The sequence below is a fragment of the Solanum stenotomum genome, chromosome 10 (genome assembly GCF_019186545.1).
Source record: "Solanum stenotomum isolate F172 chromosome 10, ASM1918654v1, whole genome shotgun sequence".
Classification (NCBI taxonomy): domain Eukaryota; kingdom Viridiplantae; phylum Streptophyta; class Magnoliopsida; order Solanales; family Solanaceae; genus Solanum; species Solanum stenotomum.
The window spans coordinates 7,726,364-7,798,452 of NC_064291.1; the positions used below are offsets into that span (position 1 = coordinate 7,726,364).

General features: G+C 36.3%; 1 protein-coding gene across 1 annotated transcript; it reads left to right on the top strand.

The window, feature by feature from the left end:
• Positions 1–27,925: 27,925 nt before the first annotated feature.
• Positions 27,926–57,245, top strand: LOC125841801 (subtilisin-like protease SBT3.10). Its single transcript, XM_049520973.1, has 13 exons — positions 27,926–28,048; positions 36,677–36,946; positions 37,567–37,665; positions 44,280–44,371; positions 44,605–44,702; positions 45,258–45,413; positions 46,389–46,732; positions 47,363–47,701; positions 49,252–49,319; positions 49,450–49,578; positions 51,365–51,485; positions 53,109–53,295; positions 56,689–57,245. The coding sequence occupies exons 1-13, from the start codon at positions 27,926–27,928 to the stop codon at positions 57,243–57,245; spliced, it is 2,583 nt and encodes an 860-aa protein (XP_049376930.1).
• The last annotated feature ends 14,844 nt before the right edge of the window (positions 57,246–72,089 follow it).

Here is a 72,089-nt window from a genome sequence, read left to right on the forward strand (position 1 = left end):
CCCTAAGAAACTACGAACCTCAGTTGGATTTATAGGTCTGGGCCAAGTTTTTACGGCCTCAATCTTTTGTATATCAACCGCAATACCTGCATCTGATACAATATGGCCTAAGAAAGCGACAGAGTTCAACCAGAACTCACACTTAGAAAAATTTGCATAAAGTTCTTGATCACGAAGAACCTGAAGGACTGTTCGCAGATGATTTACATGCTCAACTTTTGAACGTGAATACACCAAACTATCATCAATGAATACAGTCACAAACAAGTCTAAATATGGCCTGAATATACTATTCATTTAGTCCATGAACACTGGTGGAGCATTAGTTAATCTAAAAGACATCACCAAGAACTCAAAGTGTCCATATCTGGTTCTAAAAGCTGTCTTTGGAATGTCTTTCTCCCGAACTCGTATCTGGTGGTAACCTGATCTTAAATCAATCTTTGAGAAGCACTCAGTACCTTGTAACTGATCAAACAAGTCATTGATCCTCGGAAGGGGATACTTATTCTTTATAGTCACCTTATTCAGCTGTCGATAATCAATACACATTCTTAGTGAGCCATCTTTCTTCCTCACGAATAACACTGGTGCACCCCATGGTGAAGCACTAGGTCTAATAAAGCCTTTATCCAGCAAGTCTTTTAGCTGATCCTTCAACTCCTTTAGCTCAGCAGGAGCCATTCTATAAGGAGGGATAGATATGGGTTGTGTACGTGGTAGCATATCGATAGCAAAATCAATTTCTCGTTCTGGAGGGATACCAGGGAGTTCGTCTGGGAATACATCTAGAAACTCATTAACTACCAAAATAGACTGAAGAGTCGGTGGTTCTACATCTATATCATGAATGTGAACAAAATGATAAATACAACCCTTGGTAATCATCCTCCCTGCCTTAAGATAGGAAATAAACCTACCTTTCGGCGTTGTTGTATCGCCTTTCCATTCCCGAACTGCCTCTCTTGGAAAGTGGAATCTAACAATCTTTGTCCAGCACTCAACATTAGCATAACAAGATGCTAACCAGTCCATACCGTGCAACCTCGATAGACTCTCCTGGCAATAGTAGACTCACCAACTGGTGTAGATACAATAAAGGGTCGATCTAATGACTTTGCTACTATACATAACCTCCCCGCAATAAATGGAGTAACATAAGACAAAGTAGATCCAGAATCTATCAAAGCATAAACACAATGGGAGCAAACAATCAATGTACCTGTCACAACATCTGGTGATGACTCTGCGTCTTGTCGGTCGGTTAATGAATATGTACGGTTCTGTCCACTACTAGAACTAGATGTTTCTTCTCTGCCTCCGCCTCTACCCCTACGTGCTAAAGTGTGGACCAAGTCAGTCAACAATTTCTACAAAGAGCCTATCTAGTTCCAGTCTTGATAGTCTATCATTTTCAAGTTCTTTAATAAATGTGTTTACTTTTGTTCTAGTTTCTTTTTATTTTATTGTAAAAGATAAGCTATGACACTATAGGTTAGGTCATATGCCAATAGTAATATGAAGTAAGTTTTTCAATTCTCTAAATCTTGTTCAAAGTTATCTTCTCCTTGTGTTGTTTTTCCTATGGCAAGGCAATCAAAAATATCTTTTCCTTTTAGTGCTATTTGTACTAAGGTGCTTTTGACTTGATTCATGTGGATATTTGAGGTCCTTATAAATTTACTACACATGATGGGTATAGGTATTTTCTTACAATTGTTGATAATTTTAGTAAAGCTACTTGGACTCATCTACTTGGGACTAAATAAAATGCTTCACTGTCCTTAAATCTTTTAATTCTATGGTAGAAATACAATTTAATTCCAAAGTTAAAATTATCAGAACTGACAATTCTTTTGAATTAGGTTATGGGAAAATTCAATCTAATTTTTTTCTTTCCAAAGGAATTATTCATCAAACTACTTGTGTTCACACTCTTCAACAAAATGGAGTAGTGGAGAGAAAACACAAGCATTTATTGGAAACATCAAGAGCTCTTTTATATCAATCTCACCTTCCTATGTTTTTTGCATTTAAATTTTCCTTATTATAAACATAATTGAATGTGGATTTTGTTATAATTGTTGGTATTAGTTTAGAGTGTGGGGTAAACTATATCAATTTAGAGCTTGTTTGGAAATGGTTATAACTTATAAGTTAAAAGTCATTTATAAGTCCAAAACCATAAGGTAAGATTTCCAACTTATGGATTTTGATCAACTTTTATTATCTACATATTATATTAAAGGAATTGAAGGTTATTAGAAATGTTGATCAGATTTTTTGCCCTTCATTAAAAATCTCTAAAAAAGATAAAATTATCATTTACTGTATTTCTCAATTTTTTGATTAATTATTTTTATAATATTTGAAATTAAGGAGTTCTAACTTTTGATCTTGGGAGGTGAACTACGTCTTTGAGGTTGTTGTAACATTTTTGACGTGCACTATCACACAAAAGACATTTCCGACGCTCAGTGAGCACATAACTAAGCAGTAGCCACTGCATTCATTGCGCTATCACACAGTTGATAGTGTGGGAAGCTGAGTGCGCAACAAGACAATCTCTAGTAAAATGCACATACCTTTGTGTAAATATATCCAATAGACGAATAATTTATTGGGTTGAAAACTAGAATCAAATACCTTTCATTTGATAGGTTATGACACATATAAATTTTAATATTTTGGGAGATATGCTTGTTTGAAATCGAGCTATGCTTATCGCATACAAAAAACTTTATCGATAAAGAAGCTTTCAACCCAGAATATTTTTTTCTTCTTAGGACCTAAAACTGAGAACAATTTTGAGGTTAGGTAATTCTTAATGTATTGTAAATTACATTTTGATTTTGGGATTGAATAACAAAATTCTTCAGCTATTGGCCGATCGTACATATTACGATTAGAGCTTATGAGTTTATAAAAGGCTATAAGTTACTCTCTAATTGTCTTAAAATTTCAAGTTTAATATCTAGTTTTTCACAGTTTAATATGCATAAGGTATTATGATTATTTTAATAGTATCTAAGGCTTAAACGTATCTATAAAAGAACTGCTTACCTAATAAATTTCTATCATTTTCCATGTGAACTTCTAAAACTTAGTCATAGAAGAATGATATATTCAATTTTTATTTATTTTATATGTGAACTTACTAAAACTTCTACCATAAAAGAAATACACAATAAATTTAATTTTTCAATTTGTTTATTCTTTATTTTTCTCAATTTTTTATTATTAAAATAAATGGTGGTCGAAGTGCAAGTCAATACATATTTCAAAATAAGAAAATTAAATTTTATTAAATTATGATCATAATACAATGATACAAAGAATGAAATCTGATTTTATTTTATGGTCAAAGTCAGTCCCTTTAAAAAAGGAATAAATATGACTATCTTTGACTTAGCGAAACAGTAAGATATTTTTTTTACTATAAATAATTCTTATGTTGGGACTCAAAATCACATTTTATCTTAGTATTTTATATCAAAGAGTTTGAACATGCCAAGAAAAAGTACTAGTCGAAAGAGAATTGACATAGTGAAAATTCTTAATGAAAGGACGTCGAATGAAAGGATTTTAAAAGTCACTTTGCCGAAGCGTTGTGGGAATCTCTTGAAAAAGGCTAATGAACTTTGTACACGGTATGATGCTGAAACAACCATTGAGGATTTTACCCCTGATAACAATGCTTATCCATTTGGGAATCCCTCTGAAGATCTAGCCGGGGATACTAATGCTAGTAAAAAACATTAGTCCTGATACTAATGCTTATGACTAATGTTAGTCGATTCCAAGGACTCAACTTGGAGTCCCATGGGGCCATGAATTTGGTTTTCAATAATTCCTATGTAGTTTAAGTTTTATAATTGTTATGTTTGTTTGTGTTTAAAATTTTCTTATATAGACATATTTTCATGTAAGCTTTATCCTCGTTTTGAAGAATTGTAATGACCGATTTTTGTCATTATGGAAAAGTTAACTGGGAAGGAATTTGGGCCAAAAAACTTTTAAGTAGGAACTTGGAAATTTCTAGCCAAGGCTAGACTTGGACGAAATCTGAGTCAGGTGAGGTGTAGAGAAATATGGTAATGAAAGGAGGATCTAATTATGAATTTGATCACATGAGTGGATAGCCAAAACGTTAAGGAGTCTGCACGACTTTACAAAATCGAATTCGAGTGAGTAAGGCTCCCGAAACTGATCTTGGGGTGAAAGGGAAGTTTCTGAACGTCAAGGATTGAAGGTGTGTTTCGAAAGGGGAGCTTGGAACTCAAATTCCAAGTTTTTGTCTCCGCGTAAGCCGCCTGGGTAGGGTTAGTTCCACCAGGGCGGGGCGACTGTGGCAGGTTGGGTCCCGTTGTGGCGGGACAATCGCGAACTTAAGTTGGGTAAAACCCAAATTTCATTATTTTCTGCAAAACTTCATTCTTGAGACCTATGAGGCGTCCCAGGGCAATTCTTGACAGTTTTCCACGATTGCTAACGCTAAAGGTAAGGAAATTACTCCCCTAATCTGTATTTTGATTCGTATAACTTAAAATCTTGGGTAATTATCGTTGGGGGAGGGTTTTGGCTTGAAGTGGATGGTGGGGAAAAGCCCTAGTTTAACATTTGGATCATGGGTTTGATCTTGGGTTATTGGGTTTAATATAATCTGGGTAAATTAGACCTTAATTATTGATCCTTGCATAAATTACTCATTTGTAAAGCTAAAACAAGCGGAAAAAATCTGAAAGTGAAGGCTCAAGTGTCTTAGGAGGATTCAAGCTTGGTTTCGAGGTAGGCGATGGTTTGATTTCCTGTTTGTGTGATATATGCAAATTTATTGCTATATTGTATGCATGTGTGTATATGAATAGGGAAATGTGAATCGAACCTAATGAAATGATTATGTGTGAACAATACATGCCATGAACCTGTTACTTGATTGTATGATTTAAGTATTGTTCATTATGGATGTGATTGTGATTGTGGTTGTGCTGATTGGATCGAGTGTCACGTTCGACCACATACATTAGATCGGGTGTCCATTCCGACACATATATTGGATCGGGTGTCACATTCTGACACACTAACAATTTGGGTATGGGTTCCATGAGCGAACTACTTGTGATTATTATGTTTATGTCTATTTGTCATTGATAATGGGAGACTGTATGTTTCTTTGAAATGATAACTGAACGGTATTATTTATATGCGTGATTTCTGTGTTGTGACTATTTGTTGTATATTGTGCTTATGAGAGTAGCCACGTGATCCTACCAGTACACTGTGGCTATGTATTGATACTACAATTGCTCTTTCTTTGTTGAGTTAGGGCATCTTTAGACGGCTACTTACATACCTCAGTTAGGAAATCACTGATCAAGACCGAATTCAAGGGTGAGCTAGTTCTTTCAGGCTGCCATGAGTTCTCTTTTGTTTAGTTCATTATCTTCGGACTCAAACTAGTTCTTTAGATATTTCTTATTTTTGGTTGGGGTTGTACCCCTTTTCTTAGACTTGTTGAAATTAGAGTTTTTGGTACAATGACTTTCGGGTTCTAGGAGTTGTTTTCCACAAATATTTTGGTAGTTGTTTTTGTTTAACTTTCGGAGCATATGGGAACTCCACTTTTCTTTAGACATTTAAACCTGCTTTTGTATCTTTAAATGTTTAGTTTTTCGTTAAAATGCGTAGTTGGGTTGTAATAATAGTTCTCCCACTGGAGAGTTAGTATGGGTACCAATCATATCGGTCTGGGTCGTGACAAAGTTAGTATCAGAGCTCTTGGTTTATTAATCTCATTTTGCCAAAACGAGTCTAGTAGAGTCTTGCAGAACGGTACGAAGACATCGATCTGTACTTTTCTTCGAGAGGCTATAGGACTTTAGGAAATCTCTCTGTCTTTTCTTGCCTTTTTTTATGCTATAATTTGATTCCAATTAGTATATGGTGATCCAAATTGGTATCTAATCTTCTTCACTCTTCTGTCCGCATATGGTTAACATTAGATTCATTGGCGTCAGGCCTGCAGCCCCCACTAATGAGCTAGCAGAGGAGTCCGCAGCTAGAGGCCATGGTCGAGGCAGGGGTAGGGGAAGAGCAAGGGGTAGGGGTAGAGGAAGAGTGGCACCCGCTAGGGGTAGAGCCCCAGCTGAGAATGTTCCGAGGGAAGTGTCCCCTCCCGTACCTCAAGAAGAGGTAGAAGAGAATATGTAGATTGAAGACGAGGGGGATGTTGGACAGGAAGAGGATGCACCGGGTAGGAATAACAGTGTTCCTCCCTTAGACCAAGTGTTAGCTCAGAAGATCATGTCTTTCTTGAAGGGGTTGGTTAGCCCTTGAGTCCTCCAAACAGTGTAAGCTGCTCAACCTTCTATCGAACACCCCGTTATCGCTACTACTACTCCCAGAGTGGATGGAGCATTAGGCACTGATGCTTTCTTCCGTCCCTTGTTGGGTCTGTGATGACTGGTAATGAGCATGAAATGTTGACTAAGTTTTTGAAGTTGAAGCCGCCTGTGTTCCATGGTTCTAAGAGTGAGGACACATATGAGTTCATTTTGTATTGTTGTGAGATCTTCATAAGTTGGGTATTGTACATCATCATGGAGTAGAGTTCGTGACCTTTTAGCTTCAAGGTGAGGCTAAGTAGTGGTGGAGGGCCTATGTGAAATGCAGAGTTTTGCCCCCACTCACTTGGATGCAGTTCCATGTTCCATTCTTGGAGAAGTATGTGCCTCGAACCTTGAGGAATCGTAAGAAGAATATGGTTATAGAATTGAGGCAGAGTGGTATGACTGTAGCTGCCTATGAGGAGAAGTTCCATGCCTTGTCTACATATGATACTCAGTTGGTTACTTTAGAGGAGAAGAGGATTCGTCTATTCGTCAAGGGATTGAACTCCAAATTAAATTACAGGTATTGTGTGTTCACATGACCTCTGCAGGTAAAAGTTTTAATGAGATGACAAACTTTGTGAAGAAAATGGAATGAGTTAGACGTGGCTAAGAAGCCTAAGAGCACAGGTAACTTCCATGGTTCCTACTCTAGAGGTTCAGGTAGGTCGATACTTGCAGCCCGACCAATTCAGTCCGCCTTGCCCACTTCTAAAGGTAGTTACTCGGGAACTCCATAACATAATTTTATTTAAGATAGCTAGGGAGTTGCACCTCCGGTGGGCAGCATGACATCTTTTGACCATACTTGTTATAATTGTGGAGAACCGGGGCATATGAGAATATATTGTCCACATACGCGCACGTCTAACCCAATGCAGCAGTAGACAAGAGCAGTGATACCAGCGGGTAGTGGTAATAATGGTAGAAGGCGTCCATAAAGTCGGCGAGGAGGAAATAAGTGAGGTCATGGAGGCCGGGGAAATGGTAATGCAGGTAGAGGAGCAGTGCAACCAGGCAAAGAGGTCGTCCGTCATGATGACAGGGCTCATTGTTATGCCTTTCCAGGCAAGACCGAGGCTAAGGCGTCTTAAGCAATGATCAAATATACTATTCTTATCTGTGACCGAATGGCTACTATCTTGTTTGATCCGGGTTCTACTTATTCATATATGTCAGTTCAGCTTGCTTTGGGATTCGATATGGTTTGTGATGTACTTGATGCCCCATCTATGTTTCTACCTCAGTTGGAGAGTTAGTTATAGTCACCCATATATACCTTGCTTGTCCTGTCTTGTTTATGGGTTTTCAAACTTTGGTTGATTTGGTTATTCTGGATACGACTGACTTTGATATAACCTTAGGCATGACTTGGTTGTCCCCATATTATGTTGTGCTTAATTGTAATGCTAAGTATATGACTCTAGAGATCCCGGGCAGGGAAAAATTAGAGTGGAAAGGGGTGTAGGGAAAAATAGTCACCCATATATACCTTCCTCCTTATTGCATGGCTCCGACATAATTAAGAGAGCTTAAATCTCAAATCCAAGAGCTTCTTGATAAAGGTTTCATCCATCCAAGTGTTTTCCCGTGGGGTGCTCCTGTCTTATTTGTTAAGAAAAATGATGGTAGTATGAGGATGTGCATAGACTACCGATAGTTGAATAGGGTCACCATTTAAAATAAGTATCCACAGCCTTGGATAGATGATCTGTTTGACCAATTGCAAGGTGCGTCAGTTTTCTCTAAGATTGATCTAAGCTCTGGTTGCCATCAATTAAAGATTAGACCTGAGGATGTACCCAAAACGATATTCAGGACATGCTATGGGCACTATGAGTTTTTAGTGATGTCATTTGGATTGACTAATGTGCCTGCTGCCTTCATGAGTTTGATGAATGGTCTGTTTAAGCCATTCCTGGATTCTTTTGTTATCGTCTTTATTGATGATATTTTGGTTTATTTGAAAAGTAAGAAAAAGCATGCCGACCATCTCCATATTGTTTTGGGTGTTCTTAGGGAACATAAATTGTATGACAAATTTTCCAAGTTTGAATTCTATCTGACTTCAATTGCCTTTTTGGGGCATGTGGTTTCAAATGAAGGGGTAATGGTATATCCCCAAACGATTGAAGCGGTTAAGAATTGTGCTCGGCCTAACGTTGTGACTGAAGTTGGGAGTTTTGTGGGGCTCGATAGCTACTATTGCTTCTATTGCCATGCATTTGACAAGGCTGACCAAAAATGAGGTGCCTTTCAAGTGGACCAACAAATGTGAGGAGCGCTTCCAAAAGCTCGGACTCTTCTGACCACAACACCTATTTTGACCTTGCTGGTTGAAAATGAGGATTTCGTTATTTATTGTGATGCTTCATATTCAGGATTGGATGATGTGTTAATGTAGGAAAGAAATGTCATAGCTTATGCATTGTGACAATTGAAGGTGCATGAGAGAAATTACTCGACACATGATTTGAAGTTGGCAGCGGTAGTGTTTGCTCTCAAGATCTGGTGGCATTACCTTTATGATGTCAAGTGTGAGGTGTTTACTAATCATCGTAGTCTACAAAATGTATTCACTCAAAAGGATCTAATTTGAGACAAAGAAGGTGGATAGAGTTACTCAAGGATTATGATGTTACCATCCAGTGTCATCCGGGTAAGGTAAATGTAGTGGCGGACGCACTAAGCCAAAAGACGGTAAGTATGGGTAGTTTAGTTTGCTTGGGTGTGTCTAAGTGGCCTTTGCCAAAGGAGATTCAGACTTTGGAGTCTAAGTTCATGCAGTTGGGCATATCAGAGAGAGGTAGGGTGTTATCTAGCATTAAGATTAGGCCCACTTTCATTGAGGAGATAAAGGCCAAGTAGTTTGAGGATAAGAGTTCGAATAACCTTAGAAAGAAAACAGTGTTTGGAAAGGCACAAGATGTGGTTCTTGATACAAGAGGTGTACTTAGTTTTAAGGGGAGAGTTTGTGTTCCCCGAGTGGATGACTTGATTCAGAAGATATTGGCAGAATCCCATGGTTCACGGTATTCCATTCATCTGGGTGTGACCAAAATGTACTGAGATTTGAAATGCCTTTATTGGTGACGTGATATGAAGAAAGACATAGCTGAGTTTATGGCTAAGTGTCAAAACTGTCAGCAGGTAAAGTATGGGCACCAAAGGCCTGCAGATTTGCTTCAGCAAATGCCTATTTTAGAATGGAAGTGGGAGAGGATAGCTATGGATTTCATAGTTGGTCTTCCCAAGACCTTAGGAAAGTTTGATTCCATTTGGGTAGTGGTTGACCGACTGACTGACTCAGCCCATTTTATTCCTGTTAGAGTAGATTATAATGCTCAGCAATTGGATAAAGTTTATGTGAAAGAGATAGTGAGGCTGCATGGGGTGCCCATTTCTATTATCTCCAGACCGTGGTACGCAGTTCACATCCAAGTTTTAGGGAAAATTGAATGAGGAGTTGGGCACTCAACTCGCTTTTAGCACAACTTTCCATCCACAGACGGACGGGAAGTCAGAGAGAACGATTCAAGTGTAAGAGGACATGTTGAGGGCGTGTGTGATTGACTTTGGAGGGCATTGGGATAAGTTCCTACCGTTGTGGGAGTTCTCCTATAATAACAATTACCACTCTAACATTGACATGGCACCGTTTGAGGCACTTTATGGGATTGGATGTAAATCACCCATAGGGTGGTTTGAGGCTGGAGATGTGAAATCATTGGGGGTTGATTTAGTGAAGGATGCTCAGGATAAAGTGAGAAGTATCCAAGCTAAGCTTCTAGCATTCCATAGTCGACAGAGAAAGTATGTGGATAGTAAGGAAAGGAGCATGACATTTCAGGCTGGTGATCAAGTTATTTTATAGGTGTCACCCATGAAAGGGTTATGAGATTCGGTAAGAAGGGAAATCTTAGTCCTCGATACATTAGTCTTTTGAATTTCTTGACTGTGTAGGGCTAGTGGATTGTAGGTTGGCTTTACCACCTAGCCTATATGGAGCATCCAGTGCCCCATGTGTCCATGTTAAAGAAGTATCATGGGGATAGAGATTACATCATAAAGTGGGACTCAATTTGTTAGACAAATACCTTCAGTATTAGGAGGAACCGATTGCAATTATCGATCATGATATCTGAAAGCTGAAGATCAAGAAGATAAAGTCTGTGAAAATTTAGTGGAAGCATCGTCCGGTTGAGGAAGCTATTTGGGAAACCGAGAAGGACATGCGAGATAAGTATCTAGTTATTCGATGATTCAAGTACTACTCTACTCTTACCTTAGACAGTTTTTCCTAGTTTGTCACTCGGAGACGAGTGATGGGTAAATTGGTATCTATTGTAACGATCAGTTTCCATCATTATCGAAAAGTCAACGGGGAAGGAATTTGAGCCAGAAAACTTTTGAGTAGTAACTTGGAAATTTCTAGCCAAGGCAAGACTTGGACAAAATCTGAGTCAACTGAGGTCTTGAGAAACCTGGTAATGAAGGGGAATCTAATTATGTATTTGATCATATGAGTAGATAGCTAAGATGTTAAGCAGTTTATATGGCTTTATGAAATCAAATTCGGGCAAGTAGAACTCCCGAAATTGATCTAGGCATGAAAGGTAGTTTCTAAATGTCATGGGTTGAAGGTGTGTTGCAAAATAAGAGCTTGGAACTCAAATTTTGAGTTTCTGTCTCTGTGCAAGCCACCGGGGTGGGGTTAGTTCCGCCAAGACTTGTGGCGGGTTGGGTCCCGTTGTGGCGGGACAGTCACGAACTTAAGTATGGAAAAACCCCAATATCGTTATTTTCTTCAAAACTTCATTCTTGAGAGCTAGAAGGCGACCCAGGGTTATTCTTGATAGTTTCCACAATTTCTAAGGCTAAAGGTAAGGAAATTACTCCCCGAATCCGTATTTGGATTCCTAGAACTTAAAATCTTTGATAAGGAAGGGTTTTGGCATGAAGTGGATGGTGGGGAAAAGCCCTAGTTGAATATTTGGATAATGAGTTTGGTCTTAGGTTATTGGGTTTGTTATAATCCGGGTAAAATAGACCTTAATTATTGATCCTTGCGTAAATTACTCGTTTGTAGACCTAGAACAAACGGAAAAAATCTGGAAAAGAAAGGCTCAAGTGTCTTAGGAGGATTCAAGCTTGGTTTCGAGGTAGGTGGTGGTTTGATTTTCTGTGTGTGTGATGTATGTCGATTGATTGGTACATTATACACATGTGTGTATGTGAATAGCGAAATGTGAATCGAACCTAATGAAATGTTTATGTGTGAACAATACATGCCATGAACATATTACTTGATTGTATGATTTGAGTATTGTTCATTATGGATGTGATCGTGATTGTGGTTGTGTTGATTGGATTGAGTGTCACGTTCCGACACATACATTAGATCACGTGTCACGTTGTGACACATATATTGGATCAGGTGTCACGTTCCGACACATGCATTGGATCAGGTGTCACATTCTGATACCAACAGTTTGGGCATGTGTTCCATGAGAGAACTACTTGTGATTATTATGCTTATGTCTACTTGTCATTGATAAGGGGATACTGTATGTTGATCTGAAATGATAACTGAATTGTACTATGTATATGTGTGCTTACTATGTTGTGATTGTTCGTTGTATATTGCGCTTATGGGAGTAGCCGCGTGATTCTACCAGTACACTGTGGGTATGTAGTGATACTGCACTTGCTCTTTCTTTGTTGAGTACAGGGCGTCTTGATGCGGCTACTGACAGACCTCAGTTAGGAGGTCACGTATCGAGACAGAATTGAAAGGGGCGCCAATTCTTCCGGGCTTCCATGGGTTCTCTTTTGTTTAGTTCATTCTCTTCGGACTCAGATTAGTGCTTTCGATATTTCTTATGCTTGGTTGGAGTTGTACCTCTTTTTCTAGACTTGTTGAAATTAGAGTTTTGGTACAATGACATTCAGGTTCTTGGAGTTGTTTTCCGCAAATGTTTTGGTAGTTGGCTTTGTTAAACTTTCGGAGTTTATGGGAACTCCACAATTCTTTAGACATTTAAACTTTCTTCCGTATCTTTAAATGTTTAGTTTTTCGTTAAGTTGCTTAGTTGGGTTGTAGTAATGGTTCTCCCACCAGAGGGTTGGTGTAGGTCTAAATCATGGTAGTCTGGGTCGTGACAAGAATGTTAACTATAGTTTTGTATGGATAAACTATCCCTAATAAAATTCACAATATTTATGGTTTAATGTTTTTTTCTGTTTAAAATGGAATGGAATGAAAAATATTTATTTAGTGTATCGTAATTAATTGTTGATTTGCATAGATTTCATAGCATACTCTTTGACATTTCAAAACAGAACTTTAAGACTCAACTTTCGTAGAAATAGGATCTACTTCTTAATTATGCATAAAAAATTTCCTTATTATAAACATAATTGAACGTGGAATTTGTTATAATTGTTGGTATTAGTTTAGCGTGTGGGGTAAACTACATCAATTTAGAGCTTGTTTGGAAATTGTTATAACTTATAAGTTAAAAGTCATTTATAAGTCCAAAACCATAAGGTAGGATTTCCAACTTATGGATTTTGATATATTTTTATTGTCTACATATTATATTAAAGGAATGAAGGTTATTAGAAATGTTGATCAGATTTTTTACCCTTCATTAAAAAACTCTAAAATAGATAAAATTATCATTTACTATATTTCTCAAATTTTTGATTAAATATTTTTATAATATTTAAAATTAAGGAGTTCTAAGGACGCTCAGTTAGCACATAACAAAGCAGTAGCCACAACATTCATTGCGCTATCACGCAATTGACAGTGCTGGCGGTTGGCTGCGCAGCAAGACAATCTCTAGTAAAATGCACATACCTTTGTGTAAATACATCCAATAGACAAATAATTTATTGGGCTAAAAACTAGAATCAAATACCTTTGATTTGATAGGTTACGACACACATATATTTTTATATTTTAGGAGATATGCTTGTTTGAAATCGAGCTATACTTACCGCATACGAAAAACTTTTTCGACAAAGATGCTTTCAACCCAGAGAGTATTTTTTCTTCTTAGGACCTAAAACTGGGAAAATTTTTGAGGTCAGGTAATTCTTAATGTATTGTAAATCACATTTGAGTTTTGGGATTGAATAACAAAATTCTACGGCTATTGGCCTATCGTACATATTAGGATTAGAACTTACGAGTTTATAAAAGACTATATGTTACTTACTAATTGTCTTAAAATTTCAAATTTAATATTCAATTTTTCACAGTTTAATATGCATAAGGTGTTATAATTATTTTAACAGTATCTCAGGCTTACACGTATCTCTAAAAGAACTGCTTACCTAACAAATCTCAATCTTTTACATGTGAACTTCTAAAACTTAGTTATAAAAGAAAGATATATTCAATTTTTATTTTATTTTATATGTGTACTTGCTAAAACTTCTACCATAAAAGAAATACATAATAAATTTATTTTTTCCATTTGTTTATTCATTATTTTTCTCAATTTGTTATTATTAAAATAAATGGTGGTCTAAGTGCAAATCAATACATACTTCAAAGTAAGAAAATTAATTTTTATTTAATTATGATCCTAATAAAATGATACAAAGAATGAAATTCAATTTTATTTTATGGTCAAAGTCAAACCCTTTTAAATAAGGAATAAATATGAATATCTTTGTGAGGACCCGTTTTCGTCGTTATAGAAAACCCAACGGGGAAAATTTTGGGTCGAAAAACTTTTTCGTAGTAACTTGAAATTTCCTAACCTAATCCAGATTTGGACGAAATCAGATTAAGTAAGGTCTAGGGAAATCTGGTAACAATTGGGTGATCTAATTATGATTTTGATCACATAAGTATATAGTTAAGACGTTAAGGAACCCATGCCACTTTACGAATCTGAATTTGGGCGAGTAGAGCTTCCGAAATCGATCTTAGTGTGAACATGTAGTTTCTGAGTGTCATGGGTTGAAGGTGTGTTGTGAAATAGGAGTTTGGAACTTTTAATTCAACTCACTGGTTCCGTGCAAACCACTGTAGCGGGATTATTCCTGCCAGGGCAGGGCCGCTCTAGCGGGACAAAGGTCGACATGGCAGAACAGTCATCAATTAAGTCGAAAATAAACCCCAAAAACGTTTTATTCTACACTTTTTCGACTTTGAGAGCTATGGAACGACCCCAGGTGTTTTGCTCACAGTTTTCCACCATTCTTGAGGCTAAAGGTAAGGTTTTCACTCCCCGAATCCCTTCTTTGATCCGTAGTACTTAGTTTTGTGGGTAATTATGGGGAAAGGTTTTGGAACTGTTTGGATGGTGGAAAAAACACTAATTTGGATATTGGGATCATGGGTTTGATCTAAGGTTGATATAGTTGATTGTAATTCGGGTAATTAGACACCATTTATTGATCCTTGTGTTATATTGATTGTTTGTAGACCAAGAACAAGCGGAAATAATCTGGAGAGGAAAGAATCAAGTTTCTTAGGGAATTCCAGCTTTGTTCGAGGTAGGTGATGGTTGTGATTTCATGTTGGTGTGATATGTATTTGTAATTACTTCATTATGATGCATGTATATATGCGAATGTTGCATTATTGATCACACTAATAGTAAATGAGGATGATAGAATAATTGTATGCATGAATCATGACTTAATTATATGATTATGAGAATGTACATTATGATTGTGATTGTGGCTTGTTGAATGGATCAGGTGTTACGTTCTGACACACTAACTAGGATCGGTTGCCACATACCAGCATAAACATTGGAACGGGTGTCACGATCTGATACACTAACTTGGAACGGGTACCACGTACCAATACACTAACAGTTTGGGTGTGGGTTCCGTGAGAGGACCAATGACTTAACATAATTGTATATCTTGAGATTGTAAAATTGTACGTTGTTGTAATTGATAATTGATATTGTATATGTTCGGTGTATGCATGGTTATTATTGTTGTAATGACTTATATATATGTTTCGCCTATTGGGATAGCCATGTGATCCTACCAGTACACTGTGGTTGTGTATTGATACTGCACTTGCTCTTTCTTTGTTGAGTACAAGGCATCTTCAGGCGGCTATTGACAGACCTTACTTAGAAGATCAGTGACCAATCAAATTCATGGGTGAGCCAGTTCTTTCGGGCTGCCATGAGTTCTCTTTTTGTTTATGTCCATACTTTTAGACTTAGACTAGCACTTTAGATTTTCGTATATTTAATTGGGTTGTACCCAATTCCTTAGATTTATGATCCTTGTTAGAGTTTTTGTACATTGACTTTTAGGTTCTAGGTATTATTTCCGCATTTGTTTGATTAGACTTTTGGAGTTTATGGGAACTCTATTTTTCCATTAGCATTTCAACCTGCTTCTGTAACTTTAAATGCCTTAGTTTAGATTATGTTGTGTAGTTCTTGGTTAGCTAATTCGTATTGATGGTTCTCCCATCTGAGGGTTAATGTGGGTGCCAATCACGACGGTTTGGGTCATGACAAAGTTGATATCAGAGCCTAGGTTTGTTGATCTCGATATACCAAAACGAGTCTAATAGAGTCTTGCGAAATGGTACGAAGACGTCTGTACTTTTGTTTGAGAGACTATAGGTCTTTAGGAAATCTCTCTGTTTTCTCTTGTCTTCTTTCGTGCTATAACTTGAATCCAATTGGTATCTGGCGATCCAAATTGGTATCTAACCTCCTTCACTTTTCTGTCCGCAGATGGCTAACACTAGGTTCAACGGCATCAAGCCCGTAGCTCCCGTCAATGCTTCAGCTGAGGAATCTGCAGCAAGAGGTCGCGGCCGAGGCCGAGGTAGAGAAAGAGCTAGGGTAGAGGCCAAGGAAGGATAGCGCCTACTAGGGGTGGAGCACCAGTTGAGAATGCTCCCAGAAATGAGGCCCCTCTTGCGCATCACGAAGCGGTAGATGAGAATATAAAGGTTTAGAATAAGGAGAATGTTGGAAAAGAGGAAGAGGTGCAGGCTGAGACTACATGTATACCTCCCTTAGACCCAGTGTTAGCTCAATAAATTATGTCGTTCTTGAAAGGATTGGTTGGTCCTGGAGTGTTTCCCTCTGTTCAAGCAACTCAAGCTCCTGCCAATCCCCCTATTGTTATCACTGTCCCCAATGTCACACCCCGAGGCTACCCCCTGGATGCGGACACGGGACCTAAGATCACGAGTGACCCCAAGCTAACCCTGTTGGCATAATCATAAGCATACTAAAGATAAACTGAGCAATAACTCCTATTTTGCTGAATTGAAACAAGTTTGGCATGTGGATGAACTAACCCAACACTATGCGATCTCACATACCTTGTAGGGATTACCCCTGACGAATTCCACTCGCAAAACTTGAACGTTCTTGGCGATTTCTTGATTTCTCTCCTCTTTTCTCTTCTTTCTTCTCCTCTCCAAGCCCTAGCGTAATTTTAATTTTTCTAAACTGAATAAAGTCTTTTTTTAACCCAATTAATTCCTAAAAACGAAATAGGCAGATCAGGTAAGGAAAATACTAGTTTACCCTTCACAAATCCGGATTTGGACTTTCCTTAATCCAACAGCCCAACTTCTAAAAGGCATAACGTACTCATACAAACTCGGAATTGTGCAAACTTGGCAGCGTTGGAAAGATCATTCCAAGATCTTTCTAACCATATCTGGAACTACACCTAACTCATCCTGAGCTAGGAGTTATGGTCGTTTGAAGTTGTCCAAAAACTCACTTTAACTTACTTAAAATTTTCCAGATTTCCTTATACTTTCCAAAAGTGACTATTTCCAGATTTTAATCTTCTTTCTAGTTATTTCAAATTGCGAGATGTTACATTTCGACACATATATATTAGATCGGGTGTCACATTCCAACACACTAACAATTTGGGTGTGGGTTCCATGAGAGAACCATTAGTGATCATGACATTTATGTCTACCTGCTATTGCCATTGGGAAATTATATGTAACCTTAAAATATAATTGAATTATGCATCTTGTATATATGTGTTTACTGTGTTGTAGTTAAATGGCTTATATCTAGTCGTTGGAATTGATTGTGAATTAGCGGGCCCACCGATGTGTAGTCTGGTAAGAGGAGACCGAAGGTCCAGGTGTTATTATGGAATATGGTTAGAGGGGATGTATGTGTTCTTAATTAATGAGGAGTAGAGTAGTGTTTATGATCTAAATAGTAGTTAGATCCTACCTGGGAAGGGGATTCGTATTTGAAATAGTTTGCGAGACTAGAGAGGGTATACTGTGTAGTCAAGGGTTAAATTGTGATGCAGAAGAAGCGAGGGTATGTCGTGAGTGGCTGTCCGGGTTGGTATTGGCTATAATCGATAACTCCTCTACGAGATAGAGCAGCTAAGTTATGATCAAGAAATGGAGTAAAGAAGGGTGATGGACTAGAGGGTGGTAGTCAAGTGTTAGTAGGTTTTAAGGTACTCGTGAATGGGAAAGATAGGAGGATAAAGGTTGATGGGTGTACTTCCTTATTGCATATTTTATGCTGGTCGATTTCTTTATATTATGCAGTGGGCATCGGGTTGACCGATGATGCCTATCAGTACATGTGGTTTGTACTGATACTACTCTTGCTATGCCTTGGGCATAGTCTGGTTGCAGGGTCAGTGATGTTTCATTGGTGAAGACGAAGACAATATCCAACAACTTTTACTCTTCCTTACATGTGGTGGAAGCTGTGTCAGTAGTTGATGTATTTATACTTTGTAATCTTAGAAGCTGTTGTACTTGTTTAGACTAGATCCTTGGGGGTGTTAATTATTTTGTAAATTTGACTTTGGGTTGTTTAAAACTCTTTATTATATAAAAACCTCATGAAATTCCTTTTATTTCTAGTCTTCCTAATTTTCCGCATATTTTCAATCGTTTGAGAATCAAGGGTTCTCCTACTTAGGTGTTAGAGTAGGTCCCCGCATGGCCCGGTGGGTTGGGTCATGACAACAACTTTTTTAAATTGCAGTATCTAAAGCAATGGAGGAGTGTTGAGTTTTCTTTTAGTTAGTGTAGTCATTTTTTTTAAAAAAATACTAAGTTACCTAGTTTTAGGATGAATTTGGAATTTAAATATTTGTTAGGTTGTTTTAATTGTTAAGATTATTTAGTGTTTTTAAATTCTTGTTATGCAGATTTTCTGCAGATTAGGTTATCAAGTGGCTATTTAAAGCACTGTTATGCTTAATAAAATATTGAGAAACATTTTCAATCCTTTTGTGTTGCTCCATTTAAAAAAAAAACACCAACACAAGAAGTTCCACTATCATAATAATCTTTTTATGCATGTAAGTTTTTCTTACTATAAACACAATAGAGTGTGAATTTTGTTATAATTGTTGGTTTTAGTTTAGTGTGTGTGGTAAACTATATTAATTTAGAGCTTGTTTGGAAAGGGTTATGACTTATAAGTTAAAAGTCGTTTATAAGTCAAAACTCATAAGGTAGGATTTCCAACTTATTGATTTTGACCTATTTTTACTATCTACATATTATATTAAAAGCATGAAGGTAATTAGAACTGTTGATAGGATTTTTTAATCTTCATTAAAAAATTCTAAAATAGAAAAATTATCATTTACTATATTTCTAATCTTTTTGATTTATTATTTTTATAATATTTAAAATTAAGGAGTTCTAAAATATGTGGTAAGAGAAAATATACGGAAAGAGGTATTGGGAAAATTAATAATTAAGGAGTACTTAAATATATGATAAGATATATTATGAGAATTAATAATTAAGTATTCCTAAAATATATGGTAAAATGTATGAGACTTGGTTGATTCGAGCTCATAGATTGGTTGATAGAGGGTGTTTGTCTTATTTGGCCTTTATTCGGGATAATAGTGTTGAGCCACCTTCCATGGATTATGTGCCCGTTGTTAGAGAGGTTCAGATGTTTTTCCTAGTGATCTTCCATCTATTCATCTAGATAGGGATATTGATTTTTCTATTGACTTAGAGTTGGGTGTCAAGCCCATCTCTATTCCTCCTTATCGCATGGCTCCAGCAGAGTTGAAGGATCAATTACAGGACTTCTTGAGTAAGGGATTCATCCACCCTAGTGTGTCTCCTTGGGGTCCTCTTATTTTGTTTGTAAGGAAGAAGGATGGAACCATGAGAATGTGTATTGATTATCGACAGTTGAACAAAGTAACAATGAAGAACAAGTATCATCTTCCTCGTATTGATGACTTATTTGATCAACTTCATGGAGCATCTTGTTTTCTAAGATTGATTTGAGGTTCGGCTATCATCAATTGAATATTAAGACTTCAGATATCCCTAAGAAAACCTTCAGAACTCATTGTAACACCTCAAAAATTGGAACTTGGAATGTAAAAGAGAAAAGGCTTCAATTGAGTACAAGTGTACAATTATGGAAGGCTCTATGGTCTGTATAGGGTGTCACAGACCGTACAACGAACCGTGGTGAAGGGTAAACATAGAAATCTACTTTACAAAAAGGTTCACGGGCCATGAAGGGGTCCACGACCCGTCACCTCACCCGTGAAGTTGAACTCAATACCCACGAATGTTCACGGACACTTGGATTGTCCGTGAAGCTTCACACGGACCGTGAAGTTATTCGTGAAAGGGATCCATCCGCTTTTAAGTTCTTTTTCAACTTCCAATGGTTATATATCTCAGCACAAAATGAATTAGATAGCCCATGACTTATCGAATTAAAGTACTTTAAGTCCTCTTCCCAACGCCACCAAGTTTGCCTCATTTCAAGTTTGGAGCAAAACGTTATGCCTGTTTTAGTGAAGCACTGTTGGGCAAGTGAAGCTTGACGACCGGCTAGATGACCCATGAAGAGTTTCACAAACCGTGAAGCCTTAAACGATCTGTGATGTCACACCCCGAGCCTACACCCTGGGTGGGACTGGTACTCGAGAACCATTGTTGGCTCCAAGCTAACCCTTGCCCTGGCTTACTACTCAGCGGAAGACTTAAATAACAAGGAAATAGTCTCAAAAGATTAATTCATGAAATAAACTTAGAATGTCTTAAAAGAAACATTAAACTAGCCAAGATGGCAACTCAAGTATCAAAACATAAACAAATAAGAAGATAATGACAAATGAACTAACTAACTGTCTATAAAACCTCTAAACTAGGAGGGATGTCGGGACAAAATCCTCGATCATCCTAACAACTGAAAACTACTAAAGCAATATAAATGGGGGTCTCCCGAAAAGCAAGGAGGCTCACCACAAGACTCTGAATGCTCAACTGGATCAACGAAGTGTTGGGTGCTGATCCTGGTTAGCTGTATCTAAGCATAACAACGATGCAGGGCAAATGGCATCAGTACATTGAATGTACGAGCATGCGAGGGGAATTCTAAAATAAGACATAAGCTTGAAAAGGAACTGAAAGAACAAACATGATCTCAACCGAACTGAACTGAACTCATTTCAATATAAAACAGTATAAAGAAAAGCTTTAAAACATGGTAACAACTTTGTGTACTTAGAATGCAATAGTAACTCAATTTGTATGCAAACCTACAATATAAACTCTAGTTGTATATGAAAATACAATTAACTCTGTGTATATAGGATGACAAAATACTTTTGTAGGAGTTTCTCTAACCGACAAACATCACTTAAGAGCTATGTGGTGATACAATGTTTTGCCTCACGCTGGCAGGGCCGTCCTATACCTTGCCAGGGGTATAGAACCTGATTACTAAGTGGATCCACTAGTCTATGCTAAAAAATACTAAGGAATCATCTAAAAAGTATGACCCTTTTCTACTTATGATGGCTACATGGTTCATGGGGGCTGGGAGTTGTCTCTCTCTTTCCCATATCGGTGCTCAATACTATTCCCAAAATATAATAGCTCATATGTTTAAAAACATAACTTTGTGGTTTGAGATAATTACTCAAAAACTAGCCCAAAGGCTCTTTTGGAAATCAGTGTTTCCTCTCTTGCTTAATTGTGAAAGCATTTACTCTTTACTGAAAGCTAACTCAAAGACTCCTTTGGAAATCTCAGTTTCCTTTCTCATTTAAATGTGAAAACATTTTAACTCTTTGGGAATACACAATCCCCATATACATTTTTAAAGAAATGAACTTCAACCTTTACTCTTTACTCAACTCAAAACTCAAGTCTTAAAACAAAGTTAAAACATTTGTAAAAGACCTTTTGGAAGATTCTATGAACTTCTTTTGACTTGACTCTTAACTTTCCTTGAATTGAATTAGGGATTCAAGGCTTATATCTCATATTATGGATGATTTCATGTTGTTTAGATGTACCTTAGAGTGTAGAAATCGACTAGAAAACATAGGTTAGTTTCAAGGGAACTCAAACGGAAAGAAGTGGGAAGGGTAGAAGAACTGGCGTCCCTGGTGCTCTGAGTGGCCGGGGCGCCAGACCCAACACTACAGAACCTGGGTTGGGGCGCACTGGCTGACGCGGTGCCCTAGAGCCCAAACAACAGACCCCACAGTGGGGCGCTCTGGCTAATGCGGTGCCCAGATCCCTGCCCAAAAATTCCTGAATTTTCTTTCTCATTTTTCAACTCTAAACCCTATAGATTCGATTGGTTCTTTCCCCAACCACTTAGATTCGACTACACAACCAAAATATGCAAGAATCTACTCAAACCAACATCAATTTTTATGAATTTAACTCAAGAACTTCTCAACAACATCAACAAATCAACAACCCAATAGAACTTCAACAAAACCCACCAAGAACTCAATTTCTATACTTTCAAGAACATAATTTCATTGAATTAAATCATGATTGACACGTGGGTGAACAAACCCCACGCGATGTGATCTCACATACCTCGTAAGGATTATCCCTTGGCGAAATCCACAAGTCTAGCTTTAAGAACTTGATGATTCATTACTTTTTCTTCTGTTTTCTCCTCGTATTTTCTCTTCTCTCAAAACCCTAACTTATTTTGATGAAGCGTAAACTAAACCAAATCAGTTTCGACCGCAACTTAATTACCAAAAATGAAATTAAATAATTGGGTAGTGAAAAGACCAAAATACCCTTCTAAAATCCGGTTTTGACTTTCATTATCTTGACAACCAAACTTCAAATGAGCATATCACCCTCATACGAAATTGAAATTGAGCAAATCTGACGGCATTGGAAAGATAATTTGAAGATATTTCCTACGGTATCTTGTAGCACACCTAAATCATCTTGAGTTAGGAGTTATGGTCATTTAAATTGGGCCCAAAACTCATACTTAGCTTAACTTTGTCAAACTTTCTAAATTTGATTATTTCCAAAAATGGTTTCTTTCTAATTCTAGTTCTTTCAAATAGCATGGTGTTACACGTAAAACCTCCCGTTTAAGTCACCTTTTTAGTTTTAAAAGTTGAGGTCGTTTTGGTCTTTTCACTATGCGTTTGGTACTTAAATTACGTCATTTTAACCCATGTTCTAAGCCTAAACCACAATATTTTAAACCTGATTAAGGTCTTAGAAAGTGTTAGTCAATTATTTTACGTTCATTAACACTTCAAGACATTAGAACAAGGTTCTAAGAGAAGAAAATATAGGGTTTAAGCATTATTCAAGTTTCTTCGATTTCGCCAAAGAACTTTGTTCTTCTAGGTATGTAAGACTATCATAGTATTAGACTAGTTCGTCTTCATTCCCTACATCTACTTTCAATTCAGTAAAAGAGTATTCTAGGGTTCTATCCTTAGATTTTCGTATTCTTGAGATGAGTTGACATTGAGTTCTAAATTCTTGAGTTGTTGATTATTGAATTCCTATTTCTAATCATTGAATTGTCATACATTGTGTATTGTGAATATTGAGTTGATTGTTCGTGACTATTTTCAGCATGAACCCTATTTTATAGTATTTATTGAATTCTTATTGAGAATTTTTAAACAAGAATTATTGTTTAAACTGAGTTTTGAGGAAGTAAAGAGCAGTTTGAGAAAGAGTATAAGGGAACTAAGTATTTTCCAAATGTTTCATTTTTATACGAAGAAAAAGAGTAGACTTCTTTTGAGAAAAGTTAAAAGAGTTTTCAGAAAGATTAAGTACAGAGAAGTTACCTCTTAAAGAGGCCCTTTTTGAGTATTATCTCAACCCATACTGTATCTTTACAATGAGCAAAGAGAAACCTTGTTTTCTGAATGAGCAATGAATTTCAGAGATATTTCAAATCAATTACCTCTTTTAAGAAGATAGTTTGAGCACTTACATCAGTTCAGAGAAAGAGAATGTTTTTATACATTTGAGAAAATATATATATTATTGAAAGTAGTATTGAACCCCAATATGGGGCAGAGTTCAGACAACTTACAACTCCCATAAACCATGTCTTGCCAATATGAGTACATGATCATATTTTTTTAGATGAACCTTAGTTCCTTAGGGTAGATCTTAGTGAATCCACTTAGTTGAGGCGTCCTATTTAAACGACTCAAACCGTCATTATTTAGGAAAAGCAAAAATTTGGGAAATTACTAAGTCACTGTCCCGCTAGGGCGGGCCAGATGCCTTTAGGGCAGCGGCACCGCGGTGGGGTAAGCTGGCGCCAGAGCGGGATAGGCGATATAGAATGAACTTATGGTGAGACAGAATTTCATGATTAGGCGATGTATGTTCGTTCTTGCTTCGTTATAATGCATGTATGTATGCGAATATTGCATTGTTGATCACATTAATCGTATATGAGAATAATTGAATGAGGTATGACATGAATCATGACTTTATTGTATGATTTGAGAATATACTTGTGATTGTGGTTGTGGCTTATTGAATGGATGGAGTATTGCATTCTGACACACTAACTTGGATCGGTTGCCACATTTCAGCATAAATATGGGATCGGTTTCCATGTTCCAGCATAAACATTAGATTTGGTACCACGTTCCAGTAGGCTAACAGTTTGGGTTTGGGTCACATGAGAGGACCAATGACTTGACATGAATGTGTATTTTAGTATTGTGAAAATGTGCGTTGTTCGCAAGTGATAATTGATGTTGTTTCCCCAGAATTGTAAGTTATTATGAGAACCTATTTATGTTTGTTCTACTATGTTGATTTAACCCGTTATGTATCTCGTTGTTGAATGAACTTGAAGGGCCAAGGGTTCAAGGGTGTTAATGTCGAGAGACAATGGATGTCCATATGTTGCAAGGGTGAGAAGTGGAGGTAGTGTACGTGATGTAAATACCCAAGTAAATTTCGCCTTGGAGAAAAAGATTTGTGGTTGGTAGTTAAGAAGCTTGGCATAAAGTACCATGTGGCAAAAAGTGGGTAATATAAAGGAGGAAGTAAGGGTTGTTGTGGGCGGTTAGTCGAAATGCTTGTAGTAAAGTTCGTGGTCTCTTCTATGTAATAGAATGGTTAGGCTTTGATCAAGAACCTGGTAAGTAGGTTGAATGAGGGGTGGTTAGTAGTAAGGGTACTAATGTAATTTGAGGTAGTCAAGAGAGGGTAAATATGGAAAAGTGAGTGGATTATTGCATACTCTTACTAGTTGATTTCTTATGTTATGCGGTGGGCGTCGGGTTAATCGATGATGCCTACCAGTACGTGTGGTTTTGTACTAATACTACTCCAGGTATGTCTTTTTGGCATAGTCTGGATGCAGGTTGGTGATGTTTCATTGATGAAGACGAAGAATTCTCCAGCAGCTTCTACTTTTCCTTCCGCATACTGGAGCTTTGTCATTTTTTATTATGTCCAGTTTGTACTCTTAGCAGCTCTTGTACCTATTTAGACTAGATCCTTGGGGTGTTTATTACTTTACAAGTTTTAATCGAAATTGTGTTAAAAGATCTTATTTATAAAATTTTGTTAGTATATTTATTTCCAATTTATCTAATTTTCTGGATGTTGTAACTATTGGGATAAGAGGGGGTTCTCCTACTTAGGTGGTAGTATATAGGTGCCCGCACGGCTCGGTGGGTTGGGTCTTGACAAATTGGTATCAGATCCCAGGTTACTGGTCTCCCAGTATAAGAGCAAAGTATGGATTAGACTCTTGCGGATTGGTGTGTTGATGTCCCCATGTATCTAATCTTCATGAAGCACAGAAACATTCTAGGAAGTTGTTCCACTTATTTTCTTCTTTCCTGCATGTGTCGTTTGTGGTATGAGTTAGGTCCAATTGGTATCTCCCTATTCCAATTGGTATCTCAACAAAGTAAATTGGACGTCGTGGTCACGACTAAGGGGCCACAAGCAAAGCAAATTGGAAACTGAGAAGGTTCCAATTGATATATGGCCCTAGGGGTGGTGTGATTTCATGGATTATCAGGAATGGTCATCCGTGGGGCGAACTAACTAATTAAGAATTTGGACTGTTCTATGAGTGTAACTTGAAACTGTTAATGCGTGATTCGTGTTTCTGAATTAACTGTGAATGTGAAGTTGAATTTGCTTGAATGTGCCGATATGATTACGTGTACTATAAATGTGTATCTGAACTTTGATATGTGTAATATGTTGGCCTAGTTGTTGAAGTTATGCGAGTTGTAAATGCTTTAGTTTCGTGAAACTTCTGGTAAAAAGAAGATCCCGACTGAGTTCGATGCAAGGGCCTAGGTAAATTGCGAGGTGATTGTAAGAAAGATCTAGATGTGTCTGCGCTTGAATAATAACCGTGTGAGCGTCGGGGTATATCCTGGGGATGTGTGGGTTGTGGTGCTGAGTTAATAAAAACGGATTGGTTCGTGTATTGTGGGTCTAACTTGTAGTAGTCAATGATTTCTCCTAGCTCAGAAAATTATCCTAAATTTGTTTGGTAAAGCTGGGGGAACCTTTGTGAAATTTAGAAAAGAGAAAAACCCCAGAAAAGTCTTGGCCCAGGTTCTGGTTCCGTCCGAGCCGCTGGGGTGGGATTATTCCCGCCAGGGTGAGACAGCCATAGCGGGATTTCTCCCGCCAGAGCGGGATGAGGCGAGGCAGAACTTCAGCCTGCTTCCTTTCTTTTTCCAAGTTACCCAATAAGGACCCCAAATGGTATCCGGGCTAACCCCTTTAATTCAATCAGTGTTCAGCAATCGAGAATAGTTTATAAAACTTAATAATTAACCATATACTGCGGAAAAAGCAGAAAAACCAGCATCCAAGTGCTACAAAAAAACATAAGGAAGGACGAAAAGATAAAGGCAAAGTTTTGTCCTAAATTACAAGCGCAAAAAAGGGCGAGGAAAACAATCAAGAACCCTAGGACTGGGAGGTGTCATCGTCGGATTCTAGATCCTCCGGGGGCACTAGGCCTGTCATGGACTCCTCTAGACAAAATAATTGATAGAAATCTCCCTTATCAACTATGGGAATCTCCTATCCGGGGGCGACGTAAGTGAACATGATTTTCACTACCTTCCATATCCGATCCAGCAGATGGCCCCTCGCTAGACTCTTCCTCCTCTCCTGGTGCAGCTCACGAAGGAGCATCTCAAGCTCTAGGGCAGTGTTGGGGGGAACTGGAGTGGTGTAAGCAATAGGACGCCCCATTATCCTCCGGATAGCTGCCAAGTCCTCCTCTACCTGTGCAGCTGAGAGTGGAGGATGGGACCCGGTAGGATGAGTGTCGTCGCCTCCCTCATCGTCCGAATCCACGGCCGCCTGACTGCTGCTGACACTATCCGTCCTCCTCCTTTTGCTCTGAGAAGTAGAGCCATTAACCAAAAGAGTTTGAAGAGGTGGATCTATAGAAACTACCTTATCAGTATCTAGGAGGGGCACCCCTGCTTATTTGCACAGCACAATGATAAGTTCGAGACGGAAGAAATCCTCTTGTTACCCCGATAAAACATATTCCATTGGGAGAGGATACGCGCCCTCACATTAAGCTCAATGCCCTGCACCGCGCATGCCACTACCAAGGCCTGAGGAAATGTCGCATATGTGTGACTGCCCGATGGGCGAATCCTCCTAGTGACCAAGTGAAGCCACCATTAAGCATCCGGTGACCATTTTGCACTAGTAAGCCCCTCAGTAATAGGCCAATAGACTCTGTCTCGGCGTGCAGGCTCCACCAGTGTGTTCCTCAGCCAACCCAGATCTATCTCCCTCAGCTTAGCCTCGTACTCAGCATTCGAGGCCTCAGACACTTCTAGTACCTCATTTATAGTAGTGGTGTTCAAGGGGATGTAAACTCCCCGAATGCAAATGATGGGGTAAGGGTCGTTCCAATGGACGATGGGCAAGATAACATAGAACTCCCGCACCCAGTCAGCACGAACGGTGGGGGGAGCCTCAGTCAGTGGAGCCCACCTGAACTCTATCAGACGAGCATAGAAGGCAGGCTCTTTCTCCTCCAGCCTGAGTAAGACGAAGCCCCTCTCACAGAAAAACTTATTGTTCTGAAAGTTAAGAAATCTCTCTTGACTAGCAGTGTCAGGAAATCGGACAAAAGGCAAATTTTCTTCATTTAGACCTGTCATTAGATAAGCCTGCAAGATATGAATGATTTACGTTAGGACTCCATGGGGCTGGACAATATCTGGTTAAAGGGAAAAAGGAATTTTCTAGCCTTAATGAGATGCAGGCCACTGGTTCCCGATGTCCCGCCACAGCGGCCCAAATCCAGCCACAACGAGATGATGGAGGCCGCTATAGTGGGATAAAGGCCGCCAGAGCGGCCTTTATCTGGGACGAACACCAGGTGTGATCATGGCTTTTCTTCGTCCTAAAATCCTCATTTTCAATAGAATTTCAGCAGATCAGAGTGTATTAACTACCCTAGAACCTAAATATGCAATTATTTTTGCAAAATAACCTCTAAATAACGTCACAGTTTGAGTTTTACACCAAGATACTTTTCAACTTTCCCCACCCATTTTGGTACCGATTCGACTATATTTTTACGAAATCCTTACGCCCAGGACGTTGCTGAGACATCAGGGACGTAAGGGAAGTACCCATGCTACGTTTTTCTAGCAAATCAAGCAACCTTTTTTCAAAATTTTGAAAACTAACCCAAGGCTATTCTAACCAATCAATTATCATCTTGCATTCGTAGCTAAGTAAGTAACGAAGTAAAGAGAGTAAGGAGCAAGAAAATTACCTTGATTTTGACGTTCGGAGCGAAGCGATCGAGAGTGTTTTTGGGAATTTTGGGAGAGTTTGGAACAAATGGAGTAAAAGGAACTTTTCCCCCTATGTATTGTTTCCCGATCTCCCACCTCAGTGAGAGATCCCTTACCACAGCGGCCCCACCTCAGCGGAAAGTCTTCCGCCCTGGTGGGTCAGGCTGTGTAAATTAAACACGTTCGTTTCTTCTTGTGTTGCCTTAAATACCTAATAGACCCCTTTAAGTAAGGCATTATTGTGTTTCGATTGAAAGAGTCACCATCCGTCATGGTTTTCATGATAGACCAATTCGGTAGTTAGAAGTACTCTAAAATAGAGCGTGTGATATTCCGTACACTAGTCCTTCAGGGACAAATGAGGGGTAAATTGGTATCTATTGTAATGACCCGAACCGTCGTTATTTAGGAAAAGCAAAAAACTCATGAAATTACTCAGCCACTGTCCTACCAGGGCGGGCATGATGCCACTAGGACAACGGTGCCACAGCGGGGTAAGCTGGCGCCAGAGCGGGATAGGCGAGACAAAATGTAATTAACGTGAAATATTAATTCATCCTTCTTCGGAAAATACCTAATTTAGACGTAAACCAGCGTATAAACCCCCCAAAAGTTGCTCTAAGATTGGGCAGAAAGGAGAAGGAAATTTCTAGCATGAGAAGTGCGGTGAATGGTGGATTTTTGGTCAAAATTACCGTCATGAAGTCCAGAAACAAGAATCGATGTCAAAACTCCATGCAGCCGCTTGGCGCCCAGGTAGGCTAGGTTTTATTTAATTGAGTAGTTATAAATTTGTGCTCACGATGTAATTTAATGTAAATAAATGGTAAGAATTATGTGTAGGCCTTCGTGTATCGATCAAAAGATGATTTAATCATAAGAAGAAGCCTTAGAGGATGAGCTAGGTCTAAGTATGGTCGAGTTATTGTTTAATTGATATACATCGATGAGTACTTCATTATGATGGTTGTGATTTCATGATTGGGTGATGTATGTCCGTTCTTGCTTCTTTATAATGCATGTATGTATGTGAATGTTGCGTTGTGGATCACACTAATCGTATATGAGAATAATTGAATGAGGTATCCTATGAATCATGACTTGATTGTATGATTTTGAGAATATACTTGTGATTGTGGTTGTGGCTTATTGAATGGATCAGGTGTTGCATTCCAACACACTAACTTGGATCGATTGCCACATTCCGGCATAAATATGGAATCGGTTGCCAGGTTCCAGCATAAACATTAGACCGGGTACCATGTTTCGATATGCTAACAGTTTGGGTTTGGATCCCATGAGAGGACCAATGACTTGACATGAATGTGTATTTTGGTACTGTGAAACTGTGCGTTGTTCACAAATGATAATTGATGTTGTTTGCCCGGAATTGTAAGTGATTATGAGGACCTATTTATGTTTTTTCTACTATGTTGATTTAACCCATTATGTATCTCGTTGTTGAATTAACTGGAAAGGCCAAAGTGTTCAAGGGTGTTAATGTCAAGAAACCAGGGATGTCCATATGTTGCAAGGGTGAGAAGTGGAGGTAGTGTACGTGATGTAAATACTTAAGCAGATTTTGCCTTGGAGAAAGAGATTCGTGGTTGGTAGTTAGGTAGCTTGGCATAAAGTACCATGTGGCAAAGGATGGGTAATATAAAGGAGGAAGTAAGGGTTTGTTGTGGGCAGTTAGTCGGAATGCATGTAGTCTAATTTGTGGTCTCTTTTATGTGTTAGAATGGTTAGGCTTTGTGTCACGACCCGAGAGCACCCCCTAGTCGTAACCGGCGTACTCGACCTCTCGGAGGTCTAATACAAGCCTCTTAGCATTCATTTATCGCATAGACACTAAAAACCATAAGGAATTAAAAACTTTTTTTACAAAGAAGACATTTCATTTAAAAATAGCAAGCGGAAGACTTCTAGACTTTATACACTTATGTCTCAAACCATCTAATACTTTGAATACGCCATTGGGACTAAGCCCATACAAAACTTAAGCAAATACTAGAAAGACATAAAAAAAAGAACATGTAGGGTATTGTCCTCGAACCTATGAGGACTCACCAAGTCTTCATCTTCAAACACCTTAGAAACCTAATCAAGTAGCCATAACATGTCACCATCTCCAAATCCCTACACTTTAGTCAAAAAGGAAAGAAAGGGGTTAACACAATTAAGTACTAAGTATGGAGACCATGCAAAAACATGCCAAAACGGACATTTACAAGGAATAAATGCTTTCATATTATTTTGATAAAACCTTCACTTCACAAGTATAGGAGACATAATACAAGTCAATGTTCACATATAAAACCATAGCCAACCATATACATACTCAACATATATTCATATACAACCCATGCTTAACTTTAAAAGAACGCACACCATTTCATTACCATAGGACCTCTACCTAATATAACCTTAAGACACACTTGAGTGAGACAAGAAGTGACCGCCCATACAACCTCTTCAAGCACACTTAAGTGTTCCTCAAGATTACCTTAGATAAGGACATTTCCTTTATAACATAACATCAATAGACCAATATTCTTTAAGAAACCATTTAGGAGACATTCAAGCACATAAGGGGACTTTCACATAATAGTCGTTAGACTTAGGAAACTCACTTTAGTATCTTCAAAGCCTACTCGTCCCATGTGTATATAGCATCCCATACTACTACCTACACATTGTAGAACCTATCCAATAACTAGAGTGCACATCCCACATGATGGGAATAGGCATAACTGACATAGACCATACTAGCTAGGCATGGAATCCGGAGTCTATCCTACTCCGTGGAGGTTGTCCTACTTTCCAAAGGTAGAACTAGTAAGCAACCTATGTAGGCACATGGTTTAGGGGATGTCCAAGGAAGTTCATTGTGCCTAATCTCATATTCAACTAGGCCACCTTCCTAACCACATCCACTCGGTGCTAGCCTTATTTCCCATAGAGTATTTCATTCACATATGTACTAAAGAGGGTTCCTTTTTTAGTTCAACCAACTCATAGTACCTCTTCCCAAGAAAGGCCCCATTTCTTAGTCCTAGCCAATCAAGGTTCATAATGATAGCTCATTGACTTTCTTAGAGAGAGTTTGTTAACATTCCGGTCCACCATCTCTAAGTCTATCATTTCACTCAAGAAGGGAACATCGCCCTAAGGCCCATCCTTCAAGGTTATACATTTACTTAAGAAAGCTAGACTTATGAAAGGGCACCATTTCTTAGTTCTGCCGATTCAAGTCGTGGCCTATAATTCCTCTTTTAGCATTTATAGAAAGGACACCATTTCTTAGTTCTAGCCCACTTCACACATTCATGCATTCAAGACGTTAAGTAACAAGGAGGGACACTTTACTCTACCAACCAAGTCACATCATTATCATCTAAGAATACTTCATAATCCAACATCATTTCATATATCCATCATGAGAAATCATACTTTAAATCACAATGCTATCCACTTTACATAGGATCATCACAAGATCACATAAACTCATTCACATCATGCCTTCACATATAGCTTCACATAAAACTATGTATGTAGCTTCATATAGGACTTTATATATAGCCTCATTTATATATAATAACACAACAATACAACAATACTCATACAATGCCCTTCATTGCCACAATCATAATTCCAAAGCAACAAGCAACACTTCCACCAAATGTGGATCCAACCTAAGAAGCAATTATAACAATATTAAGAGATCAAGCCATCTTACCACCTTTTCAAAGGCCATAAACCAAAATACTCAATTCCCTACTAATTCAACATTATTTATAAACTAGGTCAACTTACCATCCTTTCCAAGCCACAATCACCATCCTTAATTCTCCATAATATCACAATAGAATAACATAGATAATAGTAGAATTTAGCTATACAACACAAGCTAAACATAATCTAATAATCAACATAAGGACCGATTCACTATTTGCCCATGCAAGACTCAAATCTCATATCCTTCAATTCAACATCAATTCTTCACAATTCAACATATATAATACCATATATGAACAGCCCATACCATACTAAACACAATTCTATAGTCATCTACTCAAAATCAATACACCCACTTTATGGTGAAATTTAGAGAATTTGAGAAAACATGGGTTCATGGAGATTTCTTTCTAAAAACCATTAATAATCATTAATAACAATATAAATCATCATTTAAAACCTTTTTATGCAAGAACCCATGCTAGAATCGAAATTAGGACTTTAAGGTTTTTTTTGAAGAACTTTGAAAATACTTTGTATTGGCTCTTTGATTAAAAACGGAATCAAAGATAAAGAGTCCCCATACCTTAATATTGAGAAAGCCCACAAAAATCGATGAAAGAAGCCTCCAATTTCAAACCCTAGTTCTTCACCCTTCTTCTTTCTTGAATTAGAGAGAGTTTTTTTTTAGAGAGAGGATGATTTTGGAAATTCTAATTTGAAGAATAAAGTTATAACCCTCAATTAAATGATCTAATATACCTAAAATAATAAAAACAACTTAAAATAAATGCCCAAACATTTAATTAGCCAAGGGGGGAATTTACCAACCCTTTATACAAGTATATTAACTACTAACACGCACGTGAAGCTCTAATTATCCTATTTCATTTTTTTGAAGGGTGTTACACTTTGATCAAGAAACTGGTAAGTAGGTTGAATGAGGGGTGGTTAGTAGTAAGGGTAATAGTGTAATTTGAGGTAGTCGAGAGAGGGTAAAGGTGGAGAAGCGAGTGCGTTATTGCATACTCTTGCTAGCTGATTTCTTATGTTTTGCGGTGGGCGTCGCGTTGACCGATGATGCCTACCAGTACGTGTGGTTTTGTACTGATACTACTCTTGCTATGCATTTTTGGCATAGTCTGGATGCAGATTGGTGATGTTTCATTGATGAAAACAAAGAATTCTCCAACAACTTCTACTTTTCCTTCCGCATGGTGAGAGCTATGTCATTTATTATTATGTTCAGTTTGTACTCTTAGCAGCTCTTGTACCTGTTTAGACTAGATCCTTGATGGTGTTGATTACTTTACAAGTCTTAACCAAAATTGTGTTAAAAGTTCTTATTTATAAAATGGAAAAGGGTCAAAATTGCCCCTGAACTATGCGAAATAGGCCACTTTTACCTTCCATTATATTTTGGGATCAAAAATACCCCCGCCGTCATCCTAGGAGACCACAAATACCCTCAAGAGTTAACACCCCAAATTTTTAGTGACATGGCAAGCCACATGGGACTAATACCTCCACCTAAGCGTTGCCAACTAAGATTCACTACAAAAGAACTTGACCTTTAGTGGCGACAAAGTCGCCACAAAATCTCAAAATATTGCCACTAAAGGTTATGAGTGATTTTTTGTGGCGACTAAGGCTCCAACAACCATTCGCTAGTAAAACCTATTTTGTCAACAAAAAGAAATGATAATTAATTTTCGATTGCAACGTAATTTTCTAAAATAAATAACTGGCAATATCAATATTATAAACATCCAATATTATTACGAAAAGTCATCAAAATTACTTCTCGATTCAAATCTCCTACTATATGATGCATCATTGTACATTTTATACATTTACATATGACATAAAAATAAAACATACAGTGTCTTCAAACTCCTACATAATCGATATCATTTTTGGTTTTTTTAAAAATAATGAAGAAAAAAACACAAAATTAGAATTTAATGTTAAAAACGTTTAGTGACGATTTTCTGGGCTTTTGTGGCAACTATTGTCGCCGCTAAAGGTCTAGTTCTTTTGGAGTGAATCCTAGTTGGCAACGTTTAGGTGGAAGAATTAGTCCCACATGGCTTGCCACGTCAATAAAAATTTGGGGTGTTAAATCTTGAGGGTATTTGTGGTCTCTTAGGATAACAGCAAGGTCATTTTTTATCCCAAAATGTAACGAAGGGTATAAGTGGTCTATTTCACATAATTCAGGGGCAATTTTGACCCTTTTCCGTTTATAAAATTCTGTTAGTATATTTATTTCCATTTTATCTAATTTTCCGCATGTTATAACTATTGTGATAAGAGGGTTCTCCTACTTAGGTGGTAGTATGTAGGTGTCCGCACGGCCCGGTGGGTTGGGTCGTGACACCTATATCTCGACACGATATAGAATAGTTGTGGCAGTGTGGACATGACGATGTATCATCACGTAGCTCATAGTGATGGTTGTCGGTTAGAGAATCTCTCAATATAGTTAAAGTGTATTTTTCATATAACACTTATTATGTGGAGTCAGAGATGGGTAAGTATTTTTGTAAAGTTAAATGATTTAATTCCTTTAATTATTTACATTCACTTGAGTTCATGTTGCATCTATTGCAGTATTTTCATTCAGTTATTACGCCTCGTCTATATTACATACTCGTGCATTCAATGTACTAATGTCATTCGACCTGCATCTTTTATGGTGCAGATACAAGTGTTTAGGATCATCAACACGCATTTCATTGAGATCACTTTGCACTTTAGATAGCTTTGGTGAGTCTTTTTACTTTCCAGAGGATTTCACATTTATTTTCCTATTATTGTTGAGTTGTCGTGGGTCTTGTCCTAACATCTATCCTAGTATTCGAGGCTTTATAGATTGAGTTGAGGATTCTCTCAATATTTTCCTTAAATATGTTTTGTAAACTATTATGATTATTGAAATGGGTATTTTCAAACATTCCAGTTGAATTATATTAAGCTACATTGTGTTTCTAAGTCTTTTATCATTTGAGTATTCGTCCTCTAAGTAGTCAGTCAAGCCAAGAGTTATCTTGAGGATAAAAAATGGTTTTTGAGTGTCGGTCATGCCCGGGGTGTAGGCTCGGGGTGTGACACTCGTTATGGGAAATATGAATTTCTTGTGATGTCTTTCATTTTGACTAACGCCCTTACAATGTTCATGGAGTTGATGAATGGAATATTTCGACTTTATCTAAATTCTTTAGTGATAGTCTTCATCAATGACATCTTGGTGTACTCCATGAATGAGGAATATCATGATTGACATTTGAGTATTGTGCTCCAAATATCGAGGGAGGAGAAATTGTATGTCAAGTTCTCGAAGTGCGATTTTTGACTTGATTCTATTGCATTTTAAGGACACGTGGTATCTAAGAGGGTGTTCAGGTGGATCCAACCAAGATTGAGGCAATTAGAGGTTAGACAGGTCTACTTCAGTTACTAAGATTCAGAGTTTTGTGGAACTTGCAGGCTATTAGAGATGATTTATCCAGACATTCTCGACTATTGCATCTCTTTTGAACAAATTTAATCGACAGAGTGTGAGCTTTCTGTGTTTTGATAAGTGTGAGGAGAGATTTCAAAAGCTCAAAACATTGTTGACTTCGGCTCTTTTGTTGACCTTACCTAAAAAGGGTGTAGAATTTACTGTATACAGTGAGACTTCTGGAATTGGGTTAGGTGGTATTCTAATGTAGAATAAAAAGGTGATCGTCTATGCTTGTAGACAGTTGAAGACCCATGAGAAGAACTACTATACTCATGACTTGGAGTTATAATTCGTAGTCTTTATGCCTATGTTATGGTGGCATTATCTGTATGGGGTACATTGTGAGGTCTTCATTGACCATCAAAGTCTTCAGTACATCTTCAGTCAGAGGGATCTTAACTTGAGGCAGTACAGATGACTTGAGCTACTAAAGGACTATGATATCACCATCTTGTATTATTTGGGGAAGGCTAATATAGTGGTCGATGCATTGAGTAGGAAAATTTCTAGTATGAGGAGTCTTACCACTATCAGTGATGAAGAGAGACCATTAGCTAGAGATGTTCAGAGGTTAGCCAGTAGCCTTTTCCATTTATAGATTTTTGAGGAGAGTGGTAATTTAATTGTTTTTATAGAGCCTCGTTCTTTCTTAGTTGAAAAGATCTGTGAGCACTAGTTTGATGATGAGAAGTTGTGTCTCATTCAAGTCAAAGTGATGAGAGGGGAATTCAAGGAGGTTGTCCTTGATTCTGATTGTGTCTTGAGGATAGGAGGTAGTATTTGTGTGCCTAAGGTGGGTGAGTTGATTAGATTGATTCTTGATGAAGACCATTGTTCTCGATATTCCACCCATCCGGGAGAGGAAAAGATGTATCATGATCTGAGTCAGCATAAGTGGTGGCGTGGCATGAAGAGGTATATTGAAGATTTTGTTTCTAGGTGCTTGACTTGCCAACAGGTCAAATGTGAGCACCAACTGCCCGAAGGTATATCTCAGAGGATGTTTATTCCTACTTGGAAGTGGGAACGAATAACTATGGATTTCATTGTAGGTTTACCTACCACAGTGGGTGGTTATGACTCCATTTGGGTTACTGTTGACAGGCTGACCAAATCTTCCCATTTTATCCCAGTTCGTATGAAGTATATGGAGGAGAAGTTAGCCGAGCTTTATATCAATCAATTATGCAACTACATTAGGTCTCAGTTTCTATTTTCTCTAATTGAGGTTTATTATTCACACCCCATTTATGGAAGACCCCCCATCATGGTTTGGGTACTCGGTTAGATATGTGTACATCATTTTCACCCTTAGACAGATAGTCAGTCCAAGCGGATGATTCAAGTGTTGAAGGGCATGCTCCGAACTTGTGTGATTAATTTTGGTGCTAGAGAAGATTAGTATTTACCCTTAGAGTTTGCCTACAACAACAGTTATCACTTCAGTATTCAAATGGCCCCATTTAAGGCATTATATGGTAGACATTGTAGATCTCCGATTGGTTGGTTTGATTCATCTGAGATGGACTCTTTAGATACAGACTTTCTTATAGATGTTATAGAGCAAATTTGTATTATTTAAGGTAGACTGTTGACAACTTAGAGTCGACATAGGAGTTATATAGATCGGATAGTACGAGCCTAGTGTTTATGGAGGTGATCATGTTTGGCTTTGAGTGTCAACCATGAAGGGTATGATGAGGTTTGGAAAAAAAGGGCGAGCTTAGCCTTAAATTCATCAGACCTTTTGAGATTTTGAGCCGAGTGAGAGAGATGGACTATAAATTATCCTTGATACCTAGCTTTCCAGTTGTGAATCATGTGTTACATGTCTCCATGCTTTGAAAGTATGTGTCAAATGAGTCTCGTGTGCTTTCTCTTGATTCAATTGTGTTAGGTCCTGACTTTTCTTTTGAGGAGGAGCCTATATCTATCATGGATAGGCAGGTATGAAAGCTTAGGACTAAGGATATTGATTCACTAAAGATGTAGTGGAATCACTGTTACCTTGGTGAGGCGACTTGGGAGACAGAGTCCGACATGCGTGGTAGGTAGCCTCATCTTTTCGAGGCTCCAAGTACTTTCTTTTATCCTTATGTTCGAGGATGTACATAGTGGTAGATAATGTTATGACCCAGTTGCTCAATTTTGGAAATTTTCATAAAATTACCTATTTCCCTCTCGATATTGTCCTCGAGTCATTTTTTTGAATGAGTTTTGAAATTGGTTTTAAGTTTTGAGTTAAAAGTTGTGAATTTGAGAATTTGAAAGGCTAAAGTTGTTAAAAAGTGGTTTTCAGTGTCTTTTAGAGTTTTGAGTATCGGATGGAATTCCCTCGATTTCATCCATCCCTGAATATGGAAATTGGTCCAAGAGAGTTTTTAGATTCTGAGTCTTTTTGAAGATTTGTGGTCCTAAGTTAAAAATTTGTTGAAAAGTTTAGCCTTTGGGTTGACTTTGGTCAACATTCAGGGTTTGGATGCTCGTATTGGAATTCAGTGAGTTCCATTGGATTAAGCGTGTGAATTTTTGCCTAAGAGAAATCTTGGTTGAATTTTTAGAGGTTCCGAGCTTGATTTGGCCTTTTTAGGTTATATTCATTTCTTGTGACTTTCATGAGTTTCAGGTCAAGGAAACCTCGAATTGGTGTTTTGATGGTTCTATTGAGTCCAAAATGTTGATTTTAGTCAATTTACATATATGATTTGTGTATATGGGATTCCGAGTGAATGCCGAAGGTCCAACAGAGACTTAGAGATTGCTGATTTTTTTTGTTTCTATTGTTGGTGCCAATTCTCCGCATTTGAGGAGCTTGTGACCGCTTTTGCTGAGAGGAATTATGGGCACCCCTACATTTGTGGAGGCTCGACAATGTTCATGGAGGTTCAAGATGTTGACCTCCGCGTTCGCAATAGCCTTGTCACATTTGCGGAGTCTCGGTTCATTAAATCTTGCATTCGCGGACAGGGGTACGCGTTTGTGGGCAGGGGTCCTTGACAAAATATTTTTTAAAATCGGGGTTCCAACCCCATTTCTCCATTTTTTAGTGTTGGAGCTTTGGGAGGTGATTTGAACAAGGATTTTTAGATGAAATATTTGGGTAATGACTCCTAATCTTAAATGTCCATTTACCCATTATTATTTATGACTTTAAATGTTCAAGTCAAGATTTTTGGAATGATAATTTGGGGTTTTATCAAGAACCAAAGAACTTGGTAAAATGGTGATTTTGAGTTGTATTTAAATCCATTTTTGAAGTGGCTTTCACCAATGAGTTCCAAATGCCTTGGGTAGCATTTTCAAGTAAAGATTTTTGGATTCAAACCTCAGTTTTTCAAATTGGATTTTCAAGTTGTTTTGGCACATTTTTTAAAGTGTTTGATTTTGATGTTGTTATTTCCGCAATCTTATTGTGATTACTTGATTGAATTTGATTGTGTATCTTTGGACATTGTTAGGAAAGAGAAGACTCGAGTCTTAGATTGACTAATGATTGAAATTGAGGCAAATGATCTCCTAAACCTTGTTAAATTAGTAAAATCGTGTATTTTCCCTTTATTTGTATGTGTATGGAGTAATCGAACGAGGTGATGGGTTTAATTATTCCACTTGATTGATATTAATGAATTAAAAGACAATGTGTTGATCATAATACTTTGTGAATTTGCCTTGTTGTGAACCCTAATGTGTTGATTGATGAAATGCTTTGATGACATTATTGTGGTCTCGATTTACTTGAGTTATTGTCTCTTCCTTTTGGTGTGAAATTAATTATTTGATTTGATTTTTGTGTACCATGATGAGATATGTGATGGTTTTCGATGTCGAGGTCATTTCTGGAAAGAGTTACTGATGCATAGGTCATTTTCGGTGAGTGCTATTGATGCCAAAGTAATTTTTGGCAAGTGTTATTGATGTCAAGGTCATTTACGGTGAGTTGTATTGATGTCGAGGTCATAACCAGTGAGTTCATGAACTATGGGTGATTTCCTGAGTTCCGATTGATATTGTGAATGATAAATCTTGCAATTTTGTGTTGATTGTACTTGTGTTTTGGTGAGCTTGACACTTTTGATTGTCATACTTGATATTTGATGATTGTTGAACTGTTGTTGTTAAACCTTGTGAACGATGTATTGTGAAACTGTTGGATTAGGCCGATTTCCATGCAGGTTGTATGTAACACCCCAAAAAATTCTAATTTAAGACCCGAACCATTCTTGAATTGTGTATAAGGTCGTACCGAGTGCTTCTTAATTGTTCTTATATTCTAAGGTCAATTCATTAGTGTTGGAATGATTCTGGATATCAATTAAGGTCACCAGAATCCCCTAGCACAAAGTTGAGTTGAAAGCTTCCTTATCGATTAACTTCAAATAGTCATATCTCTCAGAACATAAAGAATTAGGTGGCCCATGACCTATCAAATTAAACATCTTTGAGTCCTAAGTTTGCTTAATTTCGAGTTCGGAGTAAAAGGATATGCCTATTTTAGTGAAGCATCTTTTTGTAAGGCACCTCAACCGTTTTTAGAAGGGTAGTTTGGTCTTTTCCCACTCCTTCTAAGCCTAAGACACATTTTTTCTTCACCTAATTAAGGGTATAATCAGTGTTAAAACATCTTTTCACGTTCTGTAACACTTAGAAGAATTAAAGCAAGGTTTCAAGAGGAGAAAAAACTAGGGTTCAAGCGTTTTTCAAGTTTCCATAGATTTACCAAGAACCTTTGTTCATTTTAGGTATGTAAGGCTATCATAGTATTGGACTAGTTCGTACTCACGCTCTACATCTCAATTCAGTCAGAAATCGTTGCATCTAAAGGATCCATTTGTAGTTCTTGATACTAAAATTCGATACTTTAACAGTTAAGGTTATGATTTTTTGTTTTGTGAATATTATTATGTTGTTCATGCTTAGTATCACATAAACCCTATTAATTTAGTAAAGTTATGTTTTTCTAAAGAAATTGTATGAAAATTCTCATGTATTGATTTTGGGTTTGAGAAACAAGAAGAGATTAGGAAAATTTATCAATTCTAAACTAATTTGGGTCCCTATTTTAACTTGAAAGTTTGTCAGGGATGCTGGGGAGGGGACTGGGGCGGCACACAAGAAGTTCGCACAAACCTCGCCCAAGTACTACAGGTCTTGCGGCAGCGCGTCAGTAGTGCGCCCAGGCCTGACCACCAAAGTTCAGGGTCTGGCACCCTGCGCCAGTAGTGCTCCAAAGGTCGTTGGGCCGATTCTGTTCTTTGTTTTATCCGGTGTGTGCTCCTTTAAGTTGTGTCCACGTTACCCCTTCTCTATATTAGCTCCTATAAGCTTCATTTAACTTTGAAAATCCCTGCATATCCTAATCACTTGTCTTAGTGCACATTCAAAACTAAAGCGAGTTTAAGAGAAAAGTTTAAAAGCATTAATTTGAAAAAAGACTTTAAAAGGAACACAAATGGTTCCAAAAGAACTATTTTCACATTGAGAAAAGAACTAAGATTCATGATTAGTATGACAGTCGAGTATGCCACCAATGTTTAAGTAGTATGACATTTTCTAGATATGTCATCAATTTTTATGTAATATGAGTTCCCGAGTCATCAATGACCAAATCACAATAAATGTTTATTTAAAAACTTTTTTTTCTGAGAAAGTAAATTAGAGTTTGAGTAGAGTTTAAAGAGAATTTTTTAAGTAAAGTTTAAGGGAACTATGTAGTCCTAGATGTATTATTTTGTTACATTGAGAAAAGAGAAACTTTGATTCCTGAACGAGTTTATGAGTTCAGAGATATTTCAGAGAAGTTACCTCTTTAAGAGGACAGTTTGAGCAATTATCTCAAACCAAAGAAAGAGTATGTTTTATACATTTGAGCATGAGTATATACTATTGGGAGTAGTATTTAGCACCGATATGGGGATGAGTTCAGACAACTCAAAATCCTCATAAATAATATCTTGCCAACATGGGTACATGATCATACTTTTTTGAATCCTTATTGCTTAATGGATCCACTTAGTTAAGAGGTTCTATACCCCGGCATGATGTAGGACAGTTCTGGCAGCGTGGGCAAGACGATGTATCATCACGTAGCTTATAGTGATGGTTGTTGGTTAGAGAATCTCCAAAATAGAGTTAAAAGTGTATTTTGTATTATATCACTTAATATGTTGAGTTCAAAGATGAGTAAGTATTTTTTTAAAGCTTTAAATCATTTAACTCATATATTTCCTTACTTTCAATTGAGTATATATATTTATATCTATTGTAGTCCTTTCATTCAGTTATTTGTTATTTAACTTATTACATACTCGTACATTCAATAGATTTCTTGTTGATGTCGTTCAACTTGCATCTTTTACTGATGTAGATACAGGTTCTTAGAATCCTCAACAAGATTCCATTGAGATCACTTCATCTGCTCATTAGCTTTTGAGTAAGACCTCTTTGCTTCTAGAGGACTCCAGTTTTATGAGTTATTAGTAGTAGTTCCCTTGAGGAGTCGTGGGTCTTGTCCCGACACTCTCGTTTGTATAGTTGAGGCTTCATACATAGACAGTTTTGGAGAGTCTTTCAGTTTCATAGGTTTTCTTTAAAGCTTATGTTTAATACTCGGTATATTCAGAGATTTTTGAGATTTAATACACTAATTGATTTAGTATTTCTTTCAATTTGATGTTTATGTATGCTCAAATTAGTCTTAAGCTTGTAGTCAGCCAGGATGAAGATTCGCTTGGGGACCAGCAATATTTCTCGAGTGTCGGCGACATCCAAAGTGTAGGCTCGGGTTGTGACATAGTAGTTCTAGGAGGTTCGGATGAAATCAGTACTCATTTTCTAGCTAGTTTTGTTTTGTTTATTAGGTGGCTTGCTGAGTATTGTGTTGTTTGGTTCTCACTCCTTTAATCTACACTTGTGTAGGTTTCGAGCTTGGTTCCACGTGATTGCTCTTCTTCTTCTATTGAGGCTTGTTGAAAGACTTTGAGAGGTAGTTGGTGGGTTCTTTTTTTCCTTTATGTTTATGCTTAGTTCTAATTGAGAGACAAATACTTTGAGATTTGTAATTATCTCTCATTTTTGCTTTTATGATTTAGTGGCGTGTACACGTGATAACCAAGTTGTGGGGTTATATTAGAATGACTAAGCTTTCCGCCTTTATGTTATTCTTGTTTTACTTCCCCATTTCTTTCATTCATGTTGGGTTTGAGGCAGACTTGTCTTTGTGGGAATAGACAAGTGACATCACATCCATTTTTGGGTCGTGACATATGATTAGATCTAAATTTCGTTCTTACTTCCACATTTACTCTATCTAGGATCGTTTAGACTGACTTGTCTTGGTGGAATAAAACAGGTGTCATCACACCTGATTTTTGAATCGTGATAATATTCTACCTCAACTTATGCAACATATTCTTGAAAACCTTAATTTCCATAAACACAAAAATACCCCTTCATTTTTTTTGTGAGGCATAATTACATTAAAGGAGTAGAAGTAGCAACAATTTATTTGTACGAAACTAATTAAATGGCTAATACTTGTACTTAAAATATGAGGCACACATTATTTTTCTCTACTCGGTGGGGTTAGTGTAATAAGCTATATAAACCTTGCAAGTATTATCTAATTTAATTAATCAAAGTTGTTTTGAAATTCATCCAAAAGTTGGGTTATCTTCTCCCTTTCACACTTTTTATCATAGAAAGGAGAGAATTAAAAAATATGAATAATCCAACTTTTTCTTATGTTCTTTTATTATTCTTGTTAATCTTTACATGTTTACGTGAAATAATCGCAAAAGCAGAAGAAGCTGATACTAAGGTATATTTTTTGTTATATTATTGAATTTTATATAAAGGTTTTTTTTTAAAAAAAAAGAAAAGTATTGGAAACTTGTGCTTCTTTATTATTTTTTTTGGGATTTACTTGTTATTTTTGCATTTTAGACACCATTATGAAAACATAAATTTAAAGAATAATTCTTACCCATTAGTAAATATTTTATAGTAGCCTAATTCCACCGTACGTATTTCTTGGTATATCTAGATAACAGGCAGGAGCATAAACTGAAACATTCTCGGTTAGAAAGATAGTTACTAAATCATAAGCACCGCATAAAATATTGTTTCTAGACCTATAATTAATACTAATAAGAGAAAGTATGTTATATCAATTTATGTTTATTCAATATACTCTAGGGATAGAGTTGAACACAGTTTTAATAAAAAAAAAGATTTCGTTGAAATTGAAAATTTTCTTAATAGTTAATCATAGATTTTTATCTCCATCGAAACAATAGAATCATCATGATGCTCATTACTAAATTTATTGAAGAAATGAAACATAAACAAGGTATATCTTATTATTGGTATTTATCATTTGATCTCAAATTTTCATACTTCTTACTTTCAACATATTACTTTTTCTTCGCATTATTATTTTAAGGTAAATAATTTTATATACATATTTACTATTAAGAAAAGGGAATAAACACACAATTGAGAGTCAACATGCCATTGAGATAAATTATGATTGGCTGTTGATTTTATACCCTTTTGATGTGCAGCTTTACATCATTTACTTGGGACACAAGCCACATGATGATCATGAACTTATCACTGATTCACATCATGACATATTAGGTCAAGTGATTGGGAGGTAGGTATATATTATGTTATTATAAATCCCTATTAATGATAATTAATACATTAATATGACTATATCATTTTTTATCTACAATGCACAAAAGTATTTTACACAATTAATGTATAAATAGTTACTCATAATGCTTATCACAGAAATTTATTTGTAATTATCTTATGAGCGATCTGATTGTAAAAATATTTTATAATTTTACATAAAATTTAAACTCGTATTTTCTGGTCATGCAGTAAAGAAGAAGGCAAAAAAAATATGGTATATAGCTATAGACATGGCTTCTCTGGATTTGCTGCTAAATTGACTGATTCTCAAGCTAAACAAATTAGAGGTATATTGTTATTTCTTTTGGTTAAAAAAAATACTTCCACAAACATGCATTTGTACCTTATAAAACTAGCATATGTATGATCGGGAAAAAACTTAAATATGCATCGAATTTTGAGAAAAGATTCAAATATGTCGTCAAATTTTGAAAAAGGGGTCATTTATGTCATTTTCATTTGAAAAACGGCTCATTCATGTCATTATTTATTAATTGAAATGATGTGCCTTTTCTCAAAGTACAATGACATATTTGAGTTTTTTCTCTTTAAAAAAAAATATTTAATTAATGATGTGGCCAAATCATAATTGACCACGTATAAAAATGGTTTTGTAAAATCAGAATTGTTTTTGGTTGATAAATAATGACATGGATGAGCTTTTTCTCAAACGAAAATGACATAGATGAGACAAACTTTTAACTTATGATATAGATAAAAAATTTCTCAAAGTTCGATGACATATTTGAGTCTTTTTCCTTCTAAATAAATTTTAAAAAATTCTAGAAATTCAATGTGTTATTTATTATAAAGTTGATATATGTGTTTAAATTGTATTTCAGAATTACCTGGTGTGATTCGAGTTGTACAAAATCAAATTTACAAGACTCATACAACAAGAAGTTGGGATTTTTTGGGTCTTCCTAAAAGTGATCCCAACAATCTTCTCAACAAAACAAATCAGGGTGATGGAATAATCATTGGCGTTGTGGATACAGGTTTAATTTTTTTTTTAACTTTTTACGTAAAATTAAGATTTAAGATGATTAAAATCTGAATACACATCTAAATATTTCAGTCTAAATACTATTTAACAGAGGCGTATTCAGGATTTCGAGATGATGGGTGCATCATTACAAAAATATTGATCATATAAATTTGATCAGTTCGACATTTAGGTTCTTATTATTGAAATCAGTTAAAATTTTAATATTATAGCTCCAAAATTAATTAAAATGCAAAAGTGTTACCGATAACCATTTAGAGAGGTGTTATCTAATTTTAGAAAGACAAATGAAACAAGATTAATATAAAATTAAAATTTATAACCTCACGTAGAGAGGCGCACCCAGTCATCATCGCATTATATGATACTCCAAGTGTAGGTTCACACATCTATATTTCAATATATTTTTAAAATATAAAACTACTATATATGATCTCGGGAGGGAAGCATGGGTTCACGTGAACCGGTGACCCCTCCTTGGATACACCTCTGAATACTAACAGTTTGTTTGGTCAAACTTTCAAAATCTACTTATTTTTAAAGTGTTTTATCGTTAGTATTTGTAACAGTTTGTATTTGGCTAATCAATTTGAAAAATACTTTTATCAATAATAGAGAAATAGTATGTGTTTTAGTCAATGTTCAAAAAGTATTTTATGAAAAATATACTTACATTATTTTCTGGCTTTTGAAAAATAACTTCTGCTACTACCAAAAAATACTTATTTTTCCAATAAAATCTTGGACATACACCTCAACTCAATAAAATACTTTTCCGAATGCTTTGATATGATTTATCTTGAGTTGAAGGTCTATCAGAAACAATTCGTCATAAAGTCTACATATCGTACTATCTCTTCTTCGTAGATCCCACTTATCCTAGATAGTTCTTGTTGTTATCAATAAAGTATTTTATATAACGATTGATATGTGTAGAAGTTACACGCTAAAAGACAATTTTTTATAGGTATATGGGGAGACTTAGAAGGTTTTAACGATAAAGAGCTAGGTCCAATTCCGTCTCGATGGAAAGGTAGTTGCAAATCAGAAGCAAATTTCAATGCCACAAAACATTGTAACAAAAAAATTATTGGAGCTCGTTGGTACATAAAAGGATTGATGGAAGAATATAAACTAAACCAAACAATGGTGGAAAAATCATATAATTTATCACCATTAGATGAAGATGGACATGGTACACATGTTGCCTATACAGCTGCTGGTTCTTATGTTAATAATATTCAATACTATGGTCTTAACATGGGAACATCAAGAGGAGGAGCACCACTTGCAAGATTAGCAATTTATAAGGTATGGTTGGAAATTTATATATCTTATTTAATTTTCTAGTACAAATATAGGATCTACAAAAAAGCTACTAGGTTCGTCTGAACCCAGGAACCCCCACCTAGCTCCGCCTTTGCACTAGCACTTTTGGGACATTGGTGGTCCTGCCGTCCAAAAACTAGAGTATATATAGCCTTTATACCAACTAACATACACGTGTCATAATCTTATCCACCGACCCGACATTTATTAAATATCGGATCGACAGATAAGATTGCGCCATGTGGACTATTTAGCCACTCTTTAGGGTGAAGGGTATATATGCTCTAATTTTTTGATGGCAGGGGCACCAATGTCCCAAAAGTATGACGGAGGGTATCTGCATACCATTTACGTCAGTTCGGGGGTATATTTATCCTTTTTTCTTTTAAAAAATAACCGACCAAACCGTACCATTGACACACCTACTTACGACTTAGTCATCAATCAATTTTGTTAGGGGTTCACAAGTTAATATACATATATATTTATTTAATTTTCTTGTACAAATATAGGATCTACAGAAAAGCTACTAGGTTCAGACGTCTGAACTCAGGAACCCCCACCTAGCTTGGCCTCTGCACTAGCTGATATTAGTTTAAATTTTTTGAGCAGGTATGTTGGATTAATAAGGTAGATGGAGAAACTTATTTAGTTGGTGCTGATGCCCTTGCTGCTATTGATGATGCTATAAAAGATGGAGTTGACATAATATCAGCATCTATTGGTTTAAATGGTCGTGTATTTAGTGAAGTTGATTTTGAAAGTCTTTTAGGGATAGGATCTTTTCATGCAGTATCACATGGCATACCTTTTGTTGCTGCTGGTGGAAATACTGGACCTGAACCAAACACTATTGGTAATGTTTCTCCATGGATAATAACTGTTGCTGCTAGCAATGAAGATAGAGATATTGTTACTCCTTTAACACTTGGAAACAACAACACAATACTAGTAAGTCTCTACAACTTTTATTATTATATTGTATATATGTTATATGTAGGGATGGGTGGGTCCAGTCGAATATGAGTTGATAGGAAATGAGTCATGTGGAAGCGGATAAATATTCGATACAATCAATATTTGATATGGATAAAAATGGATAAATGAACTTGCTTCTTAAAATAAGTACTTCATATTACAAGACAATATAATACTGGTAAGTCTCTAGAATTTTTATGATTAATTGTAAGTTATATGTAGGGGTGACAAACGAGTTGGTCGAGTCAAATATGAATTGATAGGAAATGAGTCAAGGGAAAGCAAATAAGTATTCGACACGATCTATATTTGATATGAATATAAATAGGTAATTAATTTACTTGCTTCTTATTATGTAAAGAAATAATTACTTCAGATTACAAGAAAATACTAGTAAGTCTCTGGAATTTTTATGAGTAATTGTAAGTTAAACTTAGAGATGTCAAATGGGTAGGTCGAGTCAAATATACGTTGATAGAAAATGAGTCGGGTGAAAGCAGATAAGTATTTGATAGGTTCCATATTTGATACGGATAAAAATGGTTAAGTCAACTTGCTTCTTGTTATGTAAAGAAATAACTACTTCATATTACAAGACAATACTAATAAGTCTCTAGAACTTTGGCTACAACAGGACAAATACAATACTAGTAAGTCTATGGAACTTTTATGATTAATTATAAATGATAAGGATAATAAATGAGCAAATTGAGTCAAATATAGATTGACAGGAAATGAATCAAGTGAAAACGGATAAATATTCAATCTGATCCATATTTGATATCGATAAAATGAGTAAGCCCACTTAAGACAATAATAGTAAGTCTCTAGAACTTGGAAACAACAAGACAATACTAGTAAGTCTCTAGAACTTTTATAATTAATTGTAAGTTATACGTAGGGTAAGAAATGAGCCATTCGAGTCAAATATGAATTGGCACAAAATGGATAAATATTTGATCTGATCCATATTTGATATAGATAACAATGGATAAACTCACTTGCTTCTTATTATTATATAAAGAAATAAGTACTTCATATTACAAGACAATACTAGTAAGACTAAAACTTGGAAACAACAAGCTGATAGTACTAGTAAATCTCTAGATCTTTTATGATTAATTGTAAGTTATAAGGGGTCATCTGGTAGTTGGTTAGAGTTATGCATGTATTGTTAATGTAGGAATTAGTTATGAATGAATTTATGTATTCTTTTATGCATGGATTAGTTATACATGTATTCGTTATTCCATCTTATTCTATCCTGCAAAAAATAATACATAGATTCTCTCTAAATTTATACATGTATTAGTTATGCGAGTTTCTAAGCTATCAACTAAATTTTGTATTAATTTTATACATGAAAAAATAATTTCCTATCAAACTACCAATTAGCATTGTATAAATTATACGAAAATTAATAATGTATTAGTCCTGCGAGTTTCTAATAATTTGCTTGCTTCTTCCATGTACCTATTAGTAATTTAGTATAGACTTTTAAAAGTATTTGACTAAAATTGTAGGCTCAAGAAATTTTTCAAGGGAAGAATCAAGCCTTTGCTCCTTTGTTGGTAGCTAGAGATGTAACAAAGTAAGTGAAATGTATATATATTGCATCATTCAATAAAGATTACAAGTTAATATAACCTCTCTCTCACTTTTTTTTTAAAAAAAATAATTAAATATGTGACATTGTTAATATTTTTATTTTTTATTTGCAGTAAAGAAGAGCTTAAATCTATTGTTAAAGAGGTGAAAGGAAAAGTTGTAATGCTTTTCTTAGAAGACAAAAAAGATGTATTGTTTTATTTGACAACTCTAAATAATACTGGGGTCTTGGCTTTAATTTGGTATCAGAGCTATGGATAATAAGAAACATGGTAAGAAAAATACTAGTAGAANTACCATTTTTTACTGTTGATGTGGAGCAAGGAACTCAAATACTAGATTATTTTCAACAATGCAAATCAAAGTATGTATATATCCCTCTTAACTCTTTTTTTATATTTCATTTCTTTATGTATTTTCTTATAGTTGGAATATTTTAACGATATACTTCATCTGTCCAACATTAATAGTTGTCTGTTATTAACTTGACACACACTTTAAGAAATAATAAATAATAGGAGTAATATATTTTTTGAGAAATGCATTACATATTGAATTTTGTTTAATACCAAAGGTAAAATAAACATAACAAGGTAAATTATCTCTTGGTTTTTCAAACTGAACAAATATTGTTATACAACTATTTTTAGTATAATGGACAAGTAAAAACTGGACGGAGAGAGTATTTGATTTGACATAAATTAGTTACTTTCTAGTATTTAATTATCAGAAAAACCTAACTTCCTTCCCTTTTGAGCAGAAGTCATTTTCCCTTACAATTATCTCTAACTTTCATACCCCTATTTAAACCTTAGTATGATATGTTATAGTAATTACATTAATTTATTGTTTNTAAAAAACTACAAAACTTTAATCTTATATGTACTTAAAAATATAGAAATAATCGAATTAAGAAGAATAATATGGGAGAAAATATTTAATGATTATGAAGATATATTAAATCAAGAATGGTATGAGATAGATTTACAAGATCTATATTTAGATAATGAAAGAATAGAATGGTACGATTTAGAAATAAATTCAGATTAAAATGAATTATGAATATTTACAATATTGGGTAAAATCTATGGAAGATATAAAACTCTTAGAACAATTAATGGAGGAAAATTTATATATGTACCAAAGAACCGAAGATATGTTATATCTCGAATATATCATAAATAATATTAGAGAAATATTCAGATTAAAACAACTATCGGAAGAATATTACAATAAATATTATTACATTTTACCATGAATTTCACACTACCAAAAATTAACATTAAAGGGCTATCAAGATTAAGACACTTAGCAAAAGAATACTACAATAAAATCTTTAAAATAAAATACTCACTTATCACACTACCACCTACCACACTACCACTTCCATGAATCCCCCAGCTACTAGTTCCGCTACGAAAAATGGTATCAACTTATTGGTGTTCCTATACCATTTTTTACTGTTGATGTGGAGCAAGGAACTCAAATACTAGATTATTTTCAACAATGCAAATCAAAGTATGTATATATCCCTCTTAACTCTTTTTTTTATATTTCATTTATTTACGTATTTTCTTATAGTTGGAAGATTTCAACGATATACTCCATTTGTCCGACAATAGTTGTATGGTATTGACTTGACACACACTTTACAAAATAATAAATAATAGGAGTAATATATTTTCTGGGAAATGTATTACATATTGAATTGTGTTTAATACCAAAGGTAAAATAAACACAACAAGGTAAATTATCTCTTGATTTTTCAAACTAGACAAATATTGTTGAACAACTATTTTTAGTATAATGGACAAGTAAAAACAGAACGGAGGGAGTATTTGATTTGACATAAATTAGTTACTTTCTAGTGTTTAATAATCAGAAAAACCTAACTTCCTTCTCTTTTGAGCAGAAGTCATTTTTCCTTACAATTATCTCTTACTTTCATACCCCTATTTAATATTATTCAATACATAAACCTTAGTATAATATGTTATAGTAATTACACTAATTTATTGTTTGCAACAGTAACCAAGATCCTATGATTAAATTGGGTCAAACTAGGGTTGTTGAGGGCAATGAGGTATTCCTAAAGGTGGCTAAGTTCTCATCAAGAGGTCCAAATTCCTTTGCTCCAGACATTTTGAAGGTAAATATATAATTATGCATTATTTTGACATGATGAAATTCCTCAAATAAATTACATCAATAAGAGTCTCAAAATTATTAATGAGTACAGCATAAATTCACAGGTTCAATTGAATTCATTATTTTTTATACGTAGTATACAAATATATGTGAAAATCACCATATGAAAAATATTCAGTGAATATTACATCCTCAGTTTCAATTCAAGTGTCTTATTTTTCTCTCTAGTTTTTTATAAGAGTATGATACTTTGCAAATATAGTAGCTCTCTAATTATAATAATTCACATGACTTGTTTAAAATCACAAGATTCGAACAACATTTTGCTACATGACCCACCTCTTTAGTTTAAGACATGAAACACTTGGTAGGGTGTATAAGAATAATGTTAAATAGAGTATGTTAGTAATGTTTTGTATTAGAGGCTATTTGACGTTGTTGCTAAAAATCTGCTTATTTTTAGAAGCACTTTTTAAAAATAGTTTTTTAGAGAGATGCTTTTGAAATAAAATAATTTATATTTGGCTAATATATTTGAAAAGTATTTTTAATAAGCAAATTGTGTCTGGTTATTTTTTTTATTAAAAAAAAAAGAAGAAGATAAAATTGGAGAGTCAACTTATGAAAAGGGCAAGTATTAATTACTTTAGTATAAATATTATTTTATAGAGAAAACATTTTAAATAACTATTATAAATTTTTAAATTAAATTCAAATGTACAAATTCAAATTTTCAAATCAATATTAGTTTCTCTTTTTCTGAATTCAAATTTTCAAATCAATATTAGTTTCTCTTTTTCTAATTCTGCAAAATAATACGTAAAATAATATATAATATAAAATAATAATACATAAACATAAAATTAAAAAATTTGCTATATAAAAATGAAAAATAAATCAAAAAACTCAAACTCGTGAGATATGTGAATTAAATAATAAGGGATATATTGACAAATATGTATTTATGGTAGGGATATTTTGGTCTTGAAAAAATTAATTTTTCACTCTTACTTCTTTTTTTTAAGAAGCGGAAAATTCTAGCTTCTTCCCAACTACCAAAAAACTGCTTCTACTTTCATTTAAAAGTACCTTAACTAATTTGGCGACCGCCTTAATTTTCAATATAAGTGGTTTTTCTCAAAATATGTGATTTTGGCCTGTCAATTATAGCAATGTCAAACAAGTTCTTAGTTATGCTTACATTAATTATGCAGAGATTGTTTCTTATGCATTGTTTGTTTGATGTATTAAAAATAGCATGCATTACACTTTTTTTAATAATTATTTTTAAAGATGCTCTCCAAAAATATGGTGAAAAGGATGTAAAACAATATTTTGAGGAGCAATTATTTCTTTAAAAATACTAATACATGCGTTAAAACGTTTGCGTTACTAATACATGGAAATCAATGGTATTAGCAATAGTAATACGCACCTCAATACACAATAAAGTGCTTAAAAAGCAGACCAAATAAATTATTACTAATACACAAAATTAATACATACATTATTTTTTTTCTAATACACTCTACCAAACAAAAGATTTAATTACTATTAAACTTCATGCCTCACTTAAATTGAAATGGACTGATATTTTCTCTAATTTTTCCAAATATTATTGGAGCCTGATGTTGCTGCTCCTGGAGTTGGTATACTAGCAGCAGCTCCTCCTAACAAGGGAAACAATGGGTTCCAACTCATGTCAGGAACATCCATGGCAGCTCCTCATGTCTCAGGAATTGTTGCACTTCTTAAAGTGGCACATCCTGATTGGTCTCCTGCAGCTATTAAATCTGCACTTGTGACTACAGGTAATATTTTCTCAATTTATATTATATATTTTTTGGTCAGTGACGTAGTAAAAAATTTCATGAAAAGTGTCCAAATTTTAAATAGTAAATTCCAAAAAAAAAAAAAAAAAGTAACTCTATAAACTCAATCTTGCATGCCCTGCATACTTCTACCCCCAATTACCACCGTGCTCACTTCAAATGAAAATTACCACCGTGCATACTCATGCATACCATTGTCATTGCACTATATATCTCCAGTTGTTGATTCTAAGAGTGTTCAAAATACTATATTATACCAATATATATTCAACAAAGGGTCTTCAGTTCTGTCATGATTCAAAAATGGACGTGATGACACTTGTCTATTTCCATCAAGACAAGTCAACCCTAACCTAATAAAAATGAAAGAAATGCGGAAATATAAAGTAAGAACAAGATAAAGCGGAAAACTTATTTTTTTCTATTAAAATCCCCAAAATCTGGTTGTTACGTGAACAAGCCACTAAATATATAAAGTGTGGAATTGAAATAATTACAAGTCTCGGTCTTTGTTTCTCAAATAGAACAAGGTATGAAGAAAAGGAAAAAGAGGAACCACCGAACTGACAAGAAGCTACCTCTCCAAATCATTAACAAGCCTCGAAATCAGAAGAAAATAGAGATCACACGGATCCGGGATTAGAACCTACACAAGTGTAGAAGCAAGGATTAAGTACCAACAACACGGTACCCAGCAAGAAATCTAATAAACAAGACATCTAGCTAGAAATCTAATACCCCCCCCCCTTACACTCCAACCGAACCCCCTCAAACTACAACCTTCCTAGAAATCAGCCCAACCTAACAATACTACAATATACGACTCACTAGGCCCAATATCCACAATCAAACAAATCAAGTAAGTCAATCTCAATGTCAAGTAGATCAATCACACGCAACAAAAACATCAATCACAATTAACAAGCAAGTCACATATAAGCATCAAATGCATCAAGTCACAATAATCAATCACTAGTTGGAACCATTTCCAACAACTTTATATCAAATCACTAGTCGGAACCATTTCCCATCGGCTTTATATCAATTCACTATCTGGAACCATTTCTCATCGGTTTTATATCACTAGCCGGAACAATTTCCCATCGATTTTATTTCACTAGCCGGAATCATTTTTCGTCGGCTTTATAACACTCACCGACAATGACCTCGGCATCATAAACACTTGTCAGAAAAGATCTCGACATCATCACCATCATAAGTCGCATTACGGTGTTAAACAATCAATGAACACAAGCAATATCACACCACATGGAAGAGACAACAATTCATGCGATTCAAGTCCACATTCATGTTATCAAGCATTTCATCAATCAATAAGAATCACAAGAAGACAATACACATTATCATGCTCATCAGATAGCCTTTTCATTTCAACCCATTTTTATTCATTAAGATTTATCAAGTGGACAATTAACTCATCTCGTCCCCATTACTCCGAACACACAAACAACAAAGGGAATACACGGATTCTACTAGAATTCAAGGTTTAGGAGATCACTTGCCTTAAATCAATCAATAATCACTCCAAGAGTTGAACTTTACCCTTCCGAATCACTTCCAAATCCACACAATCTATATCAATCAAGTATTCATAATCACATTCTTGAAACAACATACATACATCAATTTCTTTGAAAAATGGGTCAATCAACTCAAAACTCAATTCCGAAAATAAGGTTTGAATCCGAAATTTAATACTTGAAAATGTTATTCAAGGCATTAATTAGGAATTCATTGGTGAAAATCATTTCAAAAAAGGACTTAAAATCAATTCACAATCTCCAATTTAGTTAAGAACTCGAGTTCTTGAAAAACCTTGTCATTTACCAATCAAAATCCCAAATTTTGATGTTAGAATTCGTAAATAATCAAAGGGAAATGAAGTTTGAAGGTTAAGAATCATTACCCAACTGATTTGGCACAAGAAATCCTTTCAAAAACACCACCAAACGTTTCCCAAACTCAAAAATAGAAGAATGAGGCTTAAACCCCGAAAATGACAGGTCAAACCCCTCTCAGATGTCACAAAAGTGACTAGGAGTTCGCTTAAGCGGCAGGACCTCCGCAAAAGTGAGGCATGCAGCACCAGAAAACACTGTCAAGACCAAAACATCAAATCAACCATCAAAATTCATTTAGAATCCTGTGCACACAAACAACATGCAAAAAAATTATACTCGACATTCTGCACTCAATAGAACCATCAAAACAAGAATCTGAGGTCTTCTTGATACAACATTCGTGAAAACCACAAGAAAATTAACTCAACACCTAAAAAGGTTAAAAAAAAGATCGGGACCTCTCAAAAATCAATCAAGACCTCACCTAGGCCTAAAATATCCCTTGAATCCAACGGAAGTACTCTCGAAATTCCGCTCCGAGCATCCGAACCCTGTCCAAGGTCAACCCAAAGGCTAAATTTCCATAATTTCACAACTTAGGACCTCAAATCCTTAGAAAGATTTTGTATCTGAAACCGACAATTCTCACCAATCAGATTTCACAATTTAGGACTGATGGAATCGATGGAATTCCATTTCGACACTTGAAACTCCAAAAGATGTCGAAAACCACTTTATTAACCACTTTAGCCTTTCAAACTCACAACTTACAAAATTCTCAACTTTGAACACAAAGTTTGAAACTAACTTCCGAAACTCAAACATAAAAGACTCAGGGTCGATATGGGGAGGGGAAAAAATGGTCCATTTAAGAAATTTTCCAAAAATGACCGACTAGGTCATTACAAGCTCCTTAGCTCTCTGGTCCTACCTTTTTTCCATTTTATGTGGCAGCATTTGACTTGGCATGGTATTTAAGAAAAAAGAAAGAATTTTGAAACTTGTGATCTAAAACAATCATTAAATATATATTCGTGTCGTTGTAAAACATTATATTAAGAGTAAAAGGGGATTTAAAAATTATATTATTTCTAAATATAGAGTATAGTGACATTTTTTTCAACGAACTAAAAAGAAAAAAGTATCATATAAAATAATACGGATGAACTATATATTGACACTACTTAAAATTCTTACAAGATTCATGCAATTTACCATTGTTTTAGGTCAATTTTGCATAATGGTGCTAAAATACTTATAAAATATTTGTGTGTATAACTTACACTACCTTATACCCTCCCAAATTTCATTGAGAAAATAATTTTAACTTATATAGGTTATTTTTACAATATTAATAGGTTGTCTACTTTATTTTCTCTGTTAATAAATTAAGCTTCTTGTAGATAAATACCCATTGTTATTGATCACTTTAATCTCATCATTCAAATAGGTTTTGCACCATTGTGTGTAATTTATAATTACCTAATATTTATCAATTTAAATTGTGTAGCATGGAACGAGGATACATATACATATGAAATATATTCAGAAGGAACAAACAATCTTGCTAATCCATTTGATTTTGGAGGTGGCATTAGTAATCCAAATGGAGCAATGGATCCTGGCTTAATATATGATATGGATAAAAATGATTATTTGAATTATCTTTGCACCTTGGGTTATAAAAATGATATGGTTCAAAATGCAACTTCATATTTTTTCGATACGAAAAATTCGACTATATGTCCTAATGAAGTACCTTCTAGGTTGGATTTGAATCTTCCTTCAATATCGATTCCAAATCTTAAGAATTCGATTATTGTTAGGAGAACTGTTACAAATGTTGGAGAAGTCAACTCGATATATAAGTTGGTGGTTAAACCTCCAAAAAATACTGCGATTAAAGTAAATCCAAATGTGTTGAAGTTCAATTCCAACACAAAGAAGATTTCCTTTGAGGTTGAAATAATATCAACTTATCAAAGAAAGAGTAATTTTAATTTTGGAAGTTTGGCATGGAGTGATGGCAAGCATTTTGTTAGAATTCCTATTGCTGTGAGAAAATAAATAGATGTAAAAAATTCCATTTTGATGTTTTTTTCTTACTTCAATATTTATTTAATATGTTTTTTTTTTGTTTGTTTGAGTTTAAGATTCAACATATATTATTCATGTTGCCTTTTCAAGAAGATTTAATACTTTGGACATCATTCACGCGGATATAAAATTTGGAAATATTTCATATATTTGTAAAGTTCTAATTTTATTTAATATAAAGTCATGTTTAAATATAAAACTATTTAAAGACATTGAATATTTCCTCAGCTATTAATGCAATTACTGGTTCTAGTTAAGAATAAGAGCCAAAATCAAACTTATTTGTAATTAAAAAAAATCATCTACAGATCAAAATGATTACAACAAAAGCGATATTTAGTAGTAATAACAGATTTTCTGTTTAACATTGGCGATATTTAGTAGTAATAACAGATTTTCTGTTTAGCATTGCTGCAAAAATATTTAGCGGTAATTGTGTTGATGTTATTGCATTCAAAGTCGTTTAAGTCTATAACGACATTTACATAAACTAGTATTGGTTATAAATACTCATATTTCTTATTGTTGCTAAAAGTAATATAACAACAGTTATATTATTACCGTTAAATAATTACCGCAACAATTTGGAACCCTATAGAAAAAGAATGGTCCCAGCATGTGCCTCCTTCCTCCCACACACCCCTAAAAATAAAAATAAAAATAACCCAAGGTTGGATTATAATAAACAATTATCAGGAAAAATGACTACTCTAGTATTTCCTCTAATATTCTTGCAAATAGATTGAGCTTTTTTGTAATTCAAATAAGTAAGTTTTATGTCATGTAATTTGATTCCACTACATGGATTGCTTGAACTGCATTCAAAATTCACTGCTACTTGTGTTGTTGATGTTCCAAATTTATTTTGGTATGTCACTTGATTGATCTTTATGCCAGAAGCCTGTCAATTCATGAGAAATTCAATACCAATTAGAACCATAACTTAACTAATTATTCTATTGTTTAACTATAATATTTAATTATTTATTACTGATTTCTATTTTTTTTTAGATGTCAAGACAAAATAGAAGGTTAGTAGGTCCGGTAAAATATGCTTGTTGGTAGTTTGATACACCATACGTGTTTCTCCTTTGATATTAGTATTCAGTAATAACAACATTTGTAACGACCTGTTCCAGTCGTTATGGAAAAGCCAATGGAGAAGGAATTTGGGCCAGAAAACTTCTGAGTAGTAACTTGGAAATTTCTAGCCTAGGTCACACTTGGACGAAATCTGATTCAGGTGGGGTCTAGGGAAATCTAGTAATGAATGGAGAATCCAATTGTGATTTTGATCACAAGAGTGGATAAGCAAGACATTAAGGAGTCTGTACAGCTTTACGGAATTGAATTCGGGTGAGTAGAACTCCCGAAATTGATCTTGGCGTGAAAGGATAGTTTTAGAACGTCCCGATTTGAAGGTGTGTTGTGAAATGGGAGCTTGGAACTCAAATTCCGAGCTTCTGTCTCTTTGTAACCCGCTAGGGTGGGATTAATGTCGCTAGGGCGGGGCCGCTGTGGTAGGATATGGTCCGCCGTGGTGGGCCAGTCGCTAATTAAGACGGAGAAAAACCCCAATTTTGTTATTTTCTGCAAAACTTCGTTCCTAAGAGCTAAGGGACGACCCAGGTGATTGTTGACAGTTTTCCACGATTTCTAGCGCTAAAGGTAAGGAAATTACTCCCCTAATCCATATTTCAATTCCTAGAACTTAGAATTTTTGGTAATTATCGTTGGGAGAGGGTTTTGGCCTGAATTTGATGGTGGGAAAAGCCCTAGTTGAGTATTAGGATCTTGGGTTTGGCCTTGGATTGATAGTTTGATCATTATCCGAGTATATTAGGCCTTGTTTATTGATCCTTGCGTTAATTACTTGTTTATAGACCAAGAACAAGTTTAAAGACTTCGGAAAGGGAAGGCTCAAGTGTCTTAGGAGTATTCAGGCTTGATTTCAAGGTAGGTGATGGTTTGATTTTCTGTTGTGTGATATATGCCGGTTAATTGCTTCATTGTATGCGTGCATGTATGTGAATAGGGAAATGTGAATCAAATCTAATGAAATGGTTATGTGTGAACAATACATGCCATGAACTTGTTACTTGATTGTATGACTATGAGTATTGTTCATTATGTGTGTGATTGTGATTGTGGTTGTGCTGACTGGATTGGGTGTCACGTTTCGACACTTATATTGGATCGAGTGTCACGTCCCGACACATGTATACTGGATCAGGTGTGACGTTCCGACACAGTAACAATTTGGGTATGGGTTCCATGAGAGGACCACTTGATTATTACGTTCATGTTTTACTATTTATTGATATTGAGTAATTGTATGTTGCTCCTAAAATGATAACTGAACTATGTATTTTGTATATGTGTGCTTACTATGTTGCAATTGCTTGTATATATTAGGCTTACGTGAGTAGTCGTGTGATCCTACCAGTACACCGTGGCTTTGTGTACTGATAATGCACTTGTTCTTTGTTTGTTGAGTACAAGGCATTTTTCAGGCGGCTACTGACAGACCTTGGTTAGGAGATTATTGACCGCGACTGGATTCAAGAGTGAGCCGGTTCTTTCAGGCTGCCATGGATCCTTCACTTTTTTAGTTCTTTATTTTCGTACATAGACTACATGTTTAGACTTTTACTTATGTGTAGTTTCGGAGTGGCACCCATCTTTCTTAGACTTGTTGATTGGTAGAGTTTTGGTACAATGACTTTCAGTTCTAGGGGTTGAATTTTTGCAATAGTTGTTTTGTTAAATCCTCAGAGTTTATGGGAACTCCGTATTTTATATAGCCATTTAAACTTGTTTCTGCATCTTTAAATGCTTAGTTTTCCGTTCATTGCTTAGTTGGGTTGTAGTTGTCACGCCCCGAGCCTACACCCTAGGCGGGACCGGCACTCGGAGACCATTGTTGGCCCCAAGCGAACCCTTGGCCTGGCTTTCTTAACTCAACAGAATAACTCAATACAATGAAAGGTCATAACATAACTCAACTGATAAAATCTGGCCAAAAAGGCAACTCGAGTCTTAAAAATAGAATATTATATATATACATAGATGAGAGACTCAATACTAACTGACTGACTGTCTATGAAGCCTCTATAACACTGAGATGGATGTTGGGACAGACCCCGCAACATCCTAATAAAACCAAAACTAAGAACATAAAATAACAGAGTCCTCTGAAAAACAAGAAGGCTCACCACTAACTCTGGAGTGCTCAGCTGGATCAACAGCGTGCTGGATGCCGATCCTGGGTACCTGCGTCTGCATCATCATAAGATGCAGGACAACTGGCATCAGTACATTAAATGTACGAGTATGTGAGCTGGAAAGCTAAGCAACATAGGCTAGAGAGAAATCTGGAAGAAACTGAATAACTTACCTGGCTCAACTCAACTCAACCTGTCTGACTCATTTCAATATAAGGCAATTTAAAACAAGTACAATATAAAGAAAAGTTGTTTAAAACATGTTATAAACTCTGTGTGTATACAAAGATACAATAAGCCAGAGATGTATGTAGAAATACAAATGATCTGATGTATATAAAAATACAATAATTGTTGTGGGAGTTTCTCTAAACGACAACCATCACATAAGAGCTATAGTGATGATACAACGATCAACCTCACGCTGCCAGAGCATCCTATACCCGGCCAAAGGTATAAGACCTGAACTGCCTAATGGATCTACTAGTCTAATTTGAAAAGGATTCATCTAAAAAGTATGAACCTCTTCTACCCATGATGGCTACATGGTTTTATGGGGGCTGTGGGTTCTTTGAACGCTACCCCAATTTGGTGCTCAATACTACTCCCAAAAATGTACTGGCTCTTATATTTTTAAAACATATTTCTTCCTGCTGATATGAGATAATTACTAAAAAACTTAGCTCAAAGGCTATCTTGGAAATCTCAGTTTCCTCTCTTTCTTTATGAAAACTAGCCCAAAGGCTCTTTGGAAATCTTAGTTTCCAATCTTGTTTAAATGTGAAAACATTTCATTAAAACTTCTTTGGGAATACTTAGTTCCCTAATAACTTTTGAGAAATGAACTCAACTTTATACTCTTGGCTTAACTTGAAATTTTATACTCTTTACTTAACTTGAAACTTGAGCCTTAAAATGAAGTTAAAAAGTTCAATGAAGACTCTTGGAAAACCTTAAAGACTCATTTCTTGACTTCTAGACTTGACTCTAACTTCACTTGACTTTGATCTGAACTTTCCTCGAATTGGATTATGAATTCAAGGGTAATGATCCCATGTTTATGAATGAGTTCTTGACGTTTAGACGTACCTTGGAGTGTTGAAAACAACTATGAAACATAGGTACATTACCAAGGAACATGCATGAAAAAGTGGGGAATGAATGGGAAAGATTGGCGTCCTTGGCGCTCTGAGAGGCGCTCAACATACACTAGATTCAACTCGAAAGCACAATCGGAAACATATACCAAGACAACAAGGAACTTCAACAACTCAACCAACAACTTCAACAAACACAACCAATCTTTTCTCGAAATTAAAATGAGTTTGGCGTGTGGGGGAAAGAACCAACCCAACACTATGATCTCACATACCTGAATAGGGATCACCCCCGACGAAAACTACGACGATCTTTGACGAATCTAGCTTCTTCTTCTCTTTCTCCTCCTCTTTCTCTCTTCACTCACAAACCCTTACTCTCACTTTTCAAAGGGGAAAATGATTTAAAATCAGTCTAAACCCTTAATATAACCAAAAGAATTGATTAGGGAAAAGACCAAAATACCCTTACAAAATCGGACTAAACTGCCATGTGCCAACAACCCAACTTCCAAAGGGTATAACTCACTCGTACGAACTCGGAATTGAGCAAACTCGGTGGTGTTGGAAAGATAATTCCAAGAGATTTCCAAACATAACTAAAAATACACCCAACTCATCATGATATAGGAGTTATGACTATTCAAAGTTGACCAGAAACTCACTTTTTTCCCATACTTAACCAATTCCCAGATTTGAATTCTTTCAAAACAAAAGACTATTTCCAATTACAAGCTTCTTCATAGTTATTTCAAATTGCACGATGTTACAATAGTAATGGTTCTGCACCGGAAGGTTTGTGTGGGTGTCAATCGCGACGGTCTGGGTCATGAAAAAGTTGGTATCAGATCGCTAAGTTCGATGATCGCATTATACCAAAACGAGTCTAGTAGAGACTTACGGAATGGTATAAAGACGTCTGTATTTTTCTTCAAGAGGCTACTGGACTTTAGGATATCTCTTTATTTTCTTTTCCTTTCGTGCTATGACTTAATTCCAATTGGTATCTGGCGATCCAAATTGGTATCTAATTTCATTCCCTCTTCTTTCTATAGATGGTTAACACACAATACAACGGTGTTAGACCCATAGCCCCCATCAATGATTCCGTAGAGGAGTCCGCAGCCAGAGGCTATGGTCGAGGCAGGGGTAGGGGAAGCTGAAGAGGGAGAGTGCGAGGAATAATGGCACCCGCCAGGGGTGGAGTCCCAGCTGAGAATGTTCCTAGGGAAGAGGCCCTTATTGCACCCCAAGAAGAGTTAAAAGAGAATGTGGTAATTGAAGATGAGGAGGATGTTGGACCAAAGGAGGATGCACATGTTGGGAATACCGACATTCCTCCCTTAGACCCAGTGTTAGCTCAGCAGATCATGGGCTTTTTGAAGGGGTTGGTCGGCCCTGAAGTCCTTCCCACAGTGCAAGCGGCTCAACAACCTAGTGTTAGCTCAGCAGATCATGACCTTTTTAAAGGGGTTGGTCGGCCCCGGAGTCTTTCCCACAGTGCAAGCAGCTCAACCACCGTCCAACCACCCCATTGTTGCTATTGTTCCTAAGGTGGATGGAGCACTAGGCATTGATGCCTTCTTTCGTCCCCTATTGAGTCCTGTGATGACTGGTACTGAGCATGAGATGTTGACTAAGTTTCTGAAATTAAGGTCTCCTGTGTTCCATGGTTCTGAGAGTAAGGATGTCTATGAGTTCATTTTGGATTACTATGAGAGGCATCACAAGTTGGGAATTACACATCAGCATGGAGTAGAGTTTGTGACCTTTCAGCTTCAAGGTGAGGCTAAGCAGTGGTGGAGGGCCTATGTGGAATGCAGATCGCCAGTCTTACCCCTACTTACTTAGACACAGTTCCATGCTTTGTTCCTGGAGAAGTATATGCCCCGAACATTGAGAGATCACAAGAATGATGAGTTTATGGATTTGGAGCAGGGTGGTATGACTGTAATTTCATATGAGGCGAAATTCCATGCATTGTCCAGATAAGCTACCCAGTTAGTAACTTCAGAGGAGGAGAGGATTCATCTATTCGTCAAAGGATTGAATCCCGAGTTACAAGTATTGTTTGTTCACATAACCTCTGCAGGTAAAAGTTTTAATGAGGAAGTGGAAGCAGTTCAACGTAATGGGCATACCAAGGCTTTGGCTAAGAAACCCAAGAGCACAGGTAACTTTCATGGTTCCTACTCCAGAGGTTCAGGTAGGCCGACACTTGCAGCCCGGCCAATTCAGTTAGTCATGCCCGCTTCTACAGTTGGTTACTCGGGAACTCCACTGCAGAATTCCATTCAGGATAGTCAGGGATCCAGACCTGGGTCGGGCAACAGGTTGTCTTTTGCCCGCAGTTGTTACAAGTGGAGAACCTGGGCACATAAGGAGAGATTATCCCCATCCGCGTATGTCTGACCCCGTGCAGCAGCAGACTAAAGTAGTGGTACCAGTGGGTAGCGATAGTAATGGTAGAAGATGTTCATAAGGTGGAGAAGGAGGAAATCAGCGAGGTCGTGAAGGCCGGGGAAATGGTAATGCAGGTAGAGGAGCAGTGTAGCTAGGAAAAGAGGTTGCTCATCGTGATAATAGGTCTCAGTGTTATGCCTTTACGGGCAAGATCGAGGTTGAGGTGTTTGATGCAGCGATCACAGGTACTATTCTTGTCTGTGATCGGATGACTACTATTTTGTTTATCCAAGTTCTACTTATTCATATGTGTCAGTTCAGTTTGCCTTGGGATTTAATACGGCTTCTGATGTACTTGATGCCCCCATCCATAATTATACCCCAGTTGGATAGTCTGTCATAGTCACCCATGTGTATCGTGTTTGTCATGTTTTGTTTATGGGTTTTCAAACTTGGGTTGACTTGGTTATTCTAGATATGACTGACTCTAATATAATCTTATACATGACTTGGTTGTCCCCCTATTATGCTTTGTTTAATTGTAATGCTAAGTCTGTGACTCTAGAGATCCCGGGTAGGAAAAAGTTAGAGTGGGAAAAGGTGTACAAGTCTAAGCCAACTAAGGTCATATCTTTCGTTCGGGCTAGGAAACTGGTGGGGCAGGGGCGTTTGAAATATTTGGCTCATATTCGGGATGTTGAGGATGAGTCTTCCTCTATTGAATCTATTCATATAGTGTCTGAATTCAAGAAAGTGTTTCCTACCGATTTGTCTGGTATACCTTCGGATAGGGATACAGATTTCTCCATTAACTTGGAACCGGGCACTCGCCCCTTCTCCTTTCCTTTTTATTGCATGGCTCCGGCATAATTAAGAGAGCTTAAAGCTCAAATACATGAGCTTCTTGATAAAAGTTTCATCCGTCCTAGTGGCTCCCCGTGGGGTGCTCCCGTCTTGTTTGTTAAGAAGAAGGATGGTAGTATGAGGATGTGCATAGTCTACCGGTAGTTGAATAGGGTCACCATTCGAAATAAGTATCTATTGCCTCGGATAGATAATCGTTTTAACCAGTTGCAGGGTGCATCAATTTTCTCTAAGATTGACCTAAGGTATGGTTACCATAAGTTAAAGATTAGGCCTGAGGATGTACCCAAAACAACATCCAGGACCCGCTATGGACATTATGAGTTCTTAGTGATATCGTTTGGGTTGACTAATACCCCCGCAGCCTTCATGAGTTTAATGAACGGTGTGTTCAAACCATTCCTGGATCCTTTTGTTATCATCTTTATTGATGACATCTTGGTTCATTCAAAAAGTAAGGAACAACATGCCAACCATCTTCATATCGTTTTGGGTGTCCTTGGAATACAGAAGTTGTATGCAAAATTTTCCAAGTGTGAGTTTTGGTTGACTTAAGTTGCCTTTTTTGGGCATGTGGTTTCAAATGAAGGGGTAGTGGTAGATCCCCAAAAGATCGAAGCAGTCGAGAATTGGGTATGACGTAGCTCTATGACTGAAGTTTCTAGTTTTTATGGGGCTCGCGAGCTACTATCGTCGGTTTGTGAAAACTATTGCTTCTCTCGCCACGCATTTGACAAGGCTGACTAAAAGGAAGTGCCTTTCGAGTGGACTGCAAATGTGAAGAAAGCTTCCAGAAATTCAAGACTCTTCTGACCACAACACATATTCTGACACTGCCGGTGGAAGGTAAAGATTTCATTTTTTATTGTGATGCTTCACATTCGGGCTTGGGTGTTGTGTTGATGCAGGAAAGAAATTTCATAGCTTATGTGTCGCGACAGTTGAAGGTGCATGAGAGAAATTACCCGACACATGACTTGGAGGTTTCAGCGGTAGTGTTTGCTCTCAAGATCTGGCGGCATTACCTTCATAGTGTCAAGTATGAGGTGTTTACTGATCATTGTAGTCAACATCATGTATTCACTCAGAAGGACCTGAATTTGAGGCAGAGAATGTGGATGGAGTTATTCAAGGATTATGATGTTACAATCAATATCATCCGGGTAAGGCGAATGTGGTGGCAGACGCACTAAGCCGAAAGACGGTAAGTATGGGTAGTTTACCTTGCTTAGGTGTCCCCAAGCAACCTTTGGCCAAGGAGATTCAGATTTTGGAGTCTAAGTTCATACAATTGGGCATCTTAGAAAAAGGTGGGGTGTTAGCTAGCATTGAGATCAGGCCCACTTCCATTGAGGAGATCAAGGCCAAGCAGTTTGAGGATGAGAGTTTGAATGAGCTCAGAAAGAAGACAATGTCTGGTAAGGCACAAGATGTGGTTCTTGATGCAGGAGGTGTGCTCAGTTTTAAGGGAATAATTTGTGTTCCCCGAGTGGATGACTTGTTTCAGAAAATGTTGTCAGAATCCCATGGTTCGTGGTTTTCAATTCATCCGGGTGTGACCAAGATGCACTGAGATTTGAAATGGCTTTATTGGTGGTCTGGTATGAAGAAAGACATAACGGAGTTTATGGCTAAGTGCTAAAACTGTCAGCAAGTAAAGTAAGAGCACCAAAGGCCTGCAGATTTGCTTCAACGAATGTCAATCCCAAAATGGAAGTGGGAAAGGATAGCTATGGATTTCATTATTAGTTTTCCCAAGACTTTGGGGAAGTTTGACTCCATTTGGGTGGTGGTTAACAGACTGACTAAGTCCGCCCACTTCATTCCAGTCAGAGTAGACTATAATGCTCAGCAGTTGGCTAAGGTTTATGTGAAAGAGATAGTGAGGCTGCATGGGGTGCCCCTTTCCATCATATCGGACCGTGGTACGCAGTTCACATCCAAGTTTTGGGGAAAATTGCATGAGGAGTTAGGCACTCAACTCACTTTTAGAATAACTTTCCATCCACAGACGGACATGCAGTTAGAGAGAATTATTCAAGTGTTAGAGGACATGTTGAGGACATGTGTGATTGACTTTGGAGGGCATTGGGATAAGTACATATCATTGTGTGAGTTCTCCTATAATAACAGTTACCACTCCAGCATTGACATGGCACTGTTTGAGGCACTTTATGGGAGGAGATGTAGATCACCCATAGGGTAGTTTGAGGCTGGAGATGTGAAACCTTTGGGGTTGATTTAGTGAAAGATACTCAGGATAAGGTGAGAAGTATCCAAGCTAAGCTTCTAGCATCCCAGAGTCGACAGAATGAGTATGCAGACCATAAGGTAAGGGACATGGCATTTTCCGCTGGTGAGCAAGTTCTTCTAAAGGTGTTACCAATGAAAGGGGTGATGAGGTTCGGCAAGAAGGGAAAGCTTAGTCCTTGATACATTAGGCCGTTTGAGATTCTTGACTGTGTAGGGTCAATTCCTTATAGGTTGGCTTTACCGCCTAGCCTATCTGAAGTCCATCCAGTGTTTCATGTGTCCATGTTGAAGAAGTATCATGGGAACGGAGACTACATCATAAAATATGACTCAATTTTGTTAGACAAAGACCTTCAGTATAATGAGGAACATGTTGCAATTATTGATCACGATGTCCGAAAGCTGAGGACCAAGGAGATAAAGTCCGTTAAATTTCAATGAAAGCATCGTCTGGTTAAGGAAGCTACTTGGAAACTGAGAAGGACATGCGAGACAAGTATCCCAAGTTATTCGATGATTCAAGTACTACTCTACTATTGCCTTAGCCCATTTTCCTAGTTTATCACTCGAGAACGAGTGATGGGTAAATTGGTATCTATTGTAACGACCCGTTCTCATGGTTATGGAAAAGCCAATGGAGAAGGAATTTGGGCCAGAAACCTTCTAAGTAGTAACTTGGAAATTTCTAACCTAGGCCAGACCTGGATGAAATCTGAGTTAGGTGACGTCTAGGGAAATCTTGTAATGAAGGGGGGATCTAATTGTGAATTTCATCACATGAGTGGATAGCCAAGACGTTAAGGAGTCTATACAGCTTTACGGAATCCAATTCAGGCGAGTAGAACTCCCGAAACTTATCTTAGTGTGAAAGTGTAGTTTTAGAACATTTCGGTTTGAAGGTGTGTCATGAAATGGGAGCTTGGAACTCAAATTCCGAGCTTCTGTCTCAGTGCAACCCACTGGGGCGGGATTAATGTCGCCAAGGCGAGGCCGCTGTGGAGGGATACGGTCCGCTGTGTTGGGCCAGTCACTAATTAAGACGGAGAAAAACCCCAATTTTGTTATTTTCTGCAAAACTTCGTTCTTAAGAGCTAAGGGACGACCCAGGTGATTCTTGATAGTTTTCCACGATTTCTAGCACTAAAGGTAAGGAAATTACTCCCCTAATCCATATTTCAATTCCTAGAACTTAGAAAATTTGGTAATTATCGTTGGGAGAGGGTTTTAGCCTGAATTTGATGGTGGAAAAAGTCCTAGTTGAGTATTAGGATCTTGGGTTTGGCCTTGGATTGATAGTTTGATCATTATCCGGGTATATTAGGCCTTGTTTATTGATCCTTGCGTTAATTACTTGTTTATAGACCAAGAACAAGTTTAAAGACTTCGGAAAGGGAAGGCTCAAGTGTCTTAGGAGTATTCAGGCTTGGTTTCAAGGTAGGTGATGGTTTGATTTCCTGTTGTGTGATATATGCCAGTTAATTACTTCATTGTATGCGTGCATGTATTTGAATAGGGAAATGTGAATCAAATCTAATGAAATGGTTATGTGTGAACAATACATGCCATGAACCTGTTACTTGATTTTATGACTATGAGTATTGTTCATTATGGGTGTGATTGTGATTGTGGTTGTGCTGACTGGATCGAGTGTCATGTTCCGACACATATATCTAATTGGGTGTCACATTCTGACACGTATATTGGATCGGGTGTCACGTCTCGACACATATATACTAGATCAGGTGTCACGTTACGACACAGTAACAATTTGGGTGTGGGTTCCATGAGAGGACCACTTGATTATTACGTTCATGCTTTACTATTTATTGATATTGAGTAATTGTATGTTGCTCCTAAAATGATAACTGAATTATGTATTATGTATATGTGTGCTTACTATGTTGCAATTGCTTGTATATATTGGGCTTACGTGAGTAGCCGCGTGATCCTACCAGTACACCTTGGTTCGTGAACTTTTTTTAAGTTAAATTTGGGTAACCCCATTTATTGAAACAAAACAGTGAAAACATTGGCTTTAGTCCAACAGTGACTCAAGCCCAGATCAAAAACAAGAAACAAACAGTAATGGGGTTATCAGAATTGCATCCTTCCATAGCATTGAAGGTCTTCCATTGGAGCTCTAAAATTCGTCACTCTTTGAAGCAAGCATGGTAGAACTGCATTGAACTTGAGTGGTATTCATTTGGGTGTTCAAAGATCTCACGAGCACCATGAATCCAAACTCGTGAAGACTTCTTCAGTTCAATAATGTTGTCATCTTCTTACTTCAAGGTAAGGACCCATCCCTCTATTGATATCTGAGTCAACCTTAATTAGAAGAAATACACTGATCCATCCTTAAATCGTGCTAATTGAGCTCTGGGAACTAACACTACATTAAATTTAAGGTTGTCCCAGGTATTTTCCATTATTAGTCGATAAGCGTTTGTAGTTCCATCTATTACACTTTCCTGAGATTGATCAGTCCATTTTCTGTTATGTAACCCTTTTGTGGATTAGTTGTTGTTCTATTCATATGAATCAATTACCTTGATTCATGATTTATATGTTGATATTTCTTTGTTCTGAGATTTGATTTGGCTTGCTTGTTCTCGTTTGAATTGGTAACTCTTCATTCGAGGAAAATTGGATTTTTGTACCTACAAAACCATACACACTGTTAGCTAAAAAATCTGCCAGTGTATTTCCTTGCCCGAAGATGTATGCAACCACCACCCCCTTCTCCTTTAATATCTCTTGAACATATCTAATATGCACTGAAATATTCCATGGAATTTCCCAATCACCATCTAATATCCTTTTAATAATCAATGAATACGTTTCCATCACAAGAGGCAGTAGATTATTTTGTACACAGTGATTCAATCCATCCTTGAATGTTGTAACTTCAGCTTCTAAAGCATCACAAAACTCAATTCTTTAAGCTTCAGCAAAAACCAAACTTCTTTGGTTATCTCTTACACAAAAAGCCTTTGAACTGCATTGACTATTGTATTTACTAGAACCACCAGTGTTGCACTTATAACTTCCTGCAATAGGGCATATCCATCTAATAACTTTGCAAGAAATGATAGGGGTATATGATTCCAAGAATTGAACAATATGAGGTCAGGACTTGGGCACATTAATAAGCCAGGGATACCTACAAACAGTCAGTAGATGAATGTTTCTATTTATCTCTCTTTCCATTGCATTTCTAGTCATTCTTCCTCCATGCTTTATGATAATGCTTCTTTTTCAAATTTGTCATATGATGAATATAGGTTTCGTGTACTGATATTGCACTTGCTCTTTCTTTGTTGAGTACAGGGAATCTTCAGGCTGCTACTGACATACCTCAAATAGGAGATTATTGACCGTGACCGAATTCAAGGGCGAGCCAGTACTTTCAGGCTGCCATGGATCCGTCACTTGTTTAGTTCTTTATTTTTGGACTTAAACTACATGTTTAGACTTTTACTTATGTCTAGTTTTCGGGGTTGCACCCCTCTTTCTTAGACTTGTTGATTGGTAGAGTTTTGGCACAATGACTTTCAGTTCTAGGTATTCAATTTCCTCAATAGTTGTTTTGTTAGACCCTCAGAGTTTATGGGAACTCCGTAGTTTATTTAGTTATTTAAACTTGCTTCTGTATCTTTAAATGCTTAGTTTTATGTTCATTGCTTAGTTGGGTTGTAGTAATGGTTCTCCCACTAAAAGGTTAGTGTGGGTGCCAATCGCAACGGCCTGGGTCGTGACAATATTATTCTTATAGTTTCTTATCCTATGATTTATGTTTGATTGTTATTTTTCTGCTTTGATTATCACATTATTTGGCTATTGTTACTAGTATTTGTTTATTGAATGTTATGTAACGTTTTTCCTATTGTTTGTTACGTCTTATTTGTTTTTACACTATTTTTATGTATTATTTGAGTCCGAAGGTTTTTGAAATTTTTGTGTACCTTGATTAGATAAAAATAATGTATATGTATACTCTATCTATCTTGCATTCAATATGTGAGATTACAATGGGTATATTGTTATAGTTGGAATTTTTTTTAAAATATAGGAGTTACCTAGCTAGGATAGCCTTGGTTGTTGGGGCAATAGTTTTGATCAATGATGATTGGATTGTCAACATTCTTCATCATAATATTTTGATAATTAATATTTGTGACAAAACCAGTGCTAGCCCTTGTCCAAGACTTTATCCTTAATCTATTATCAGATACAGTGAACACTGAATTAATTAATGTTACATTTTATAATCTTTAGCTAGACTTACAATGTTACAATGAACAAATCATACACAATAATATTAGGAATTCAAAAGACATGAAACTAATGAGCGGCTTGTCACGTGTTTGAGTACCTAATCCTGCATCAATAAAATTAATGAAGCAGCCCCAACAAAAAGAACTTAAATACATGTGAAAAAGTATTGTATGTCAAATGGCAAAATAAAACATAGTCGTACATATCAAGATCAGTACAAACTAACATAGTCATAATCGTAACATATGAAGGTTAAGAGATGAGTTCATTTGGACTTCCTTAGGGGTGCTTCTATCATCATATTAGTTCATTATGGGAGTATAATAGTGTATTCAACATAAACAACCATATGAATGAATGTAGTCTAATCTCAGTTCGATCAGCTAAGTCCTCTCATACCTTATTGGGTATGAGACATGCGTGTACATGTCATGTAGATCCATAACTATCTCTTACTAGGGACATAAAAGAAGGAGTTATACAAACCAATGGTACAATCCTTAACCTACATTATTAGACGTGATTTCATGCATTCATCATTTAGACTTTTGCCTTTTCGATTAATCATTTAGCTCTCTTAAACTCATGTGCTCATGGATTAGCCCGAAGGCCCATATTCATAACTTTCAAGGACAATAGTTTATAAATTTTGTTCATATCTTTATATCATAAGGTTACAATAATTATAACTTTAC

Coding starts and splice junctions, on each gene's coding strand:
- LOC125841801 (XM_049520973.1), top strand. CDS start 27,926: ATGCAGGCCACTGGTTCCCGATGTCCCGCCACAGCGGCCCAAATCCAG. Junction 49,320..49,449: donor GTAGCTAGAGATGTAACAAA/GTAAGTGAAATG, acceptor TTTTATTTGCAG/TAAAGAAGAGCTTAAATCTA. Junction 53,296..56,688: donor ATCTGCACTTGTGACTACAG/GTAATATTTTCT, acceptor TAAATTGTGTAG/CATGGAACGAGGATACATAT.